Source organism: Glycine max, chromosome 14 (assembly GCF_000004515.6).
Source record: "Glycine max cultivar Williams 82 chromosome 14, Glycine_max_v4.0, whole genome shotgun sequence".
In the NCBI taxonomy this organism is placed as follows: Eukaryota; Viridiplantae; Streptophyta; class Magnoliopsida; order Fabales; family Fabaceae; genus Glycine; species Glycine max.
This window is the reverse complement of record NC_038250.2, coordinates 27,849,812-27,921,900: the sequence shown is the minus strand read 5'-3', so window position 1 is coordinate 27,921,900 and position 72,089 is coordinate 27,849,812. Positions and strand designations below refer to the sequence as shown.

General features: G+C 39.8%; 1 protein-coding gene across 1 annotated transcript; it reads right to left on the bottom strand.

The window, feature by feature from the left end:
- Positions 1–21,203: 21,203 nt before the first annotated feature.
- On the bottom strand, positions 21,204–24,767 carry LOC102667500 (uncharacterized). Its single transcript, XM_006596706.1, has 3 exons — positions 24,234–24,767; positions 23,534–23,980; positions 21,204–21,464 (listed from the first exon to the last, which is right to left on the bottom strand). Exons 1-3 carry the CDS (start codon positions 24,765–24,767, stop codon positions 21,204–21,206), a joined length of 1,242 nt encoding a protein of 413 aa, XP_006596769.1.
- Between the last annotated feature and the right edge of the window lie 47,322 nt (positions 24,768–72,089).

The following is a 72,089-nucleotide window of genomic DNA, read 5'->3' as shown; positions in this document are numbered from 1 at the left end:
CTGAAATCTGAATGTGGCTTTAGCCTTTTTAATGTGTGGACCCTATTTATTTATTTTTATTTATGTTATTTTCAGGGTCGGGGTCGGGGTGGATACAGGAATCCCATACCCGTACCCGTACCCGACTTTTGGTTATCTGGGAAAACCCGAACCCGAACCCATACCCGGTTAACTCGGGTATTACCCGTCAAAGTCGGGACGGGCTTGGGCGGGTACCCACGGGTACGGATTTTCTTGCCATGTCTAAGCCTAGGTGAGCCAGGGTCCAGAAATTTTCTTAAAATGACACTTTTGCCCCTCCCATTGGTTATTTTTTGCATCCTTGACCAAAATGTCGAACGATCTTATGCCTTGTGCAGAAATCGATGCCGAACAACACCTTTCAGTTAGCGAGAATCAAAAACATCAATGGATGGTTGTCCCCAGATGAAATTAGGGTATGATAGTCGACGATGGCTCCGAAGAAGCTTTATGCTAAATGGGCTAGGAAGGCCACCGCAGGGGAGGGATCTAGTGCAACCCCACAAGCGGAAATTGAGTTTGACGGGTACCGTTTTCGATGCAAGGAGCATCAACACCCTTTCGATATGATTAAGGATTGGTCTATCCTCAAAGAAAGATGAGTCCAGCTAGCAAAGGGTGAGTACACAAAATTCCAGGTGGAGGTTGCCAGAGGCATTGGACCCAGCTGACGGAGCCCATGGCTAAGTATGACCCTGAGATAGTCATGGAGTTCTATGCAAACACTTGGCCCACTGAAGAAGGAGTTATGGATAAGTGTTCTTGGGTGCGAGGCCAATGGATCCCATATGATGAAGATGCTTGATGCAAGCTCCATTGGAGCTTGTAGGCCTAGGATCTTCTTCACCAATGGATTCCTTTGCTTCTTGGAAGATGAATGGCAGCGGAATGGAGAAAGGAAGAGAGAGAGGAGACGCCACTTCAAGGAGAAGATGAGTCTAGAAGAAGCTCACCACCATAGGAGGCCATGGATAAGAGCTTGGAGGAAGAAGGAGATGAATGAAGGGAGAGGGAGAGAAGAGCACGAAATTTTGTGCTCTAAATGAGCTTTGAAATCTGAAGTTTAATATTCAAATGATCAAAGTTGAAAAAAATGCACACACATGACCTCTATTTATAGCCTAAGTGTCACACAAAATTAGAGGGAAATTCAAATTTCACTTGAATTTGAAATTGAATTTGTGGAGCCAAACTTTGGAGCCAAAATTTCACTAATTATGATTAGTGAATTTTAGTTATGGTTCAGCCCACTAATCCAAGATCAATTCCAAGATTCTCCACTAAGTGTGCTTAGGTGTCATGAGGCATGAAAAGCATGAAGGACATGCACAAAGTGTGACTATATGATGTGGTAATGGGGTGTAGTAAGCAAATGCTCACCCCCCCCTCTAAAATTTAATTGGATTGGGCTTCTACCAATTCAATTAAATTTATTTCCAACCACACACATCAAATATCCACTTAGTGCATGTGAAATTACAAAACTACCCCTAATACAAAAACTAGTCTAGGTGCCCAAAAATACAAGGGCTGAAAAATCCTATATTTCTAGGGTACCCTACCTACAATATGGAGCCCTAAATACAAGGACCAAATATAATGACATCCTAGTCTAATATGTACAAAGATAATTGGACCCAACCTTGGCCCATGGGCTCAGAAATCTACCCTAAGGTTCATGAGAACCCTAGGGCCTTCTTCAGCAGCTCTAGCCCAATCTTCTTGGAGCCTCTTGCTCATGGTTCTAGTGATTGGTCCCTTCCTAGGGAGGATTGCATCATCCCCTTCCCCTTGAAGAGGATTTGACCTCAAATCTGTTAGTTCCTCCTCCTCAATATCAGCTCCACCTGCAAAAGGAGTTAAATCAGAAATGTTAAAAGTGGTGCTGACTCCATACTCTTCTGGGAGGTCCAACCTATAGGCATTGTTATTGATCCTCTCCAAAACCTGAAAAGGTCCATCCCCTCTAGGGCTAAGCTTTGATTTCCTTTTAGTAGGGAATCTATCCTTCCTAAGATGGAGCCAAACCCAGTCACCCTCATTAAGAACTAGCTCTTTTCTTCCTCTATTGCCTTTAGTTGAATACACCTTTGTTTGGTTCTCTATTTGGTTCTTAACCCTCTCATGCAACTTCTTTACAAATTCTGACCTAGATTCCCCTTCTTTATGTATAAAAGAAGTGTCCAGTGGGAGGGGAATGAGGTCTAACGGTGTTAGGGGATTGAACCCATAGACAACCTCAAAAGGGGACTGCTTGGTGGTTCTATGAACCCCCCTGTTGTAGGCAAATTCTACATGAGGAAGATACTCATCCCAAGACTTATGGTTGCCTTTCAGAAGAGCCCTTAAAAGGGTGGATAAAGACCTATTCACTACCTCTGTTTGCCCATCAGTTTTTGGATGACAAGTGGTAGAGAAAAGAAGTTTAGTTCCTAGCTTAGCCCATAAGGTTTTCCAGAAGTGGCTAAGGAACTTAGCATCCCTATCTGACACAATGGTCCTAGGCAAACCATGGAGTCTCACAACTTCCTTGAAAAAAGAGTTTTGAGATGTGGGAAGCATCATCCACCTTGTGGCATGGTATAAAGTGTGCCATCTTGCTAAACCTATCCACCACCACAAAGATAGAGTCTACACCTCTTTGGGTTCTAGGAAGCCCAAGGACAAAGTCCATACTAATGTCTACCCAAGGTGCAGATGGGATGGGTAAGGGTGTGTATAGCCCATGAGGCATCACCCTAGACTTGGCTTGTAAACAAGCCACACACCTAGTGCAATGCTTATGGACATCTTTCTTCATATGGGGCCAATAAAACTTTTCTTTGAGTAAGACAAGGGTCTTGTCTATCCCAAAGTGGCCCATGAGCCCACCCTCATGGCTCTCTTTCACAAGTAATTTCCTAATGGATCCTTGGGGTATGCAAAGCTTTCCCTCTTTGAACAAATACCCCTTAGCCAAATAGAATCCATCTTGGGCCTTTTTCCCACAACTCTCATAAATGGGAGAGAAATGTTCATCTAAAGCATACAAGTCCCTAATATTATCAAATCCTAAAATTTGAGCTCCTAGGGAGCAAAACAATGTGTGTCTCCTAGAGAGGGCATCAGCTACCACATTTGTTTTTCCCTTTTTGTATTTGATAACATATGGAAATTGCTCTAGGTACTCTACCCATTTTGCATGCCTCTTGTTTAACTTGCTTTGCCCTTTAATGTACTTAAGTGATTGATGATCACTATGAATGACAAATTCCTTGGAAACAAGGTAATGTTCCCAAGTTTGGAGGGCTCTTATTAAGGCATAAAGCTCTTTATCATAGGTGGGGTAGTTGAGGGTGGCACTATGAAGTTTTTCACTAAAATAAGCAATAGGGGTGTCCACCTTGTAACAATACAACTCCAACTCCCACTCCAGAGGCATCACATTCTAGCTCAAAAGTTTTAGAAAAGTCAGGAAGAGCTAGAACAGGTGCCTTAGTAAGCTTTTCTTTGAGCAAAGCAAAGGCTTGCTCTTGTTTTTCACCCTAGGTAAATGCCACATTCTTCTTCACCAGCTCATTGAGAGGTGATGCAATTGTAGAGAAATTAGGAATGAACCTTCTATAGAAGCTTGCTAACCCATGGAAGCTCCTAATATCTCCCACACTTTTTGGGGTGGGCCATTCTTTGATGGCCTTGATTTTCTCAAGGTCCACTTGGACCCCATTTCTACCAACTACAAAACCTAAGAAAACTATATTATCTACACAAAAGGTACACTTCTCTATATTTGCATAGAGGGTGTTTTTCCTAAGGACTGAAAGAACTTGTCTGAGATGTCCTAAGTGATCATCTAGGCTCCTACTATACACTAAAATATCATCAAAATAAACAACTACAAATCTACCTATGAAATCCCTTAAGACATGATGCATAAGCCTCATAAAGGTGCTTGGTGCATTAGTGAGCCCAAAAGGCATCACTAGCCATTCATACAAACCAAACTTGGTCTTGAAAGCAGTTTTCCACTCATCACCCTTTTTCATCCTGATTTGGTGATAACCACTTTTAAGATCAATTTTTGAAAAGATATTGGCACCTTGCAACTCATCAAGCAAATCATCAAGTCTAGGAATGGGGTGCCTATACTTTACAGTGATGTTGTTGATGGCCCTGCAATATGTACACATTCTCCATGTACCATCCTTTTTGGGCACCAACAACACTGGCACAACACATGGGCTTAGGCTCTCTTGGACCCAGCCCTTCTCCAACAATTCTTTAACCTGCGACTCTATCTCCTTAGTCTCTTGAGGGTTAGTCCTATAGGCTGGCCTATTAGGAAGGCTTGCTCCTGGGACTAAATCTATTTGGTGTTCTATTCCCCTTAAAGGAGGTAGCCCAGGGGGTATCTCTTTGGGAAATATATCACCAAATTCATGTAAGAGTTCTTGGACCTTTGGGGGTAAGGTCTCAAATGTAGGAATTGTGGCAGTGCTAAGGGATGTTTCCCTTGATAGGAGAAGGTAGAAAGATTGTTTAAGAAGGAGTGCTATTTTAATATCACCTTTTGTTGCAAAATGATTTTCCTTCTTAACAATCTTCTTGGAGGAATCCTTTCCCTCTTTTTCCTTCCCCCTGGCCTTTGAAGACAAGGCCTTACTATCCTTATTTTTCTTTTGTTTTTCTAATTTTTCTTCCTCATCCCTCTTATCTTTCATAGTTAGTTGATCTTTGGCCACCTGTGAAGGTGTTTGAGGATGCAACACAAATTTAGTGCCAAGATGGGTGAGGGTAATCTCATTAGTTAGGCCATTATAAATGATCTTCCTATCAAATTTCCACGGCCTTCCTAAAAGAATATGTCCTGCCTCCATGGGAACTATATCACAATTAACTTCATCCTTATATGTCCCAATGGAGAAAGGTACCTTCACTTGTTGGTTAACTATCATTTCCCCTTGCTCATTGAGCCATTGAAGTTTATAAGGTTTTGGGTGGGGAATGATAGTGAGGTTCAACTTGGAAACTAATCTTGTGCTACAACAATTGCAACAAGATCCACTATCCACAATGAGAGAACAAGTTTTATCTAAAATTTTGCATCTTGTATGAAAAATGTTCTCTCTTTGGGATTGAGATAGATCACAAGATTGACCTCCAAGGAGCCTTCTAACCATTAAGAGGTCACCTTCTTCATGGTGGTAGACTTCTTCACTAGACTCTTCACCCCTTACTTCATCTTCACTTCCACTAGAGGAAGGGCAAAAAGTAGTCTCCTCTTGACTACTATAAATGTCTTGACCCCTCATGATCACGGTTTTCTTTGTGGGGCATTGAGAGGCAATGTGACCTCTCCCAAGACATTTGAAGCATTTAATGTTGCTAGTCCTTTCTTGGGAACTAGTCTTAGGGGTGTATTTCTCTATGGTCTTACCCTTATCTTCCTTGGGTTTTGAAGGTGCAGCCCCTAAAATTCCACGGGCTTGGTCCTTCCTTGGATAAGAGTGAGAGCCATAAGATTTTGAAGAAGGCTTTCTTTTAAGTTGTTGCTCCACTCTTATACAAAGTTGGACTAGCTCATCTAGGTCCCTATATGGAAGGAGTTCAACCTTGTCCCTCACTTCCATATTGAGCCCACTAAGGAACCTAGCTATGCTTATTCTTTCCTCCTCCCTAAGTCCAGCTCTTAAAAGGAGTAGTTCCATTTGTTATCTATATTCTTCAACACTCATACTCCCTTGTCTAAGCCTTTGGAGCTTGTCCATAAGCTCCCTTTCATAGTAGGAAGGAATGTGCCTCTTTCTAAGGGCACTCTTAAGATCATTCCAATACTCTACTGGAGGATCCCCATGAATCCTTCGTTCTTTAACAAGGGAAGTCCACCAATAGAGGGCATACCCTTGAAAGCTAAGGGTAGCCAATGGAACTTTTCTCTCTTCGCTAATATGATGGCAAGCAAAGAGTTGTTCAACCTTCATTTCCCAATCTAAGTAGGCCTCAACATTATCTTTTCCGTGGAAATATGGGAGGCTAATGTTAACCTCTTGAGGCCTTCTATCCTTTTCTCTTCTTTGGGAGTGATGTTTAGTATGTGAACTATGACGCCCTCTATAATAGTCACTAAGTTCTTCACTTAAACTCTTGCAAGAGTCATGACTACTATAGGAGGCATGTTTTTCTCTTTTCATTTCTTTCATTATTTTTCTTCTTTCTTCCTCTCTTATTTTCTCTCTTTCATCTTGACTTATTTCTTCCACTCTTTTTTTACCTTTTTCTTTTCTCTCTTGTTTTTTTTTCCACAACTTAAGGGATCTCAACTCATCTAATATCTTATACAAGGGGTCCTTAGGAGTAGAACCCTCACCATTAACACTAGATGAAGAATGAAGACTCATGTTGGTTCCTAAGTTATGGTTCTTTCTTGTTGGGGGTTTGAAAACAAAAGGTAAAAGAAACTATGGTTAAAACTAGCCAAAATAACACTAAAAGAGGGGTGAAAGATAAGGTAAAAACTAATTGGTAAAAGGCAAGCTATCTAGGCGGTTTGACAATGGAGGGTAAAGGAAATAAGCTATGAAAATAAGCAAGAAATTAAAGTGCAAGAAATGCAAACTAGGCGGATCCTAAGAGTGTTTGGATGACCTCATTTAAGGTTCCCAACAAAACATTCACTATCCTAAGGGGAAATTGCCTAAAATTATTACACACAAATGGAGGTAGGGTGACCTAGCGGAGGCTCCCAACTTACTTCCAATGAAAGGCCTTTTTGTTACAAAATTTGAAAGCAAAGCAAATTGCCAATTACAAAATTACAAAGAAAAAAGTCCTCAATTGTGATGGATATTCTCTCTTTAGTGTTTCACTCAATTTGGAGTGCTTCTTAGTCCAATAGCTCTTAAGGTGGTTGGCCCCTTGCTTCTTGACTCAAATTCTTCAAGATATGGTACCAATCCTCCTTTCCAATTCCCTATATGGCAACTCACAAGCAAGGAAACAAAGAGACAAGCAATAACCAAAGACCAAAAAAAAAAATGAAATGAAAGCTAAACCAATAGAGTTTTAACAAGACAAATTTCCAAGGATTATTCAACAATTAAAGCAATGAAAAGCACAAAAAAGCAAGCTAGGACTCAAAGAGAAACCTAGAATGGCTCTAGAGTAGAGTAGAAAAACTCTAAAAAAAAAAAAAGACTCAAGAAACCTCTAGTTTTGGCACTTGTTTTCACAATAATTTTCAATTGAAATTTCAGAACTAGGATTGGTATAAAATAGGCACCAATTATAGAACAAATTTTGAGCCAAAACAACAAGCACACTTTCCTTTCACTTTTTTTTTTCCTGGACACTGATTTTTCTGCAAACTTGTGAGATTTTTGTTATTTTTTCCTTTAATCCAAATCGCTTGTTTCTTTTTTTATAATTTTGGTCCAGATGTATAGAAAATTCAGTAAAAGTTTCAGCTCAAAAAACGTAGTGACCAGTTCCCAGTAATTTATACAAGTTCGTATGTTCAAGCTGCCAACACCAGCGATTTCAGCCTATAAATCAAGAGTAGTGTTTATGTTGCTTAAGGCTTGGATAGTTACAATTTGTGTTTGCTTATGCTCAATTATCTTGAATAACACAATTAAAGAGAGCTTAAGACTTATTTTGATTCACAAATCCAGCCACAACTCAGCACCACAACTCAACTTCATCATAGGCATCATGTAGGAAACTTAGAAAGCAAAAAAAAAAAAGTTCAAGAACAAGACTACTTCTAGGAATTGATTTAGAACATGTTATGAACTAAATAACATGCATGAATTAGACTCAAAATTCAAAAGATAGGCAAAGAATGACAAGAATACATGAACAAATGTATCTAGAATTCAATCAACAAAATAAAATTCAACACAAACTTAGAACATAATGTGACAATTACTATGACTAAACATGACTCTAAGACAACATGGATTAAGTGATTTACACTTAGATTTTTGTGTTTTTTTTTCTAATCAATATTTTGGAACAAAATTTAGATCTAAAGGTTCAGCACAAGAATATTATGAATGAAAATTGATAGAACCTAAAATCAACACAAAAACAAGATTCAAGAGTAGATCTACAAAATTTGAATCACAGAAATGCAAGAACAAGTGTAGATCTAAGATTTAATCGGTTTATTTTTTTTTGAATCTACTCTAAACAGCACCAAACCACAAGACAATGGAGGATATACATGGAGAATAAGATGAAAAACAAGGATTTAAAGAGAATTCACCGAACAAAAAGATAGAGGAAGTAAAAGAACATCACCTAGATGAAGATGCTCTGATACCACATGATGCAAGCTCCATTGGAGCTTGTAGGCCTAGGATCTTCTTCATCAATGGATTCCTTTGCTTCTTGGAATATGAATGGCAGCGGAATGGAGAAAGGAAGAGAGAGAGGAGACGCCACTTCAAGGATAAGATGAGTCTAGAAGAAGCTCACCACCATAGGAGGCCATGGATAAGAGCTTGGAGGAAGAAGGAGATGAATGAAGGGAGAGGGAGAGAAGAGCACGAAATTTTGTGCTCTAAACGAGCTTTGAAATCTGAAGTTTAATATTCAAATGATCAAAGTTGAAAAAAATGCACACACATGACCTCTATTTATAGCCTAAGTGTCACACAAAATTAGAGGGAAATTCAAATTTCACTTGAATTTGAAATTGAATTTGTGGAGCCAAACTTTGGAGCCAAAATTTCACTAATTATGATTAGTGAATTTTAGTTATGGTTCAGCCCACTAATCCAAGATCAATTCCAAGATTCTCCACTAAGTGTGCTTAGGTGTCATGAGGCATGAAAAGCATGAAGGACATGCACAAAGTGTGACTATATGATGTGGCAATGGGGTGTAGTAAGCAAATGCTCACCTCCCCCTCTAAAATTTAATTGGATTGGGCTTCTACCAATTCAATTAAATTTATTTCCAACCACACACATCAAATATCCACTTAGTGCATGTGAAATTACAAAACTACCCCTAATACAAAAACTAGTCTAGGTGCCCAAAAATACAAGGGCTGAAAAATCCTATATTTCTAGGGTACCCTACCTACAATATGGAGCCCTAAATACAAGGACCAAATATAATGACATCCTAGTCTAATATGTACAAAGATAATTGGACCCAACCTTGGCCCATGGGCTCAGAAATCTACCCTAAGGTTCATGAGAATCCTAGGGCCTTCTTCAGCAGCTCTAGCCCAATCTTCTTGGAGCCTCTTGCTCATGGTTCTAGTGATTGGTCCCTTCCTAGGGAGGATTGCATCAATGTTATCAACCAATTCCTGGGGCATTCGTTGATCTTAGAAGAGGGACAATGTTGTGAATACGCTGAAAGAAGAAGCCAAGTCTCAGGTTTTGATGAAGTGGCCATAGGCCAACTATTGTGCTCCTCGAGACATGATTTTGCACGAAGTGTAGTAGGGAGGCGGGTACGGATCATGCGCACTAGCATGACCACTTCGACTCAGATCTGGATGATGCTTTTACTAAGCAACATCCTTCCTAGTGACCATAATTCTGATCTCCTGCTGCCTAAATGCTAGTTGTCTACGCTATCCTGACCCAAATCAATGTTCATGTAGCACAACTTATCTTGGATGCCATCTACCAATTTGTAGGTATTGCACCTCCGAGACACCCAGTGGACCTAGAGAAGTCCAACAGGCCTCTGCCAGTTCTATGGGGTACTAGTCACGCCCAAAAAGCTCATCCGACCCCCCATTAATAGGTCCTTCATTGAGAAGTATTGCATACCAAGGTAGGCATAGCAGTCGAGGCAAGACCAGCAGCAGCAGCCGGCAGCAGACGCACCACCACCGCCTCCATATCAACCACCGTCCCTAAAGTCCATCTCAACTCACATGCAGAGGATGAAGCTCTAGATGCACGCATACATGTAGCATTTGGTTGACCAGCAGGCAACAAACCATAGGGGCTAGGTGCAGTTGAATGATAGCTTCTATCAGTATACACTGCACCGGCAATGCCAGGACCCCAACCCTCACCCGTGGTCTACTCCTGAGTAGTTCAGAGCCACTGTTGCATGGCTTGGGGATAGGCCTAATTTTCAGGGGAGGGCAGCTCCCACAGAGGCTTGCGAAGATGAAGACGGAGCTGAGGAGGATGGAGATATGACAAATGTGATGGATTTTTTCCTTTGAGGAGATTGAGCCTCCTGACCAGGGCCTTCTAAATTTTGAACTTGTCTTTATCTTATTTATCACTTTTAGTACTTTGTTATGTTATTGCGTTGTGATGATTGTTTGAAACAAAAAAAAAAACTTACGCATGGTTTCGTTTCTATTTTCGCACGCTCTTTGATTTTTGATAGTGTAGTCTCGGATTACAACTTTGTCTAGGTTTCAACCTTTTTCTAAAACTAATATTCTTTTTTTAAAAAGAAACAATCACCAATATTCTTCGAATATTTTGCGGATCAAAACACAACAAAAAGGGTTTTTAAAAAAGAATATGTGTATTTTGAGGATAAAAATAATGAAGGACTTTCCCGAATACCGAAGCGGACTCAGATGTTTTGCATGGACTTGATAAAAGAACAATTGTTGAAACACTGATTTGATCTGATTGTGGAAATGAACCCCAAGCTTTAGTGACTACCATAAAATTTTATATTGAGTGTCCGCATGGATATGTTCTACAATTGGTTTTGCATGAATTTCTGATTGTCGTAAATATGATTCATGGAAGTGATCTGGGCATTCTTTCATTCTAAGCCATTGGCCACACAACTATCCCAATTTACATTATTTTCTGCCATTTGCAAGCCTTTTGAGCCAGACATTTGATTTTTACCAGAACCCTGACCTAGGATGAAAGTTTCCTACCTTACCCTAGGATAGAAGAGCAGGGGTGTTTTTCAAGGGAGATTTCTATCATCTTTTGGCTAGTCATGGATTTTTAAAGGGAGTTAAATATTCATTAAACAAAAAAAGAGAGAAGAAAACAAGAAAGGAAAAGAAGATCTATCAAAGATGGAAAAGAGCAAAAATAAAAATATAAAGGAAGAACAAGTTCTTTGGAATAAACAAACCTCTGAACCATGTGTGGAGTTGTTGTAAAGAGCGAAATGGAAGAAAAATAACGACAACATGGCCAAAAGCATGAAAGGATAGGAAGTAATCGCCCTTTTAAAGCTACTAGCCAAATCTTTATGCCTGCTCTCCTATGCACAACAAACAAACAAACAAAAAGAAAACCAAAGCAACCAAATCCTCCAAAGCCAAAATTTCCTACGAGTCCAACCTTAAAAAGACCTATTGATTCATGATGATTATGCATATTATCCATGATTTGATGGGAAATGACTTCCAAAATCAATTTATAACATTTATGTGATTGGGAATTGAGATGAAACACTTATCTGTGTGAACCTTTATACACCTTTGAGTGGTTTTCCTCTACTCATTTGAATTTAGTGTTTCTTCTAATGCTCTTTTAGAAATGAAATGCAAAATGTCTTAATCTCATTATTGGTCATGAGAAATTCTATCTTTGTGCTTTCATTCCTCATCTGTCGCATTATTTTTGAAAAAATATGTGTGTTGTTCTAATCGGTTTGGGGGTTTGTTTCTTTACCAAGTGTGTTCGCATTTTAGTGGAAGTTTTCAGAGACTTCAATGTCTTCAGCCTTTTACATTTACAAGACTTCAATGTTTTTGTCTTCTACATTTACAAGACTTTAATGTCTTCAGTCTTTTACATTTACAAGACATCAATGTCTTTAGTCTTTACATTCCAAAGACTTCAATGTCTTTAGTTTTTACATTTCAAAGACTTCAATGTCTTCTGTCTTTTATATTTACAAGACTTCAATGTCTTCAGTCTTTTACATTTACAAGACTTCAATGTCTTTTGTCTTTTACATTTACAAGACTTCAATGTCTTCAGTCTTTTACATTTACAAGACTTTAATGTCTTCAGTCTTTACATTCCAAAGACATCAATGTATTCAGTTTTTACATTTCAAAGACTTCAATGTCTTCTGTCTTTTACATTTACAAGACTTCAATGTCTTCAGTATTTACATTTCAAAGACTTCAATGCCTTCAGTCTTTTGCATTTACAGGACTTCAAATGTCTTCGGCCTTTTACATTTACAAGACTTCAATGTCTTCAGTCTTTTAGATTTACAAGACTTCAATGTCTTCATTCTTTACATTCCAAAGACTTCAATGTCTGTTGTCCTTTACATTTCAAAAACTTAAATGTCTTTTGTCTTTTACATTTGTACCGACTTGCCCTCCGACGGGGGGGGGGGGGGGGGGGGGCCGCAAAAAATGCCTCTCGGTCGGGCATAGGGTGCGTCTTCCATTGAAGGAAAACGTGTGGAGTCGCCACCAACATTTATTTGAAGAAAATGTTAGAAAAACCCAAAAGACGATGGTCTGCGTATTTTTGAAATGAGGGTTCGGGAGTTGTTTATGCACGGGGAAGGTATTAGCACCCCACGCGCCCGTCACAAGGGATGGCAGCCTCTAATCGAGTGTGAAATCATGACTTCAATATTACTTATTTTCCCTTTTATCTTTATGCTTTTTTTTATGTTTTTCTTGCCTTTTTATGTTTTTTACTTTTTTGTGGTCGACAAGGGTGTTTCCCTCACTCCTACGTATTCCCCAATTGCGATGAGAAAATCAGACCTATGTAGTTCTTTAAGAATTGAACGTTGGTTAAGTTGTTTTTATCTTTTTTGAAAGATTGATCTTAGTTGTGAGCAAAAGTCGTTTAAGGCGTTGGACCTTGAAATGATCTTCTCAAATTTGATAGGCGAGAATCGTTAAGGCGTTGGACCTTGAATGTTCTCTTGATTTTTGAAAGGAGAGAATCGTTAAGGTGTTGGACCTTGAAACGATCTCTTAATTTTTTTGATGAAATGAAGAAGTTTATGAGTTGGTTTTTATTTGGTTTTGGCTCATTTTTTATCCTTGTAAGTTTAGTTTTTTTAATTTTAGTCCTTGTATGTTGACGTTTTTCCAATTTTGGTTCCTCAAAATTGGAAAATGTAAACTTATAGGGACTAAAAATGAACAAAATATCTTACAGAGACCAAAATTGAAAAAACACAAACTTATAGGACTAAAAATGAACAAACAATTTTACAGGGATCAAAATTAAAAAATACAAACTTATAAGAACCAAAAACATATTTAAGCCTTTTTATCATAGGGCATGTTTTTTTTAGCATAGAATGATGATACTATATTATAATTATATCATTATTAGTGGTGTTATATTAGTCCTACATTTTCTAAATTAAATCCTCTAAAATGTTACTAATATGACAAAGTCAACGGTGAAACCAAGAAATATTTTGTTAACGCTGAAGGAGCACAATGTCAATAGTTATACAACAATTAAACAAATATACAATGCAAGAAGTGCATACCATTCTTCCATAAGAGGCAGTGATACTGAAATGTAACAACGAATGAAGCTTCTTGAACAAGATCAGTATATTCATTAGCACAGATTAAAGGATGAAGATGTTGTACGTGATATTTTCTGGTGTCATCCTGATCCAGTGAAGTTATGCAATGCCTGTAATTCAGTATTTTTGATAGATAGTACCTACAAAACAAACAAGTACAGACTCCCGTTACTTGACTTTGTTGGTGTGACACCAACGGGGATGACATTCTCTGTTAGTTTTGCCTATTTGGAGGGAGAAAATTTAAATAATGTGGTCTGAGCTCTAGAACGGATTCGAGGTCTTTTTCTCATACGTGATGCCTTCCCTAGAGTTATTTTTACCAACAGAGATCTAGCATTGATGAATGTAGTGAAAATTGTATTCTTGAGTGTACCAACTTGTTGTGTAGGTTTCACATTGACAAGAATGTCAAGGCAAAGTGTAAATCCCTGGTTGGTAAAAAAAATGCATGGGATTATGTGATGGATGCCTAGGGGAGTTTGGTTGATTGTCCTTCTGAGGATCAGTTCGACGATTTTCTTAAGAAGTTTGAAATTACTTGTTCACCATGGGCAATGTTTGTTGACTATGACAACAAAACATGGATAATTCCCCACAAAGAAAAATTTGTTAAAGCCTGGAGGAATAAGATGATGCATTTAGGAAACGCAACAACAAACAGATATGAAAATTTTCATTTTTTTTATTAGGGTTTAGGACTTAATAGATAAAAATACTTGTATTTGTTCATTGTTTTTTGTGTATTTGATATGCAGAGTTGAATTAGCTCATTGGGATTTAAAAAAACTACTACAGAATAGCCTTGGAGACCTATATAGTATTTGAGAAGCCATGAACAACATGATCACACTACAACACACTAAAATTAAGGTATCTTTTGAGACAAGTACACATGTGGTTGGACATGTTTTTAAAGTTACCGTATACAAAAAACTACTTGGCATGATATCAAGGTATGCTTTAAACCAAATTGTTGCTGAGTGTGAGCGTGTGAGTTATGTTGGTATAGACAGTTCTCGTTGTGGTTGTGGAATGAGAACTATTCATGGTCTTCCTTGTGCATGTGAGCTAGCTAGATATGTTGTCGATAGCATACCTTTAGGTGTAATCCATATGTTTTGGCGGAGGCTAAGTTTTTCAGACCAAGGATTATCTAAGCCCGAGGTTAGCATAACAGAAGAGATGGAAACCATATCCAAGCGATTTCAAGAACTTGATGTTTATGGAAAAGTTACTTTAAAGAGTAAACTTTGAGAAATTGCCTACCATGATCTAAACTCTATGTGTCCTCCTCTAGAAAGGTCAACACCAAAGATGCTCAAAAGAAACTGATGACCAAACATCAAACATCAATAAAACATGATCCATTTTACTATAAGTATGTTGATTCATTACATTCTATGAAAAATAGTAATTCTTTCAGTCAAACGCAGTGCATCATCATCTGACCAAGCAATTCCAAGAAGGACTTTGCCAATTTTGGATCGATTTCATCCGTGCATTCATCATTCTATTGAAAACATTGTTGAAGATTCATGGTCTTTGGTGTGCAACCATTTGCTTAAAGAACTTGTCAAATGGTCTGATGAGTATATCAACCTCCTTGGTGGCATAGACAAATTTGAGGAATTAAAGCAGTCCCTACTTGTTGATGAATTATCCATGGTATGTAATTTCTATTATTTTTTTTAGTTTAAATAAAAGTAATCAGAATTGTAACATGCAGGTTGCCATGGATAAGTGGATGAATATAACCGACATGGGATATGTCATTGCATCAAGGTATAATGACATCCTTGTTTCTCTGTCTCTCCAACAAAGCATGACATTTTTTCTTCTTAGAAGTCAACCACCAACAGATTGTTTTGTGCATCACGTAATATGTATTGGTCATGTGTATGACAATCATTTTGTTCAGGTAAATGCATCATAATCCTATTTTTTAATTTATGAAATAAATTGTATTATAATAATTTGAAATTGTTTTTTTAAGAGACAGTTGTCCCTTACTGCCTCTAGCTTTGTTATGGTCTAGACATTGTCATCCTCAGGCAAAGTAGTAGCCAACTCCATATATTAGTAGAATACAGGAGTACAAAAATTTCTTGATGTTGAAAACAAACTATGTTGATTTAAGTAAAGAGTAAAGATTTAGCTACTTATGTAATTGTCATGTACTACAATAATATACAGTTGTTTCATTGGAAATTCATATAATTATCTATTATACTTTACTTTCAAACAATTTAGGGTTACTATAATACCTAGGGTTTAGTGTTAGGCGTGTTATTAGGGTTAAGTGTTACTTGCTTAGTTTCTATAATATAAGTTTTTTTGGTCCTCTTAATTTTTGTTGCTCTTGTTTTGGTCCTTATAATTTCTGGTTATTTTGATTTGATCCCTATAATTTTTTTTTTTAGATTTGATGGCCAAATCTATCAACAGGAAATAAAATGAAGCAAAAAAAATAAAATTCAAGGATGAAAATGAAGAAAAAAATATAAGAGGAGTGTTAGCAACATGTAACACCTCAAATTATTATACTCAAAATATATGTAAAGTTTTTTTTATGTAAATTGAAAACTCAATCTATTATATATACTTTTCCAAACCATAGATACATTTTCATATTTGCCTTAACACACCATCAATTAAAACCTCATAAGTTCATTCTTAGCAAAACTTTTGTTTCCTTATTAAAGAGACTTCTATTAACAAAATATCATTCATTGAGAAACAATTTCATTTACCAAATACTTTATTTCTAAAGAATCATTAAAAGATAGTAACTCTAAAAGAACCTTTTCAAATACTCCTTTAACAAAGATATTCTAAAATACATGAATTTTAAAACCTTTAGAATTAGAGTAAATCTCACTTGAACATTTTAAATTACATCATTAAACAATTTTATTTCAAAAACAAATATAGTTTTATATCTCTAAAATCAAATTACACAATATATTTGGGTCACATACAAGAGATTGACATGCCTTAAAATGAAAGCCTAGTCTACCCTTTTTCATATACAAAAAAAGACTAGGGCTCAAAACAATGACCAACGAAACATAACCCTCAAATACCCACTGCGGCTCATTAGGTATCCTCGAAAGGTTTTTCCATGTACAAGTCCTTCTACACTAGTAGTACTTGACATAGTCAATCCATTTCCTCCCTTATAATTGAACTATATCATCAAGTACATTTGAAAAATGTTAGGTGTATGAGTGAGTCTCTATTCTCCCTCATGAACTAGCAAACAAATATAACCCAAAGGTCCAAGAATTGACTCCCAAAATATCCAAACAATCTTACACAGGTTCATACATAACCTACAAAACCATCATGTGAGGTTTACCAACAAAAAAATCCCTCACGGTAGCCTTGTTTGCATGTCTATCACACATTTTATTTTTCTTGGGCTTAGCCTGCCATTAAGCTTCTCTCACTTTAATGGTCTTATATAATCTTTCATAAATGACATTTGGAGTTCACATTCTTCCTCATACAAGCAATGCTCTTTTCTCAACCATGGATTATGGCTCCGTTCTAGTCAAGAATGTCAAGTAAGGCCTATGAGTCACTCGCATTAATCGAATCCATTGTCTTTAGCCGAGTTATCACCGATCTTTATTCCCCTAGGTTCCTTTTAACTATTCAGATTATCCCCTAGCGTACCCACTATGAGTCATCTATCCTTTCTTAATATTCGCTCACACTTTCTTGTAGTGTAGAGATTCATTGTCCTTGGATTGTTGGTTACGTGGTACATGTGAATGAGCGTTGGAAGACTATGTCATAACTGAGTCTGATGCAATCCTACCCCGCAAGGGCATTGGATAGAAGACTCCAAGAAGATTAGGCCTGAGATGCAAGAGAAGGCCCTAGGGTTCTCATGAGCCTTAGGGTGGATTTCGGGTCTGGCTAAGTGTGAGCCCACTTATCTTTGTACATATTAGATTAAGGTTTCATTATTTTTGGGTTTTGTATTTAGAACTCCATAATGTAGGTAGGGTACCATTGAAATGTAGGATTTTTCAGCCCTTGTATTTTAGGGCATCTAGACTAGTTTTTGTATTAGGGGTAGTTTTATAATTTCACATGCATTGAGTGAATATTTGATGTGTGTGTTGGTAAATAAATTTAATTGAATTGGGAGAAGCCCAGTCCAATTAAATTTTAGAGGGGGAGGTGAGCATTTGCTTGCTACACCCTATTGCCACATCATATAGTCACACTTTGTGCATGTCCTTCATGCTTTACATGCCTCATGACACCTAAGCACACTTAGTGGAGAATCTTGGACTTGATCTTGGGTTAGTGGGCTGAACCATAGCTAAAATTCACTAATCATAATTAGTGAAATTTTGGCTCCAAAATTTGGCTCCACAAATTAAATTTCAAATTCAAGTAAAATTTGAATAGAAATTCAAATTTCCCTTCAATTTTGTGTAACATTTAGGCTATAAATAGAGGCCATGGGTGTGCATTTTTTCAACTTTGATCATTTGAGAATTAAACTTCAAAGTTCAGACTTCTTTAGAGGCACTAAATTTCGTGCTCTTCTCTTCCTCTCCCTTCATTCATCTTCTTCTACCTTTAAGCTCTTATCCATGGCTTCCTATGGTGGTGAGCTTCTTCTAGACTCATCTTCTACTTGAAGTGGTGTCTCCATTCATCTTTCTCCTTCTCCATTTTGCTGCAATCAGACCTCAAGAAGCAAAGGAATCCATTGATGAAGAAGATCCAAGGCCTACAAGCTCCACATGGAGCTACATCATCCTAGCTGTTGCTTCCTCCTCTGAGTGTGTGCAAAATGCTGTCTGTGTAAAAGTGTAATAAATTTCATTCTTCTTACCCTAATTCTAACAATTTAGGCTTTAAATAGGCTCTGAAATCGCGCCGTCGTGCTTAGCGCCACTATCGCGCTTAGAGCGAGTAAGTGGATTTGGGCTTGGCACCAATGCTGCGCTGAGCCTGGCAAGAGACAGATGACTCGCTTAGCGACTGATCTCGCACTTAGTGCGCTGCTTCAATTCAGGTGCTCTTCCAGATTCCTTCTTCACGCTAAGGGCACTGAAGCCGCGCTTAGCGATGGATATGAACTAAGCCTACTAAGTTCGCTTAGCGCAATAGCCACTTTGGCACTTCAAGAAATTAGCTCCTTTTTACCTGAAATTGTACAGATGTTAACATTAATTCCAATAAAAGAGACCTTAATGACAGAGATCAAAATACAACAAAGTTTATTTAAAATTCCTACAAAAGAACTATAAATTGAGGAAAACTACACATATTTTGAAAAAGTTTTCTATACAAAAGTTAGTCGTATAAGACGACTAACAAACTCTCCCAAATTTACAATTTTGCTTGTCCTCAAGCAAAGAAAGAACAACTCACTTGTCCTTAAGTGACAAAACTATAGTGGTCATTCAAAATTTGTGTTTGTCTCAAGAGAATTCAATCACATGAAATGAATGTTATAAAATGCTTCAATCAACAGCCCTTCACAAAACATGCAGCTTTTCAAAGATAGGAACGTTTTTATTAGGAATCACAACTGAAATAAGCTAGTAAGAATGGCAGATATCAAGGAAGGATCATTACCCAAAGCCTCACGGTCACTGTTTCACTCATGCACAAGTGTTTAGGCTTATTTAATCATCAAAAACTAACACGGATCTCAACCTTTGCAATTCATCTCATGCCATACAGTTATAAACACACAAATTGAATCAGAAGGACTTTTCTTAGGCTTGTAATGAGGCTTGGCTGCAAATAATTCATGGTTTTTCTAGGTTGCAAAAGCTTAGATTCTAGGAGAGCATTAATCCATAGATAAACCTTTTTCTTTTTATTCCCAACCCTATTACTTGTCCCCTTTTTACACTCAGCTTTCTTTTTAATCAATAGCAGCACACAGACACTTTTTATTTTATACTTACAGTTTTTTTTTTATACATTTGACTATGTGTGCTGCTCTGCTCTTACCATTCCATTCCTTTTTACCCAGTAGCTCCCCCAAATTAGGGGCAAACTTGCTTTGAGATGTGACTCCCCCAAATTTGGGGCAAATTTTGCCTTGAACCAAGTCTTTCTATGAATGATGCTCTCCTACAACCTAAGACAAGGTAGCAGGAGATAACTATGCAGGCTCAAGGTTCAATCAATCAAACATTCATTCAACTCAAACTGGGGGCAAGGGATAAATCATTCATGCACATGGTTAGCTTTTTGGCTAAGTGGTTATTTACAATCAAACATGGCCTTCATCATCCTCAAATTCATGCGTTCATTCCATAATTCAGAGATTCATACAAAAGTCATTACCCAATGTTAGTCGTTTCTCTCAAGGTAAAGATCACACTCTCACCGGGTTACGGTTAACGCATTCCTTCACTATCAATCTAACAAATCGATTAGCATTTTCAGTCATAATCCTAATTACATGTTCTTTCTCTTCTAATGACTGCATGCTTGTTCAAGACAAGATCTACGCATTCCACTTCATTCAATTCATACAATTGCTTCATTCAATTCAATCAAAAACACTGTAGTTCACATCAAAATCAACCACTGAATATCATTCAAGTCACTGTTCAATCATGCTTGCTAACAAAAAGCTACAAACAACTACTGAAATTTTAAATTTGACTGAAATTTAAAGAAAACTAAAACATAATCATAAACTAAACTAAATGTAATAAAATAAACTGTTCAAAGTGCAGAAAATCCTGAGAATGATCCTGTGCAAGCTCATTAAGATCCAACACCGGTGCAACTGGTGGATCCTAAACAATGGATTGATCAGGCACCGATGCTAGTGCAGATGGTTGTGGATCATCAAGAACTAGAGTTAGAGATGACTGAGGAACAGGCTCTGGTGATGCTACCTCCTCCTGAGCACTAGCTGGATTAGTCTCATAAACAAATGGCTCAGGAGGGATGGGCTCGTCCTCCTCTGGCACAGGCTCTTGGGCTGCGGAGGCCTCACCCCCTCCTGAAGGAGAAGGCTAGACTCCTGGCCATGCCATCTGGCTAATGAACTCGTCCATGCTCAAGCTCTGTAGGTGCTTCATGATGATGATCTGGCCTTTATGAAGGCTCTGCAACATGACAAGTAAAGTATCAGAGCTGACTGTGGAAGGTCCTGAAGAAACTGGGGCTGAAGCTAGTGCTGGTAAAGATGAAGCTGGAGCAGATGGAGCTACAGAAGAAGTAGAAGGAGCTGAAGTAGGGGGAATATCAGAAGATGAAGCCTGAGATCTCTTGCCCTTAGCCTTATTAGGCCCTCGAAAAGTGACCGTGGGGTCATTGAGGTTCCAATAATTTTTCTTCACATAAGCCAAATTAATGGCTGGAATGAGACTCTCAAAAGTCAATGAATCAGAAGTGACTCCCCAGGCTTTGCATAAAGCAATGATGAGGGCAGGGAAACTCAACCTCGAGGAGTCATGCTGAGCTATCATAGAAATCTGAGCTGAGATAATGTAGCCTAGATTCATATCCATCTTCTAGATAATGTCATAGATCAACCTGGCCCTGTCTAGTGTGATGTCTGATGTATGAGAGGTAGGTGCCAAGTTAGAGAATGAAAGAACGCTCCAGGTTTGAGCGAGAGTGTTCAAATTCTTCCTCAGGATCTTCATGGGCAACCTGCCTGAATTTATCTCAAATCCCCTCCCAGGGATGCATAATCGGGCTACCAGTTCCTATGGATCTGGCCTCAAACGACAGAATCTGGAGTAAGCTGGGAGGTCTTCCCTCTCCTCGATGATCACTGGTGTCTTCAGGAAGGTGTTGAGGGCGTCTTCATCAAACTTAATTAAGTGGCCTCTCACCCTCACTTGCTTAGGTGATTTTTCCTCAGGATCATAAAGGTTAGCATAGAACTCCTTAACAATGGCAACATCCATGCTCCCATCCATGAAATTGGTCAGCTCCTTGTGCCAATTACTTCTCTCGAGCTCATACTTGAATTAATCAAATTCTGTATGGTAAATCATGACATTTCTCTCAGGCAGGATCTTCCTGCCAATCACTATATCAGAGTAGTGATCCAAGGCCTCCTGAGATGTGAATCTAGAGTGGTCATTGCGGGCCTGGGATGCTGAGGTAGTGATCATAAAACAGGATTAAACAGGAGTTAGTCACAATTGAAAAATAGAAAAATAATACTGAAAACAAGACTGGGCACTTAGCGCAGAAGGCTGAACTTAGCGCGCCTTATGAAAATTTGTTCGTGGGCTAAGCGTAGTAGGCGCGCTTAGCCTAAATCCAAAAATTTTCAAACAGAGGGAGATTTGAGCATAGCACGATAAGGCGCCCTTAGCTCAACCTCTCAAAAAGATAACATGGGCTAAGCCTAATTCAACAAAATAGAAAACAAAGACGAAATTATGCTTAGCCTAACAACCAGGCTTAGCGCTTAACTAAAATAAAAAAATCCTAAGTGTTTGAAACACTACTGTCGCTTAGCGCACAGATGCGTTTAGCGAGCTCAACATTGAAATTCAACAAAAAGGATGAACGTGCTTAGCGCAACAGGGTCGGGCTTAGCGCGATCATTTGGAAATCAAAATATTCATCAGATGCGATGAACCGGCTAAGCACAGCAGGCGCACTTAGCATGTTCATCGTGATTTCCAGAAATACACAGGGGTTTTCACCCCTTTTTTCAGCAAAAGCCCCTAATGGGCCATAAAACCTAATCTAAGCAACTACATTGTCTACAGTAAAACCCTAAACCTAAGAACACTAACCCTAAACAGATTACAACCTAAAAAAAATTAAATCTTCTATCCTAAAGTTTGCAACTTTAAAGGTAAATGAGAATAAAGCAAAAAATGCTTACTTGGATTGATGTATGAAATGCACGAAGAAGCAGAAAATGCAAAGGAAATGCAAGGACTTGATGCACAGCAGAAGATGGGCACAATGCACAAAAGTGTGGGGACGAAATGCTCTTTAGTGTAAATGGTAACTGCATATGGAAATTCTATTTCATTTTAGCAGTTTCGTGTTATGCACTTAGCGCACAACCGCGCTTAGCTTGACAACATCATGTTTGGGTTTTAAGGCCTAAGCGCTTAGCCCATCTTCCTGCTAAGCCCAATGCCAAAATTTTCAAATTCCAGAGAGATATTCAAGCTTAGCACGAAGACACGCGCTTTGTGCTGTCTGCAACTCTGGTTGGTCCTGCAATTTGCGTTTAGCCACCATAGGTGGGGCTTAACACATAAACATGCTCCTCCATGTAGTGATGGCTTGCCCTTAGGGCGTTGCTGGCACTTAGTGCTATTTCAAAGAATTTTAAAACAGAGAGGGAATTGCGCTTAGCGCATCACCTCGCTAAGCCCAATGCGAGAAATTAAAATCCAGAGAGGTATTTGGGCTTAGCGCAGCAATGCGCGCTTAGCGCTATCCACAGATTTTCAAAGCCGAAAAGGATTGGCGCTTAGCGCATCACCTCGCTAAGCCCAATTCGAGAAATTCAGATTTCAGAGAGATAATAGGGCTTAGCGCTACCATCCAGCCACTAGTCAGGGGTCTAAGCACTTAGCGCGAGCAAGGGCCCGCTTAGCGCATGAAGACTAGGCGCTTAGCGCGAGAGGGGCGCTTAGCGAGTGAATAACTGAAAATTTTTATAAATTCTTTTCTGTTCACCTCTTCACCAAAGTTCATGAACCCCTTTTTTTCAATACTAACCAAGCTTAATAATCACACACAATTACAAGCAATTATCTACACTAAATGCAAGAAAAGGAAATTAAAAAAAGTTGGGTTACCTCCCAGTAAGTTCCCGTTTAACGTCATTAGCTTGACATATAATTTTGTTATCCTAGATCAATCTTGGTTCTCTCCTTCAGAACCTTCTCATCCAACTCCTTCACCTATAAGAATACATCCTGGTCCAACAATTCTTTTCCTTCATTAAATAGATCAAAGCTGATTTATTGGTTTTCGAGACTCATTTCCAACTTTTTCTTCCCTTGTCCACCACACAACTTGCAGTGGACATAAATGGACGTCCCAAACTGACAGGAATATCCGCATCTTCGTCAATGTCAATTACAACAAAATCAGCAGGAAAGATGAGATGCTTGACCCGGACCAGCACATCTTCAATCACTCCATAGGGTTTGGTGACGAAGCGATCAGCTAACTGTAAGGTCATCCGAGTAGGCATTATTTCTAGTTCTCCAAGTCTCCGGCACATGGAGAGCGGCATCAAATTAATACTGGCTCCTAAATCAATAAGAGCCTTACCTACTGAAACTTCACCTATAGAACAAGGTATAGTGACACTGCCTGGATCCTTATGCTTTGGAAGAAGGATACGTTGAATAACAACATTGCAGTTTCCCTCCATAACTATGGTGTCACTATGGATATACTTGTTCTTCTTAGTTAGCATGCCTTTCAGGAATTTAGCATAGAGTGGCATCTGTTGGAGAGCCTCTCCAAAAGGCATTGTGATCTCTAGCTTCTTGAAAATATCCAGAAATCTTGCTAGCTATCTCTCTTTATCTTTCTTGGAAGGTATCAAAGGATATGGTACTTCCTTGCCTTCAGCTGGAGTGGTTTCTCTCTTCTTCTCCCTTGAAATCTCACTCTTGCTTTTCTTTCTCTCTTCTACCTTCTCTTTTTCTTTTCCTGTTTTCTCATTTTTTTTCATTTTCTTTTTCTTCCTCTTTTTCTTTTTCTTTATTTTTCTCCTCATTTATTTCTTGTTCACTCACTTTTAATGTTGTCTCCTTCTTCTTCTCATCTTCTACCTCCAACTCTTCTTCAGATTCACTCAAAGACTCTACCACAGGGTCAAGTGCTGAGTTAGACACCAACTGTTGTTTCTCTGCACCTATTCCATTCTCACTCGCATTTATGGTCACCAATCTACTTATAGTCATGACAACTTTACATTCCTCCTTTGGATTTTTCTCAGTATTAGCTCCAAAGCTGCTAGACGGACGGTCTGCCAATTGCTTAGCCAGCTGTCCCACTTGGACTTCCAGATTTTTGATAGCAGACTCTGTGCTCTTTTGATTTGACATAGATATTTGCATGAATTGAGCAAGAGTCTCTTCCAACTTTGTTGTTCGATCATAGAGACTAGGCCCTTGTTTTTGTGGCCTGTTAGATGGACCACCTTGGTCTTTGTTGAACTGGTTTCCTGGGTGATTTCTCCACTGTCCCTGTTGTGAATTATATGGTTGGCCATGCTGAAATCCAAAATATCCACCTGCATTGAAATTTTGTCTTTGCTGGTTCCCCATGTAGTTGACTTCATGTGGTTTTCTTCTTGGGGAATACAGCAGTCGGACTCATGTGCTCCACCACATATGACACAACCTGCAACCTGCAAAACAACAGAGGGTGAAGGTTGTACAAAATTTAATTGAGTTGGCAATTTACTTAGTGTTTCTGTCAATGCTTCCAATTGCTTGGACAATAACTTGTTTTGTGCCAACAATGCATCTTGTGATGAAAACTCTAGCAGGCTTTTCTTGGTAGGAATATGGGCTCTATCACGCAGAATTACATGGTCACTAGCAGCCATGTTCTCTATTAATTCCATAGCTTCTTCTGGGGTCTTCAATTTGATCTTTCCCCCTACAGAAGCATCAAGAAGCTGCTTGGACTATGGTCTCAACCCGTCAATAAAAATGTTGAGCTATATCGATTCTGAAAATCCATGAGTGGGTGTCTTTCTCAGTAAGCCTCCAAATCTTTCTAATGCCTTACTCAAAGATTCGTCTGGAAATTGATGGAAGGATGAAATGGCAGCTTTCCCTTCAGCTATCTTAGACTCTGGGAAGTACTTCTTCAAGAATTTCTCAACTACTTCATCCCAAGTCTTAAGACTATTTCCTTTGAACAAATGAAGCAACTTTTAGCCTCTCTAGACAAAGAGAACGAGAACAAACTTAATCTAACTATGTCCTCAGGCACATCAGCCAATCTAACAGTGTTGCAAATTTCAATATAAGTGGCTAGATGTGTGTATGAGTCCTCGTTGGGCAGACCATGAAACAAATTATTCTGTATCAACTAGATTAATAAGTGTGGATAGGTGATATTTTGTGCTTGAACTTCTGGCCGCGCAATACTAATAAAGAATTACGACACACTTGAGCTTGAGTAGTCTTCCAAAGTAACTCTTCTTGGCTCCTCAACCATGATATTTGCTTCAGCTAAAATTGTATGAGATTGCCCTTGAGTTGGAAAACTAGAAGATGCCTTAGAAGATAGAGGTTCTTGTGGAATTGCTGTTGCCTCAATGTCCTGCAAAAAAAATTGTTTCTTTCTGCTTTTCTTTTCCTGCAAGTTGCATTAATTTCCAAGTCTATGGGAATTAAAGCACTTGCAACAGATCTTCTTTGCATACAAAACAAGCAGAACAAAAATTATCCAATTCCAAAGAACAAAAAATCCACAGTATCTACTATTAACAGAAATAATCAAAGAATCAAAGAAAGAAAAAAAAAATGAATCAATGCCTTAAAATTGAACTAAGCTCTTCTAATGAACTAAGTTCCCCAGCAACAGTGCCAAAAATACTTTGTTGACCCTTTTCCACAGTTTCTTTTTCCAAAATTTGTAATTACTCTTTTTACGTGGAAGTGGTTTACTGGAAAGTGCACTGGGTCGTCAAGTATTTAATTAAAATGGAATGATCCGAGTATCAAACCCGGGGAACTTGTTTATTTGGCAAAGCTTTGTTCAATAATCAGGCATTTTGTTGACATAAAATAATAATTGTGAATTGAAGTAAAAGCATGATATATCCTAATTAGAAAAATAGTAAACACAAGCAATTAAAAGTGAAAACAGTGGTTTAAAAGTGTTGGGTCTTTATAATAAACGAGTTGATGCATATAAAGATATTTCTCTAATTAAAAATGTTCTTGTGTTCTATGCTAAAGACTAAAGTACTAAACCTCGATCCCTCGTAAGTTTAGACTAATTTAAACCAAGCTTTGTCCTTAGATCCCTCTTGTTGGACTAGGCTTAATTTAAATAGCATTATAATCACAACATAATTAAAAACTAAAATACCTCTATCCCTAGCAATGCAGTTATCTAGCCCTGCTCTATCAAGTTCTAAGTAAACAGTACCCTTCCCAGTGCTAAAGTTCCTAACAGTACACACCAATGGGTGATCAGACCAAAAGCATGCAACAATGAAGCATCGATAGAAGCAACGAACACATAAAACACACTTAATTAGATATGAAAAGTGTTTACATCAACTATTCATTAGAAATCCCTAACTAGGGTTTTATCAAGCCATAACAAGGAGACCTAAATTACAAATTATACAGAAAATGAAGAGCAATTGTTGCTTACATAGGAAGGGGGGTCCCTCCTCCTCTTCTTAGCACCTCACAATCACTCAAACACTCTCAAATCACTCTCAAATGGCTCCTTGCTGTTGCTTCCTCCTCTGAGTGTGTGCAAAATGCTGCCTATGTAAAAGCGTAATAAATTTCATTCTTCTTACCCTAATTCTGACAGTTTAGGCTTTAAATAGGCTCTGAAATCATGTCATCGCTCTTGGCGCGAGTAAGTGGATTTGGGCTTGGCGCCAATGCTACGCTGAGCCTGGCAAGAGAGGGACGACTCGCTTAGCAAGCTGATCTCGCACTGCTTCGATTCAGGTGCTCTTCCAAATTCCTTCTTCACGCTTAGCGCGTTGAAGCCGCGATTAGCAATGGAAACGCACTAAGCCCATTGAGTTTGCTTAGCGCGACAGCCACTTTGGCACTTCAAGAAATTAAGGAAAACTATGAATGTGTGAAATTGTATAGATTTTAACATTAATTCTAATAAAAGAGACCCTAATGACAGAGATCAAAACACATCAAAGTTTATTTACAATTCCTACAAAAGAACTATAAATTGAGGAAAACTATACATATTTTGCAAAATTGTTCTATACAAAAGTTAGTCGTATAAGACGACTAACAAATAGGATTACAATTTTATCACCACATATCATGACAATGAAACAATCTAAAACACAAACTATGAGCATAATTTCATATCCACAACATATTCACAACACCTTGCACTTCAAGTTACCACACTTAGTGTTACATTACACACACATTCATATCAATTTCTCCTATACATTTTCCATTCATCAAGGTATTTTTCAAAAGCACATCCTCCAAAACATCAAATAAATGATGATTAAACAATAATGATCATATCTGTAGGATAGAATCTCAACATTCATTAACAAAAGTAAAATTCTATTACAAGAGTAATCATACAAATAAGAGAACTAACATGTTGATTATCGGATTTTCTAACATGAGAATTCTAAAAATATCAAATTAGCTCCGAAAGTAATGAAACTTAGTAGGACCATTTCACACATGCTAAAATCCAACATAAAAATTCCTCATTGCATTTACCATACAAATAATATTTATTTATATTTAATTCTCAAATTTGTGCATATGCAAAAAATCACAATTATTCATTTTTCTAAAATATTGTTTCTTATCCATTTCTTACAAATCCTAAAATTCATTATCATCAACATGTTATTCATAACATGTATATTCCAAGGGGTCCAAATAACATCAAAAATATTCTTATCATAATTATTTTCTTTGGCTGTCAGGACATGCAAAAATTAACTTTTATATAGGGAAAAATAGTAAACCAATTTCATAAAATTCTAGAAAAATCACACAAGCTTCTAAAGGCACATAGATGCACATAAAAATACAAAACCACAATGTTTTCACCAGGTTGGGAGTAATTTTTTAAAATCAGGATTGACCCGACCGGTTTGACCGTGACTTGGTGGGTTGGATTTGCTGTCAAGTCAGTCATGCAATTGGTCTGGGATGACCAAGTGCAATCCAACCAATTTTGCAATTAAATCGACAACCCATTGATTCAAGTTGGATCATGTCCCAAGAGAGAAAATGACAAATTGGCTAATGTGGCGGGCTTGTTGGACAAGTGGCCTCAATACCTTAAGAGGGGGTGAATTAAGTTTTAAAAATTTCCTACTAAATTTTTTTTGTTCCCTTTTAAATGATATATGATAGACTTAGAATGCAGGAAAAGAAGAAGTAATCAATTTAATAATGTTCTTTTAAATGCACAAGACAAAGTAAACTGCAATAAAATAACCTAGATAAGGGAATAGAGAAATGCAAACTCGATTTATACTGGTTTGGCCACTTCCCTGCCTGCGTCTAGTCCTCAAGTAACCCACTTGAGATTTTCACTATCTTCGTAAAACTCTTTTACAACTTCTGAACCACCTAGGGATCCCTCTCCCTTGTGTTCAGGATTCTTACAATTCAAGAGACAAACAGTCTCTTGATCACAACAAATCTTTTCAGAAAGCACAAATGTTTTTCTCTCTTATAGAGAAGATGATACAAGTTGAAGATCTAAGAAGAATACTCAATTAATTTGCAAGTGTTTGGCCAATGATTTGTTTCTGAGAGAATAAGACAATAAGGTTTTGAAAAACTCAGAAGATTTTCGTATACAAGTAACATATTTGTAGACCCTTGGTGGCTTTTCAAAAACTTTTGAAGAGATGTGACTTTTAAGAATATTTTTAAAAAATTCTCTCACTGGTAATCAATTGTAGCCTCTTGGTAATTGTCAGACCCTAATTTCGTCCGGGGACTATCATTCACCAATGTTTTGATTCTCGCTAGCCGAATTGCACTGTTCGACACTGGTTACCGTACAAAATGAGAGATCGTTCAACGTTTTGATCAGGAATGCGAAAGATACGAAAAAGGAGGGGCAAAAAGGTCTTTTTACTAAGTTTTCTGGACCTTGGCTCGCTTGGGCCTTTAGAAGACTTCAGTCTGAAGGAACCAACTCGCCTGGGCGAGCCAATTACTTCATGTGTAAGTCTTGGCTCGCCTGGGCGAGCTGCCATGGTCCCAAATTCCATTTTTTGCTATAAATAGGCATGAAGGGGAGCTGAGGAAGGGGTTGAAGCATTCAGTAGTGAAGGAAATTGAGAGAATTAGGAGAGAAGAAGAAGGAAGAAGAAACAAAGCCGAGGCGCTACAATCTTAACCGATCACTAAGTGTTGTAAAGTTATCTTTAAAAAAGATTGGAGGTTAATAAACAAAACCAAGATAAATCCAACTCATAACTAATTTCTTTTTATCAAATATCACTTGAGATCATTTCAAGGTCCAACGCCTTAACGACTCTCTCCTCTTTTCAAAAATCAAAAAATCATTCCAAGGTCCAATGTCTTAACGATTATCTCCGCCTTTCAAAAATTTAAAACGTCGTTCCAAGGTCTAACGCCCTAAACGACTTTTTGTTCGCAATTAAAATGAATCTTTCAAAAACATAAAAAACCAATTTAACACATAAACGTTCAGACTAAAAGAACTACGTAGGTCTGAATTTTTCATCGCACTTGAGGATATGTAGGAGCATGGGAAACATCCTTGTCGACCCCCAAAAAAATAAAAATATAAAAAGGGAAAAGAAAATAATATTGAAGTCACATTTTTGCACACTCGATTAAAGGCTGTCATCCCTTGTGACGGGCGTGTGAGGTTCTAATATCTTCGCCATGCATAAACAACTCCCAAACCCTTATTTTCAAAATTCGCAGACCTCTTTTTGGTTTTTCTAATGTTTTCCTCGAATAAACGTTGGTGGCGACTCCGCTCGTTTTCTCCCTTGGAGACAGACACTTTCGCTTATCGATTTTGCCTTCACACTCCCGTCGTAGGGTAGGTTGCAACAGATGGCGACTCCATTGGGGACGTTAGAGAGTTAAGCCATTCTATCAGTGTGTAATGTTTTATCGTGACTTCTTCTTTATTTATGTTTCCTTTTCCCTTTTATCTTTTGTTTTGTCCGTGTTTGTATATAACCTTTGCTATGTTGTTGTGTTTGGTGTGTGTCTGTCTATCTATTACATTCATAGTTAGAATTTTTTTTCTATGCATACATGGAACCTACACCTTGCACACACGTTAAGATATTAGGCCCTATACCCGGGTCTATGTGAGCCATAAGGAGTGGAGACCGATCTGTGGTCATGCTAGGTCTCCGACTCGCTTGATAACAGTGAAGCCTCATCTAGAGTTTTCCTCTTTTGGTGATGCATTGTCGTTGATAGTCCCTATCGCTACAATGTATTATCTAAGAGGATGATATCTCTAGAGACCGATAAGGTTAAATGAAAGTACCCTTGGGAGTTATATCACTAGAAGTGGACTTTTGGATCCTTTCCATTAGGTTCCTAAATTAGGGGGCACATAGCAAACTCACTCTGGCTATTCCTTGATCGCATCATGCATCTCTTCATGGCATAGTAATGGACATATCATTCCTGCATTTTTCATTTATCATATTCATGCATTGCAATTGCATAAGTCATTGCATTATCATACATCTTCATTTAGCATGCTTTTGTTCTGCCAAATACATTCATTCTATTTTCATCGTTCGCATGTTATGTTCACTCATGCATGATCCTTATGTTTTCCTCTGCAAAAAGAAAAAAAGAAGAACAAAAAGAAAGTCATAATGAAGAATGAAAGTTTACACCACATTCTTAGTTACATGTGTTGGGTACCATGATGATAGTTATAAACAAACCATGTTGGGATTATACACTCATTTCTCTTAAAAAAATGATTGAAAATCATGTGAACATGGTACCTAATGCATGGTTAACTAGGAAAGGATGGTTCTTCATGCGTCTCATGTCGATCTCATAATTTACAAAATTGAACTAAATAATTTACAAAATTAGCAACTGTTGATGCCCTTGTTTTATTTTCAGTTGCACCTTGACTCTGACAAGATGTAATGAACAATGTTGTTTTAATGAAAATTTGAATTGATTCGACCCTATGTTCTGATGAATGTCCTGTGTAAAATTTGTAGTACTTTGATAATGTATCATTCACATACATCCAGGCTTTTTTTTTTCTTTTCACATTGGTTGCATTGCTCATTGCATTCTTTCCTTGAAAGCCAAACTGTAATCATTGTGATCAAAAGGAAAGAATGCACTTTACGGCGCCCTTACCAAATGCTTGCCAGAGCTAGAGTAATGAGTGAAATAGAGGAGGTGCAAGAGCAGATGAAGGTCGACATGAAGGCCATGAAAGAGAAAATGACTACAATGATGGAAGCCATGATAAGTATGAGAAAAATGATGGAGGTCAACACAACTACAGTTGTTGCCACAAGTACCGCCACAGAAGTGGACCTGACTCACCCACCTGGCTTCAATCAAGTAAATCATCCAGCCTCGAATATGGTAGGTTAGGGAGGCAAAGCATTGGGAAGTGCGAGCGGCCCCCATTTTGTGCAGGTTCAGAATAAGCATTCCTTCCCACCATATGGCTTGCCTCCCAACTATACACCACCCAATGTTGCACACACTCCCGATGAGAATGTCAACAACTCCCCACCCATACCCATTGAGAGCCAATAATCCCAATCTAATCGTACACATGTCTCTCAACCGGTGGGGGAGACACATGAAGCACCCCAAGACCACACTCTAGCCGACTTTGAGCCTCACCTCGGATGTGCTACAGAGGGGCAAGCATTTGGTGGCATACCCCTGCCAAACACTTTGGGGGGACCTTAGTATCGCCCACGACCACAACCCTTGCATTTTGCGTTGGAAAGGCTGAGGGTTATTGAATGAGGCAGAGGTTATGCCTTTGCTCACATGGCAGAACTGTGCCTAGTGCCTGATGTCGTTATCCCTCCAAAGTTTAGGGTCTGGTAATCAATTACCAGACCCTAAAGTAAGAGTTTCAAGTCTAATAATCATGAAAATCAATTCATTATCAGCAACCAATATACACAATTATTATAAACAATCATCATAAACAAGAATGATAAATAACTATCAAACATAATCCTTTCACTCAATCAAAGTAAACAATCATCATAATCAAGCATGATAAATAACTATAAAAAAAATCAGTACAAACAATCAAAGTGGCTAGGAATCTAAGTTATTTAGGTCTATGAGTTCTAATTCTCTTCTAATAGCAAAGAAATTTTCTTTAGGGAGAGGTTTGGTAAAAATATCCGCCAGTTGATTCTTTGTGTCAACAAATTCTAATATACAATCCCTTTTTTGAACATGGTCTCAAAGGAAGTGATGCCTTATTTCACTATGCTTTGTTCTAGAGTGCAAAATAGGATTTTTGAACAGATTGATTGCACTTGTATTGTCACAGCGGATAGGTATATGATCAAGTTTTAAGCCTTAATCAAAAAGTTGTTGTCTCATCCAAAGGATTTGTGCACAACAACTTCCAGTAGAAATATATTCAGCTTCTGCAATTGAGAAGGCAACACTATTTTGCTTTTTACTATGCCATGATAAGTATCTCATTATTCTTTTAACGGAACTAAGATGGGATTCTTTGGGATTTGATTGATATCTTGCACACATACAAATGCTAAACATTGTATCAGGTCTACTTGCTGATAAATAAAGAAAAGATCCGATCATACCTCTATATTTCTTTGTTTATTGATTAACCAGCTTCATCTTTATCTAGATAGCAAGCAGTGCTCATAGGAGTAGCCATTTGTATAGCATTTTTCATCCCAAACCTGTTAAGCAGTTCCTTGCAATATTTTGACTGACTAATAAATATTCCATTCTTTGTTTGTTTTATTTGTAGTCCAAGGAAGAAATTCAACTCCCCCATCATGGACATTTCAAACTCACTTTGCATATCTTGAGAGAATTCTTTGCACAGAGAATTATTAGTAGACCCAAAGATTATATCATTAACATAAATCTGTACTAAAAGAATTTCATTCATTTTTATTTTGATAAAAAAGTGTGGTATCAACCTTTCCTCTAGTGAAACCCTTTTTCTAAGAGAAATTTGCTCAAACTTTCATACCAAGCCCTAGGGGCTTGTTTTAAACCATATAGAGCATTTTCAATTTAAAGACATGATTGGGCATATATGAATTTTCAAAACCAGGAGGTTGATTAACATATACTTCTTCTTGAATAAAACCATTTAAAAAGGAACTTTTAACATCCATTTGATAAATTTTAAAATCCATTATGGATGCAAATGCTAATAACATTCTAATGGCTTCTAATCTGGCTACTGGAGCATATGTTTCTTCATAATCTTTTCCTTTTTCTTGATTATATCCTTTGGCCACTAATCTAGCCTTATTTCTAATAACTATTCCATGTTCATCCAATTTGTTTCTAAATACCCATTTAGTTCCTATAACTAGATGATCATTAGGTTTATCAACTAATTCCCAGACTTGATTTCTTTCAAAATGATTCAACTCTTCTTGCATAGCAATGATCCAATGTTCATCAATTATGGCTTCATTTAAGTTTTAGGTTCAATTAAAGAAACAAAATCCATATTATTGCATGCATCTTTGAGAGAGTGTCGAGTTGTTACCCCTTTTGATATGTCACAAATGATATTATCAATAGGATGGTATCTTGAAGTTCTCCACTCTCTTGGAAGATTTGTATATGTTTTAGTTTCATCAATTTGAGAGTCTTCATTCCCATCTCCTTTGCCTTTGTGCCCTTCCTCATGAATGTTCATATCTTCTAAAGAGTCTATAATATCATCAAGTGTTTCCTTTCTTGGCCTTAGAGTTAGTCTCATAAAAGGTAACATGAATGGATTCTTCTATATTCATAGTTCTCTTATTATATATTCTATATGCTTTGCTTTGTAAAGAATATCCAAGAAAAATGCCTTCATCTGATTTTGCGTCAAACTTACCTAAGTTGTCTGTCCCATTGTTTAACACAAAACACTTACATCCAAAAACATGAAGATGATAAATGTTTGGTTTTCTTCCTTTGTACAATTCATATGGTGTTTTCTTTAAGATAGGTCTAATTAAAGCTCTATTCATTATATAACATGTAGTATTAACAAATTCAGCCGAGAAATACTTAGGAAGATTTGTATCATTTAGCAAAGTTCTGGCCATTTCTTCTAAAGATCTATTTTTCCTCTCAACTACTCCATTTTGTTGAGGGGTTCTAGGAGTATAAAAATTGTGTTCAATACCATTTTCATCACAAAATAATTCAAAATCTTTATTTTCAAATTCTCCTCCATGATCACTCCTAATGGATGCAATGTTAAGATTTTTCTTGTTTTGAATGAGTTTAGCAAGTTTCTTAAGAGCATGAAAAACATTTCTTTTGTTATTAAGAAATAATGTCCATGTGAATATTGAATAATCATCAACTATAACAAGGGCATAATAATTTCCACCAAAACTCATGGTTCTAGAATGACCAAAGAGATCCATATGCAAAAGTTGTAAGGGTTGAGCGGTAGAAATAATATTTTTTTATTTGAAAGAGACCCTTACTTGTTTTCCTTTTTGACATGCATCACATAATCTATCTTTTTCAAATATGAGTTTTGGTAACCCAATTACTAAATCTTTAGAAATTAATTTATTTAAATGTTGCATATTTATATGAGCAATTCTCCTATGCCATAACAATGAATCATTATCTTTGCTTAAAAAACATTGGACATGATTTGATGTTTTATCTAAATTTATCATGTATAAATTATTAGTTCTATATCCTATATGTTTTATATTCTTGTCATGTTTATTTTCAATAAAACAATTGTGAGAATCAAATGATACTAGAAAGCCTTTTATCACATAATTGGCTAACACTTAGTAAACTATGCTTGAGACCATCAACAAGTAAAACATTTTCAATAGAGGTAGATGAATTTGTACCTATTTTTCTGACTCCAAGAATTTTACCTTTGTTGTTGTCACCATAAGTCACATGTCCACTATTCTTGGGAGAAATATGAGTAAACTTTGATGCATCTCTCGTCATGTGTTTAGAGCATCCTCTATTAATGTACCAACTTTTCTTCAAAGAATCCTCTTCTACGCTTTCATAGTTTTTGGCCATGAGACTTAGATTCACAACCTCATTTTCTGAGTCTCTGGATGAATCCATATTGTTATCTTCCCAAGTGATGTTAGCTTTCTTTGCTTTCTTATCTTTGAAGATTTTCTTGTCATATTTTTCCATTCTTCTCTTGAAACTAGGGCAATCAACTCTTAGATGTCCAAGTTGATTACATTCATAGCACTTTGGAACAGAAGATGAATCTTCTCCTTTTTTCTTTGAATTGAAGTTTGTTCTTCTTCGATTTCCTTTGTTCCTTAGAAACTTATTGAATCTCTTTACGAAGAAACTAAAATCATCATCTTCTTCAATTTCATTCAAGTCCTCTTTGTCACTTCTTCTTGAATTGAAGAAGATGAGGCTTTAAGTTCAATTCCTTTCTTTTTCTTGTCGTTTTCTTCATGTTGGTTTAGTCTCATAAGTTCCATTTCATGTTCCTGAAGCTTCCCAAAAAGAGTTGCAAGAGACATGTTAGCGAGATCTCTTGATTTTGCAATTGCAGTTACCTTTGGTTGCCATTCCCTGCTTAAACATCTTAGTACTTTGTTAATGAGATCCTCGATAGGAAGTATCTTTCCTAATGATGCAAGATTATTAACTATATGTGTAAATCTCTTTTGCATATCTTGTATGGTCTCATTTTGATTCATCCTGAAAAGTTCATATTCATGTGTTAGGGTGTTTATTCTAAATCTCTTTACATCAGTTGTTCCTTCATGGGTTACTTGTAATGTATCCCACATTTCTTTTGCATTCTTACAATTCGATACTCTAAAGTATTCATCCATACCTAATGCAGAAGTAATTATATTTCTGGCCTTTAAGTTATATTGTACCCTTCTTCTTTCCTCTTCATCCCATTGTTCCTTGGGTTTTTCTATAGTTGCATTTCCTACTACCATTATAGGGATGTAAGGATCAATTTCAATGGCTTCCCAAATGTTTAAATCTATAGCCTCTATGCAGATTTGCATACGGGTTTTCCAGTAATGATAACCCACACCATTAAATATAGGAGGCCTATTAACAGAGTTTCCTTCGGGAAATAAAAAGTTTGATGAGGCCATAATTATTCTTAAAGTTTCTAAACTTACAAGAATCAAACTCTCATACCACTTGTTGGAAAAATGGCCTCAATAACTTAAGAGGGGGGTGAATTACGTTTTAAAAATTTCCTACTAACAAAATTTTTGTTCCCTTTTAAATGATATGTGATAGGCTTAGAATGCAGGAAAAGAATAAGCAATCAATTTAGTAATGTTCTTTTAAATGCACAAGAAAAGTAAACTGTAATAAAATAACCGAGATAAGGGAAGAGAGAAATGCAAACTCGATTTATACTGGTTCGGTCACTTCTCGTGCCTATGTCCAGTCCTCAAGCAACCCACTCGATTTGCACACCCCTGTTTACTAAATACACCCCCTCTACCCTTTTTTTTGCTGATTCTTATTCCGTAACGTTACGAAACTTTACGAATTACATAATGATACTTGTTTTCTTTCCGTAATGTCACAAAAACTTACGGATTATGCAATCGTCCCCTCTTTGGCTTCCGAAATGTTATGGAACTTTACGGATTGCGCATTAACACTTCCTTTCAACTCCCGACATGTCACAGAACTTCATGGATTGCCTAACGATGGGTGTCAAGTACCTCGAAGTGATCAAGCGAGGGTCGTATCCCAACAAACAAATGGTCCTCGGATGAAATTAGGGTATGACAGTTGCCCCTCTTTACTTGTCTTTTATTGGAGATAAAAGGAAAGTAAAGATAAGATCTAATTTTGTTCGAGCGGAACACCATTCGGTCGGTCAATCTCCCCGCCAGCGGAACCTACAAAATTTTTGAAAATGATAAGCATCGAACGACCAACATCATCCTGATACTGTCGAATTCATTCCTCTCAGTTGATGAAAGGCACGGATGACGATAAGGTATCTCCGCATGTCATCGGGCTTGCCGCCTCTGGATGACAAAAGGTGCAGAATGACCGTAATTTGTCTCTGTGTGCCATCGGACACGATCGTCTCCGGATGGCAAAAAGGTGTGGAATGACCATAATTTGATTCCGCATGTCATCGGGCTCGCCGCCTCTGGATGACAAAAGGCGCATAATGACCATAATTTGTCTCTGTGTGCCATCGGACACGATCGTCTCTGGATGGCGAAAAGGTGTGCGGAATGACCATAATTTGTCTCCACATGTCATCGAGCTCATCGCCTCTGGATGACAAAAGGCACAGAATGACTATAATTTGTCTTTGCGTGCCATCGGACACGATCGTCTCCGGATGGCGAAAAGGTGTGCGGAATGACCATAATTTGTCTCCACATGTCATCGGGCTCGCCGCCTCTGGATGACAAAAGGCGCAGAATGACCATAATTTGTCTCTGCGTGCCATCGGACACGATCGTCTCCGGATGGCGAAAAGGTGTGCGGAATGACCATAATTTGTCTCCGCATGTCATCGGGCTCGCCGCCTTTGGATGACAAAAGGCGCAGAATGACCATAATTTGTCTCTGCGTGCCATCGGACACGATCGTCTCTGGATGGCGAAAAGGTGTGCGGAATGACCATAATTTATCTCCGCATGTCATCGGGCTTGCCGCCTCTGGATGACAAAGGGCACAGAATGACCATAATTTATCTCTGCGTGCCATCGAACACGATCGTCTCCAGATGGAGAAAAATTATGCGGAATGACCATAATTTGTCTCCACATGTCATCGGGCTCGCCGCCTCTGGATGACAAAAGGTGCAGAATGGCCATAATTTGTCTCTGTGTGTCATCGGACACGATCATCTCTGGATGGCGAAAAGGTGTGCGTAATGACCATAATTTGTCTCCGCATGTCATCAGGCTCGCCGCCTCTGGATGACAAAAGACGCAAAATGACCATAATTTGTCTCTGCGTGCCATCGGGCACGATCGTCTCCGGATGGCAAAAAGGTGTGCGGAATGACCATAATTTGTCTCTGCATGTCATCGGGCTCGCCGCCTCTGGATGACAAAAGGCGCATAATGACCATAATTTGTCTCCACATGTCACATGACCTCAGGGTCAGTATGACAGAGCTTGTGGGGCAGCCGACAAAAGCGAAGCTCTTGCTCCTACGTATCCTCAATGAGGAACTCAAACCTATGTAATTCTGGATAACTGTTAGACTAAAATAGTCTCGTTGTTCTCTTCACTAAAATGCGAACATGCTTTAGTAAAGAGACAAAACTTCCAACTGATTAGAGCATATATGCTTTTTGGATGAAAAACAATGTGTCTACCGAGGAAGGAGACTATGCTGATGAAATTTTCTCATAACCATAAATGAGATCTTGGATGTTACCATTTCATTTCTAAACGACCATTTAGAGGAAACACTGGGTCCGACAAAAAATAGAAGGAAATCACACAAAGTGTATCAATCTCACACGAGTAAGTGTTTCATCCTAATTCCAAACCATAGATATGTCATGACTTGATTTTGCAAATCATTTCCTATCAAATCAAAGATTACATGCGTGATCATGGATCAATAGGACTTTTTCTTGGGAATGATTTTTTTTCTTGTGGGGAATGTGGCTTTGAGTGTTCTTGCCTTTTCCTTTTCTATTTTTGTTTAGTGCGGGGCGAGAAAGTCGCTAGCGCACAGGATTTTGGTTGGCAATCAAAAGGAGAGGACCACTTTAGGTCGTGGTTCCCTTTCTTTTTCTTGTTTACTTGGTGACAATTCTGTATTGTTCAGATATTGTCTGGTCCAAAGACCTTTCTGTATATTTCGTCTGTTTTCTTCTGATCCTTGATCGGGAATTTTCTTTCTTGTGTTTTTGCTTTCTCCCACTCTTTGATTGGGAATTTTCTCTTTTTTCTTTCTTCCGATTCTTTGATCGAGAACCTTCTTTTCTTTGTTTTCTTCCGAGGGCAAGGTTTATGGTAAGTTGGGATTTTAGCTCAAGGCTTCAGGGAAAAGGGGATGTCCCACATTATTTCCATGATACACATGCAACAATGATGATTTGGAAATTTTATGCAAACTAGTCATGCATGCACCCATGTGGACACTCAAGTGTCAAGTTTTTATGGTCATGTGATGCTAGGGCTCATGATTCATTTTCTCTATTTAAGTCAACCCAACGTTTCCAAAACATGTTTTTTTTTTATCAATTTGTGCATTCATCCGAGTCCATTTTGGGTGTTCGGGAAAATTTTATAGCATTCACCCTTCAGGTGTATACACATTTTTCAAAAACTGATTATGATCATTGAAAATTTGCAAAGAAAAGCTGGAAATTATCTCCTTTCAAAAGCATGTAGGTCTTTTTAGCTAGACAACTTATTATTCATTTTTCCTTTTTTCTTTCTTTTTCTTTTTCTTCTTTCCCCCTTTTTTTCTTCTTCTTTTTAAGTTATTATCATTTGTTCATTTCCTCTCTCTTTTTTCTCTTTTTCTCTCTGAAAAGATCGTGCGGACGAGGGCGCACACTACCTACTTACGTCTAACCACAAGGTAAACGAAAAAAACCGCGCGAAATGATAAGTCGCAAAAAAAACGGTGACGAAATAATTAGGAGCCATAACGCAAAATTTCTAACAGAAACAACAAACAATAATAATAGCAACGTTAGTAACCATATAGACAATAACAGAAATCAGTAATGTCAATAGCAATATAGACAATAACAGAAAACAGTAATGTCAATAACAAAAGTGCGGTGACCTTGGTCACGTGGCTCCGCTTCCTCCCAAGAAACCGAGCAAGTCAGTCATTTCTTCATCCATACGGGCCTCCTCTGCCTCACCGGGGGATCCTGTGGGCTCCTCCCCTGCCTGGGCCTCGGGCCAGTCATCGGGCCATGCGACCTCAGCCCCAAACTGCTCTGGAGTAGGGCATGCAAAAGGAGCGAAACCCTGCCCCTGCTGACTGAGGCTGAACTGGTAGAGACACTCATGTATCTGCACCTGCCCTCAGTGGTTGGCCACCTGCAGACGAACCAAGTGTTGTAGATAACGCTCCATGCCTACTAATCCAACGGGATTAGCCTGTCGCAGTGGTGGCGGTGTGTCTGCGGCCTGATGTGCATCACCATGCGCCTGCCTAGGCATGTAGTACTTCTCGATGAAGGCCCGAGTGATCGGCAGTCGGATCACTTTACTAAGGGTGACGGGAACCCCGAATGACTGGCAGAGGCCCGTGATTAACGCCAGAAACCCTAGGGCCCTGTTAGACTTATCCGGGTCCAGAGGGTGCCTGGTGGGTGACATACCTGCAAACAAATAGATGGCGTCAGCAATCACCTGGGCCACGTGGACGCTCATCCGTGTCAGGATGGCATACACCAACTGGCACTTAGGCAGAGGGAGATCGGAGTTATGATCGCTAGGCAAGACATTGCTGAGCAGCAGTGTCATCCACGTCTGGGTCAAGGTGGTCATGCTGGTTTGCATGATCCGCACCCGTCTCCCTGCAACGGTCCGAGCGAAATCCTGCCCCGGTGTGCATAACAGTTGGGCAATGGCCTCCTCGTCAAACCCATCAGCCCTGTTCCTCCTCTGGCTGAACTCACATTGCTAGCCTTCCTCCAAAACTAGTGGGTCACCTACGAACTGGCTGAGGGCATATGCGTCAAAGGGAATCCACTGACCCCTCACCCACGAACGCATGCCTCGCACTCCCTCCTCTGTGGGCCAAGCATTAGCATAGAACTCCAGGACTATCTCAGGGTCAAACTTAGCCATGGGAGTCACCAGCGACGTCCAACGTCTGCGAGCTATCTCCTCTTGAAAGTCCATATACTCATCCTCCCTGAGCTAGACGCGCCTCTCTCTGTGGAACGACCATCCTTTGATGGCCTCGAAGCGCTGCTGGTGCTCGGCGCTCCGGAAATGGTGACTATCAAACTCGGGGGTGGCACTGGACCCTTCCGCTGCGGTGTCTCTTCTAGACCTCTTCGTGGAAAGCTTTTTCGGATCCATTTCATATGAAGACAAACGTTGGGAAAGTCAATTTACAAGGAAGTGTCATTTTAAAGGCTGACCAAGTAAAAATGGCATACAACTGCTTCCAACACAAACATCAATTTAAATTTAGGGCAAACTCCCATACATACTTTTATGATCATACATGCACGCAAGATGCTCCGCTACCTAAAAACTATACTCATGCACATTCAAAGCATTTTGCTACCCAAATTACATACATGCATTTCTTTGCTAAACTTATACACATGCATACTTGAAGTATTTTTGCTACCCAAAGATCATATACACGCACGTCTTTGCTAAACCTTTACACATGCATACTTGAAGTATTTTTTCTACCCAAAGATCATATACATGCATGTCTTTGCTAAACTTGTACACATGCATATTCAAAGAATCTTTGCTACCAAAAAAATTACATTTCATGCGTATTCAAGTATCTTGCTACTCAAATTACATTTCAATTCAACAAGGTTTTTGGTGAGGTATCTTTTTGCTATCTATATGAAACATACATATATCTTGTGAGGTATTTTGCCACCTATTCTACATCTATATGTGCATGATGAACAACATTCTCAAACATCTAGGTGTAAGGCAAACATCATGGTGCAGCCCAAAAATCGACTGCTGGCCTAAAGGGAAATCCCTATCACAATGCTTTCATTTTCATGCTTTCTTGCACTCAAAACCAAAGGCTTGGATTCCTAGGTCTAAGTCCTTAATTTTGGCACTTATTCAAACCTCTACAAGCCGTCCATATACACACAAGTCAGCCCCACAATCCAAAGTTCACAAAACCATGCCCAAATTCCATTGAGGCATTTCACCGAGCACTTGGTGGGCACACTTTTGGGTACCAATAACAAGGGAATAGGGGCAATGTGGCTTGCCCCATCATTTCAGAACACAACCTAGGCCTAAGGCCATCCCCTACAACCCCTCAATTCAAAGAAACAAAGCATAAATTTTCCCCAAATTGTCTCACGAAATTGGTCAAATTATGTACCATTCAAAGCATAAAAGGCATCAATGGAAAGCTAGAAACTAAAGGGTAGTGCACTTACTTGTATGGAGTGATAAAAAACACTAAGGCTGGAAGCAAAAGCACAAAAATGGTGGCCTAGGGGCGAAAATATGCAAATCTCGTGGGTGTTTGCGTTTTTTGAATGAGGGAGGGGAGTTTTGGGTGGAGAGAAACTCCCCCTCCCTCGTTTTTATGTTTCCAAGTGCAAGGGTGCTTGCCCAGGCGAGCTCACCCTGTATTTTTTTTTGGGAAGACACAAGTATGCGCTCTCTACGGGTCGGCGTTCGCTTACTCGAACCCCCTTAGGGTAGATTAGGCATCCGACATTTACTTTAAAGACACAACAGTAATAATTACTGGGAATTTAAGGGATACTAGGCTACCTCCCAACTGCGCTTTCCGCTTGTCCAGAGATGGGCACAGGACGATGATCTATCGATCGTGATCCTAGCCTCTACTTGCGTCCATCCCTAAGTACTTGAAAGTAGGAAACGACATTGTGCGACAAACAGTGGCCGCGTTACCGTTTACCTTGATTGGTCTCTGCCTTTGGATCTGGCCCGACATTTGACCATTGCTTAAGATGATTCTGCTCCTGTCATAAGATAACAAAATATGCATGTGTATGCGTATGCATGAGCGTTTTCAAATGCAACAATCATTTTAGTGAAAGTTGGTCAGGTTCAATTTTAATTAAGCGCTTGGGGCATCCCATGGACTGAGCAAAAAGGCTTAGGTTATCAAATTCTGGACATAGTTTGAAACACAAAGTGAGGATCTGAACCTCAATCCCATGTTCTTTTCTTTTAAAAGACTGCGATGAGAAATTATAGAGGACAAGAATCCCTGGGGGAAACCAAGAAGGACACACAAAAAAAATAAAAGAACATGCAGCGACTTCCTCAATTGCCCCAGATCCTAAGCGTAGTACCGCTTGACAACATCGGAGTTCACGGGTGAAGGTAGCTCCTCGCCATCCATGTTGGTGAGCACCAGGGCCCCTCCGGAGAAGGCCTTTTTTACAACGAAAGGCCCTTCGTAGTTTGGGGCCCACTTCCCTCTGTTGTCTTTCAGAGCTTGGGAGACTTTCTTCAACACCAAGTCCCCTTTGCTGAACCGGCGCGTACGTAGCTTCTTGTCAAAAGCGTTCTTCACTCGTTTCTGATATAAACGCCCATGACTCATGGTGGCCAAACGGTTGCCTTCTATGAGATTAAGCTGATCGGAACATGCTTGGGCCCATTCCGATTCCTTTAATCCGGATTCCGCCAAGATTCTTTATGACGGGACTTCCACCTCAAACGGTAGCACAACCTCCATTCCATATACCAATGAGAACGGCATTGCCCCGGTTGACGTGCGCACTAAGGTTCGGTAACCGTGTAACACGAATGGGAGCATCTCATGCCAATCTTTGTATGACACAGTCATCTTCTGGATAATCTTCTTGATATTCTTATTGGCTGCCTCCCCGGATCCGTTCATCTTTGGTCGGTAGGGCGTGGAATTGTGATGTTGGATCTTAAACTCCTCGCACATTTCCCCCATCATCTTGTTATTCAAGTTGGTGTCGTTGTTCGTGATAATCTTCCTCGGTAAACCGTATCGGCAGATGATTTCCTTCTAAATGAACCTGACCACCGCACTCCTGGTGACGCTAGCGTACGACGCGGCTTCGACCCACTTAGTGAAGTAATCGATCGCCACTAGGATGAAATGATGCCCATTTGCAGCTTTGGGCTCTATGGCCCCAATCACATCTATCCCCCACATGGAAAACGACCATGGTGCGGCCAATACATTCAGGGGCAAAGGCGGAGCGTTGACATTGTCTGCGAATGCCTGGCATTTGTGACATTTCCTCACATGGTGTTAGTGCTTAGCTTTACTTAGTTTTAAAAGATTGGCTAAAATTTTGTTAAAACATAAGCACTTAGACAATGAAGGAAAGCTGGAGTTGCTGCACATGATGTCTAACATTATGGGCTGCACAATGCACAAGGCAAGATAAAATGTCAAATGAAGAATTGAAGCTGCAGGATCCACGATGTCGGATACAATGTCCAGGACATCCTGCCCGAAAATACTGGACACATAAATCTGTTATATCTTTAACAGATTAATGTGCAGTCAGCAACAGATTAGGAGCTCTATCTTTAGGAACGAATTAAAAGATAATTAAAGATTGAATTACAAACTTGAATAGTTTCGTTCAGGGATTAGAGATTGAAGATAAAAAACTAAAAGATAAAACTTTATCTTTTAGATCTTTAAGTGCAGATTTTTCAGGAGAATGATAGAGCTTATCCAGCGCAAGTTGTTGCAGCCCAGATACGTACACTGCTATATAAACATGAAGGCTGCACGGGTTTTTAATCAAGTTAGAGATTGAAGAGTTATTTTGTGAGTTTTGTGACTTGAGTGTTCTGTGAGCCACCTTGATGCTACCCTAACATCAAGTGTTGGACCTGAGTGTGTAGAGTTGATCTCTATTGTTCAGAGAGCAATCTCTGGTGTGTCTTTGATTTGTTTGTAAACACGGGTGAGTGATTGAGAGGGAGTGAGAGGGGTTCTCATATCTAAGAGTGGCTCTTAGGTAGAAGTTGCATGGGTAGTGGTTAGGTGAGAAGGTTGTATACAGTGGCTGTTAGATCTTCGAACTAATACTATTTTAGTGGATTTCCTCCCTGGCTTGGTAGCCCCCAGATGTAGGTGACGTTACACCGAACTGGGTTAACAATTCTCTTGTGTTATTTACTTGTTTAATCTGTTCATACTGTCATATACAATCTGCATGTTCTGAAGCGCGATGTCGTGACATCCTGTACGACATCTGTCCTCAGTATCAGAATTTCAATTGGTATCAGAGCAGGCACTCTAAATCACTGAGTGAGATCTAGGAAGATAAATTCTGATGAACATGGAGAAAGAAGGAGGACCAGTGAACAGACCACCAATTCTGGATGGAACCAACTATGAATACTGGAAAGCAAGGATGGTGGCCTTCCTCAAATCACTGGATAGCAGAACCTGGAAAGCTGTCATCAAAGGCTGGGAACATCCCAAGATGCTGGACACAGAAGGAAAGCCCACTGATGAATTGAAGCCAGAAGAAGACTGGACAAAAGAAGAAGACGAATTGGCACTTGGAAACTCCAAAGCCTTGAATGCCCTATTCAATGGAGTTGACAAGAATATCTTCAGATTGATCAACACATGCACAGTTGCCAAGGATGCATGGGAGATTCTGAAAACCACTCATGAAGGAACCTCCAAAGTGAAGATGTCCAGATTGCAACTATTGGCTACAAAATTCGAAAATCTGAAGATGAAGGAGGAAGAATGCATTCATGACTTCCACATGAACATTCTTGAAATTGCCAATGCTTGCACTGCCTTGGGAGAAAGGATGACAGATGAAAAGCTGGTGAGAAAGATCCTCAGATCTTTGCCTAAGAGATTTGACATGAAAGTCATTGCAATAGAGGAGGCCCAAGACATTTGCAACATGAGAGTAGATGAACTCATTGGTTCCCTTCAAACCTTTGAGCTAGGACTCTCGGATAGGACTGAAAAGAAGAGCAAGAACCTGGCGTTCGTGTCCAATGATGAAGAAGAAGAAGATGAGTATGACCTGGATACTGATGAAGGTCTGACTAACGCAGTTGTGCTCCTTGGAAAACAGTTCAACAAAGTGCTGAAAAGAATGGACAGGAGGCAGAAACCACATGTCCGGAACATCCCTTTCGACATCAGGAAAGGTAGTGAATACCAGAAGAAGTCAGATGAAAAGCCCAGTCACAGCAAAGGAATTCAATGCCATGGGTGTGAAGGCTATGGACACATCAAAGCTGAATGTCCCACCCATCTCAAGAAGCAGAGGAAAGGACTTTCTGTATGTTGGTCTGATGATACAGAGAGTGAACAAGAAAGTGATTCTGACAGAGATGTGAATGCACTCACTGGGAGATTTGAATCTGATGAAGATTCAAGTGATATTGATATTGAAATCACTTTTGATGAGCTTGCTATATCCTATAGAGAACTATGCATCAAAAGTGAGAAGATTCTTCAGCAAGAAGCTCAACTGAAGAAGATCATTGCAAATCTGGAGGCTGAGAAGGAGGCACATGAAAAGGAGATCTCTGAGCTTAAAGGAGAAATTGGTTTTCTGAACTCTAAACTGGAAAACATGACAAAATCAATAAAGATGCTGAATAAAGGCTCAGATATGCTTGATGAGGTGTTATAGCTTGGGAAGAATGTTGGAAACCAGAGAGGACTTGGATTTAATCATAAATCTGTTGGCAGAACAACCATGACAGAATTTGTTCCTGCCAAAAACAGCACTGGAGCCACGATGTCACAACATCGGTCTCGACATCATGGAACGCAGCAGAAAAAGAGCAAAAGAAAGAAGTGGAGGTGTCACTACTGTGGCAAGTATGGTCACATAAAGCCCTTTTGCTATCATCTACATGGCCATCCACATCGTGGAACTCAAAGTAGCAGCAGCGGAAGGAAGATGATGTGGGTTCCAAAACACAAGATTGTTAGTCTTGTTGTTCATACTTCACTTAGAGCATCAGCTAAGGAAGATTGGTACCTAGATAGCGGCTGTTCCAGACACATGACAGGAGTTAAAGAATTCCTGGTGAACATTGAACCTTGCTCCACTAGCTATGTGACATTTGGAGATGGCTCTAAAGGAAAGATCACTGGAATGGGAAAGCTAGTCCATGATGGACTTCCTAGTCTGAACAAAGTACTGCTGGTGAAGGGACTGACTGCAAACTTGATCAGCATCAGTCAGTTGTGTGATGAAGGATTCAATGTAAACTTCACAAAGTCAGAATGCTTGGTGACAAATGAGAAGAGTGAAGTTCTAATGAAGGGCAGCAGATCAAAGGACAACTGTTACCTATGGACACCTCAAGAAACCAGTTACTCCTCCACATGTCTATCCTCCAAAGAAGATGAAGTCAAAATATGGCATCAAAGATTTGGACATCTGCACTTAAGAGGCATGAAGAAAATCATTGACAAAGGTGCTGTTAGAGGCATTCCCAATCTGAAAATAGAAGAAGGCAGAATCTGTGGTGAATGTCAGATTGGAAAGCAAGTCAAGATGTCCCACCAGAAGCTTCAACATCAGACCACTTCCAGGGTGCTGGAACTACTTCACATGGACTTGATGGGGCCTATGCAAGTTGAAAGCCTTGGAGGAAAGAGGTATGCCTATGTTGTTGTGGATGATTTCTCCAGATTTACCTGGGTCAACTTTATCAGAGAGAAATCAGACACCTTTGAAGTATTCAAAGAGTTGAGTCTAAGACTTCAAAGAGAAAAAGACTGTGTCATCAAGAGAATTAGGAGTGACCATGGCAGAGAGTTTGAAAATAGCAAGTTTACTGAATTCTGCACATCTGAAGGCATCACTCATGAGTTCTCTGCAGCCATCACACCACAACAAAATGGCATAGTTGAAAGGAAAAACAGGACTTTGCAAGAAGTTGCTAGGGTCATGCTTCATGCCAAAGAACTTCCCTATAATCTCTGGGCTGAAGCCATGAACACAGCATGCTATATCCACAACAGAGTCACACTTAGAAGAGGGACTCCAACCACACTATATGAAATCTGGAAAGGGAGGAAGCCAACTGTCAAGCACTTCCACATCTTTGGAAGTCCATGTTACATTTTGGCAGATAGAGAGCAAAGGAGAAAGATGGATCCCAAGAGTGATGCAGGAATATTCTTGGGATACTCTACAAACAGCAGAGCATATAGAGTATTCAATTCCAGAACCAGAACTGTGATGGAATCCATCAATGTGGTTGTTGATGATCTAACTCCAGCAAGAAAGAAGGATGTCGAAGACGATGTCAGAACATCGGGAGACAATGTAGCAGATACAGCTAAAAGTGCAGAAAATGCAGAAAATGCAGAAAACTCTGATTCTGCTACAGATGAACCAAACATCAATCAACCTGACAAGAGTCCCTCCATTAGAATCCAGAAGATGCACCCCAAGGAGCTGATTATAGGAGATCCAAACAGAGGAGTCACTACAAGATCAAGGGAGATTGAGATTGTCTCCAATTCATGCTTTGTCTCCAAAACTGAGCCAAAGAATGTGAAAGAGGCACTGACTGATGAGTTCTGGATCAATGCTATGCAAGAAGAATTGGAGCAATTCAAAAGGAATGAAGTTTGGGAGCTAGTTCCTAGACCCGAGGGAACTAATGTGATTGGCACCAAGTGGATCTTTAAGAACAAAACCAATGAAGAAGGTGTTATAACCAGAAACAAGGCCAGACTTGTTGCTCAAGGCTACACTCAGATTGAAGGTGTAGACTTTGATGAAACTTTCGCCCCTGTTGCTAGACTTGAGTCCATCAGATTGTTACTTGGTGTAGCTTGCATCCTCAAATTCAAGCTGTACCAGATGGATGTGAAGAGCGCGTTTCTGAATGGATACCTGAATGAAGAAGTCTATGTGGAGCAGCCAAAGGGATTTGTAGATCCAACTCATCCAGATCATGTATACAGGCTCAAGAAGGCTCTCTATGGATTGAAGCAAGCTCCAAGAGCTTGGTATGAAAGGCTAACAGAGTTCCTTACTCAGCAAGGGTATAGGAAGGGAGGAATTGACAAGACTCTCTTTGTCAAACAAGATGCTGAAAACTTGATGATAGCACAGATATATGTTGATGACATTGTGTTTGGAGGGATGTCGAATGAGATGCTTCGACATTTTGTCCAACAGATGCAATCTGAATTTGAGATGAGTCTTGTTGGAGAGCTGACTTATTTTCTGGGACTCCAAGTGAAGCAGATGGAAGACTCCATATTCCTCTCACAAAGCAAGTATGCAAAGAACATTGTCAAGAAGTTTGGGATGGAAAATGCCAGCCATAAAAGAACACCTGCACCTACTCACTTGAAGCTGTCAAAGGATGAAGCTGGCACCAGTGTTGATCAAAGTCTGTACAGAAGCATGATTGGGAGCTTACTATATTTAACAGCAAGCAGACCTGACATCACCTTTGCAGTAGGTGTTTGTGCAAGATATCAAGCCAATCCTAAGATAAGTCACTTGAATCAAGTAAAGAGAATTCTGAAATATGTAAATGGCACCAGTGACTATGGGATTATGTACTGTCATTGTTCAGATTCAATGCTGGTTGGATATTGTGATGCTGATTGGGCTGGAAGTGCAGATGACAGAAAAAGCACTTCTGGTGGATGTTTCTATTTGGGAAACAATCTTATTTCATGGTTCAGCAAGAAGCAGAACTGTGTGTCCCTATCTACTGCAGAAGCAGAGTATATTGCAGCAGGAAGCAGTTGTTCACAACTAGTTTGGATGAAGCAGATGCTGAAGGAGTACAATGTCGAACAAGATGTCATGACATTGTACTGTGACAACATGAGTGCTATTAATATTTCTAAAAATCCTGTTCAACACAGCAGAACCAAGCACATTGACATTAGACATCACTATATTAGAGATCTTGTTGATGATAAAGTTATCACACTGGAGCATGTTGCCACTGAGGAACAAGTAGCAGATATTTTCACAAAGGCATTGGATGCAAATCAGTTTGAAAAACTGAGGGGCAAGCTGGGCATTTGTCTGCTAGAGGAGTTATAGCAGTTACTTCTATCTGAACGTGCTCAAACTTCTCACTCAACATTAATAGCACGTTCACTACTGGGCCAAAACAAATTCAACCTCCATTTCACACGTTCTCCTACATTCCTCATTCAAACTTACATTTTCGTGGCAATCTCGTTTTCATCAGCATTCCCCAACACTTCTCAGATATTCACGAAACCACTCCCAAAGCTCTGCTTCTCCATGGCTACCTCACCAAAAGAAACCTCATCCCCTGTTTCACCCTCTGTACCATCATCTCCATCATCCTCCAAAACTCCATCAAACCAGGAACAACCTGCACTCAATATCCAATCCATACAAATGATTCCTGGTCCAGGCCCTGTTCCTGAGAAACTGGTCCCTAAAAGACAACAGGGAGTGAAGATTTCTGAAAACCCTAGCTTTGCAACAAGCCCTAGGGAAGAAGACACTGAGATGGATAAGAAGATCCGCAGTTTTGTGAATAGCATTTTGAAAAATGCTTCTGTCCCTGATGCTGATAAAGATGTCCCAACATCTTCCACCCCAAATGCTGAAGTCCTCTTTTCATCCAGTGAAGAGAAATCAACAGAGGAAGAGGATCAAGCCACAGAGGAGACCCCTGCACCAAGGGCACCAGAACCTGCTCCAGGTGACTTCATTGACCTAGAAGAAGTAGAATCTGATGAGGAACCCATTGTCAAAAAGTTGGCACCTGGCATTGCAGAAAGATTACAAAGCAGAAAGGGAAAAACCCCCATTACTAGGTCTGGACGAATCAAAACTACTGCACAGAAGAAGAGCACACCAATCACTCCTACCACATCCAGATGGAGCAAAGTTGCAATCCCTTCCAAGAAGAGGAAAGAAATTTCCTCATCTGATTCTGATGATGATGTCGAACTAGATGTTCCCGACATCAAGAGAGCCAAGAAATCAGGGAAAAAGGTGCCTGGAAATGTCCCTGATGCCCCATTGGACAACATTTCATTCCACTCCATTGGCAATGTTGAAAGGTGGAAATTTGTATATCAACGCAGACTTGCTTTAGAAAGAGAACTGGGAAGAGATGCCTTGGATTGCAAGGAGATCATGGACCTCATCAAGGCTGCTGGACTGCTGAAAACTGTCACCAAGTTGGGAGATTGTTATGAAAGTCTAGTCAGGGAATTCATTGTCAACATTCCCTCTGACATAACAAACAGAAAGAGTGATGAGTATCAGAAAGTGTTTGTCAGAGGAAAATGTATTAGATTCTCCCCTGCTGTAATCAACAAGTACCTGGGCAGACCAACTGAAGGAGTGGTGGATATTGCTGTTTCTGAGCATCAAATTGCCAAGGAAATCACTGCCAAGCAAGTCCAGCATTGGCCAAAGAAAGGGAAGCTTTCTGCAGGGAAGCTAAGTGTGAAGTATGCAATCCTGCATAGGATTGGCACTGCCAACTGGGTACCCACCAATCATACTTCCACTGTTGCCACAGGGTTGGGTAAATTTCTGTATGCTGTTGGAACCAAGTCCAAATTTAATTTTGGAAACTATATTTTTGATCAAACTATTAAGCATTCAGAATCTTTTGCTGTCAAATTACCCATTGCCTTCCCAACTGTATTGTGTGGCATTATGTTGAGTCAACATCCCAATATTTTAAACAACATTGACTCTGTGAAGAAGAGAGAATCTCCTCTATCCCTGCATTACAAACTGTTTGAGGGGACACATGTCCCAGACATTGTCTCGACATCAGGGAAAGCTGCTGCTTCAGGTGCTGTGTCCAAGGATGATTTGATTGCTGAACTCAAGGACACATGCAAGGTGCTGGAGGCAACCATCAAAGCCAACACAGAGAAGAAAATAGAGCTGGAACGCCTGATCAAAAGACTCTCAGACAATGGCGTTGATGATGGAGAAGCAGCTGAGGAAGAAGAAGATGCAGCAGAGGATACAGAATCAGATGATGATGATTCTGATGCCACCCCATGACTAGCTATTGGGGCATGTCCCTTTGAACAATTGATTGTTATTGGTCTGTAATATTTGCACATTAATTTCATGCATTCTACTTTTGCCAAATTCTGTCTAAAAAGGGGGAGTAGGAGGATATTATGCATGATTTATGATTTTGAGGGGGAGTAGTATTTATATGATTTTGAGGGGGAGTAGTATTTATATGATTTTGAGGGGGAGTAGTATTTATACTGCTGCTGCTGATTATGATTGATGTAAGCTACTGAAACTAGTAGCTAATAGAAGATGCTGCAGTGAACTGCTGCCTAGCAGAATATTCACTTCACAGCAGCAAGAGCATGGAGACAGGGGGAGCAGAAAGCTGATGTCACGTGAGATGTCTTGACATCCTGGAAAAGACTTGTAGATTTGCAACTTGCATAATTTTGCTGTCACCACTACAGATACTGCTGTGCTTGATTACTCTGATAATGAAAGTTGCTGATCCCACTTGCATGACTGCTCGTACATGCTCAGGAAGTGTCTAAGTATGTTTTAGACAAAATTTGCCAAAGGGGGAGATTGTTAGTGCTTAGCTTTACTTAGTTTTAAAAGATTGGCTAAAATTTTGTTAAAACATAAGCACTTAGACAATGAAGGAAAGCTGGAGTTGCTGCACATGATGTCTAACATTATGTCAAGGAATCAGATTGGGCTGCACAATGCACAAGGCAAGATAAAATGTCAAATGAAGAATTGAAGCTGCAGGATCCACGATGTCGGATACAATGTCCAGGACATCCTGCCCGAAAATACTGGACACATAAATCTGTTATATCTTTAACAGATTAATGTGCAGTCAGCAACAGATTAGGAGCTCTATCTTTAGGAACGAATTAAAAGATAATTAAAGATTGAATTACAAACTTGAATAGTTTCGTTCAGGGATTAGAGATTGAAGATAAAAAACTAAAAGATAAAACTTTATCTTTTAGATCTTTAAGTGCAGATTTTTCAGGAGAATGATAGAGCTTATCCAGCGCAAGTTGTTGCAGCCCAGATACGTACACTGCTATATAAACATGAAGGCTGCACGGGTTTTTAATCAAGTCAGAGATTGAAGAGTTATTTTGTGAGCCACCTTGATGCTACCCTAACATCAAGTGTTGGACCTGAGTGTGTAGAGTTGATCTCTATTGTTCAGAGTTGATCTCTATTGTTCAGAGAGCAATCTCTGGTGTGTCTTTGATTTGTTTGTAAACACGGGTGAGTGATTGAGAGGGAGTGAGAGGGGTTCTCATATCTAAGAGTGGCTCTTAGGTAGAAGTTGCATGGGTAGTGGTTAGGTGAGAAGGTTGTATACAGTGGCTGTTAGATCTTCGAACTAATACTATTTTAGTGGATTTCCTCCCTGGCTTGGTAGCCCCCAGATGTAGGTGACGTTACACCGAACTGGGTTAACAATTCTCTTGTGTTATTTACTTGTTTAATCTGTTCATACTGTCATATACAATCTGCATGTTCTGAAGCGCGATGTCGTGACATCCTGTACGACATCTATCCTCAGTATCAGAATTTCACATGGAGACAACAATCGCTTTCCATAGGGAGCCAATAGTAACCTGCCCTTAAGATCTTTCTAGCCATGGCGTGCCCATTAGCGTGCATACTAAAAGAGCCCTCATGGACCTCCCCCAGCATGTTTTCTGCTTCCTTAGTGTTCACGCAGTGTAGCAGAACCATGCCATGGTTCCTCTTGTATAGTATGCTTCCGCTCATGAAGAATACGGCTGCCAATCTCCTCAATGTCCTTTTGTCGTTGTCGGAGGCCTTCGGTGGGTACTCTTTGCTTTCAACGTATCGCTTGATATCGAAATACCAAGGTTTACCGTCCCGTTCCTCTTCCACCTAACAACAATGTGCGGGTCTGCCACGACACTAGAATTCAATGTACGGTAGGTCCCCGTGTGCTGTTAGCTGGAACATGGACGCTAAAGTGGCAAGCACATCAGCCATTTGATTTTCCTCTCGAGGAACGTGATGGAAGGAGATCTCATCAAAGAAACCATCCAATTCCTTGATATAGGCTTGGTAGGGTATCAGCTTGGGGTCTCTAGTTTCCCATTCCCCTCTCAGCTGGTGAATCACCAGTGCTGAGTCCCCGTACACCTTGAGTATCTTGACATTGGAGTCAATTGCTGCCTGGACGGCCAGGGCGCACGCTTCATACTTAGCCATGTTGTTGGTGCAGTCGAACCCCAGCCTGGCTGTGAAAGGTATACATTGATTGTCCGGAGAGACCAATACTGCCCCAACACCAAGGCCTAGAACATTTGACGCTCCATCGAACCACACGATCCACTTGTCCCGGTCCTCGTCTAGCTTTTCCTCAAACAAGGCCATGATGTCCTTATCCGGGAACTCGGGATGCATGGGTTGATAGTCGTTGAGAGGCTGTTGAGCCAAATAATCTGCCAAGGCACTTCCTTTTATCGCCTTTTGGGTGACGTAGACTATATTGAACTCGGATAGCAAAACCTGCCACCGGGTGATCCGCCCTGTGAGAGCAGGCTTCTCAAAGATGTACTTAACCGGGTCCATCTTGGATATCAACCAGGTGGTATGGCTCATCATGTATTGTCTTAGATGGTGGGACGCCCAGACTAAAGCACAACACGTTCTTTTGAGCAGGGAGTAGTTCATTTCACAGGCCGTGAACTTCTTACTCAAATAGTAGACAGCGCGCTCTCTCTTCCCGGACTTGTCATGTTACCCCAGTATACATCCCATCGACTCGTCCAAAATCATCATATACAAGATGAGAGGCCTTCTGGGTACCGGCGGCATAAGCACGAGAGGGTTCATGAGACACTGTTTGATCCTTCCAAATGCCTCTTGACAATCCTCGTTCCAGCGGACGGATTGGTTTTTGCGTAAGAGTTTGAACAACAGCTCACAAATAGCGGTGAGCTGTGATATGAATCTGGCAATGTAGTTCAAACGCCCCAGGAAACCTTAGACCTGCCTCTCGGTACGCGGTTCTGGCATCTCAAGGATGGCTTTCACCTTTTCGGGGTCCACCTCTATCCCTTTCTGGCTTACGATGAAACCTAGCAATTTCCCTGACTTGACCCCGAAGGTGCACTTAGCGGGGTTTAACCTCAATTGATATTTCCTAAGCCTTTCGAACAACTTCCGCAAGTTGACAAGGTGTTCCTCCTCGGTCTTAGACTTGGCAATTATGTCGTCCACATAGACCTCAATTTCTCGGTGCATCATATTGTGGAACAAAGCTACCATAGCCCGTTGATAAGTTGCCCCGCCGTTCTTGAGTCCAAAGGACATCACCTTATAACAGAACGTCCCCCACAGGGTGACGAAGGTAGTCTTTTCCATATCCTCCGACTCCATTTTTATCTGATTGTAACCGGAGAACCCATCCATGAAGGAAAACAAAGCGAAATTGGTCGTATTATCCACGAGGATATCGATATGCGGCAGAGGAAAATTTTCCTTGGGACTGGCTCGATTTAGGTCCCGATAATCTACACACATTCGCACCTTCCCATCCTTCTTAGGGACTGGTACAATGTTGGCAACCCATTCTGGGTACCGAGCGACAGCCAAAAAACCACCGTCAAATTGTTTCTTTACATCTTCTTTTATTTTCAAGGATGTCTTGGGCTTCATCCTCCTCAGCTTTTGTTTTACCGGGGAACACTCAGGATTTAGAGGTAATCTGTGTTGTACGATGTCAGAACTCAAACCGGGCATATCTTGGTATGACCAGGCAAAGATGTCTTGGTAGTTTTTTAGCAGGGCCATCAATTCTTCACGAATGGGTGCAGTCATACCCGTGCCTATATTCACTTCCTTTTTCCCACTGCCGGTTCCTAAGTCTACTAGTTTCGTCTCTTCTTGATGAGGCCCCATCTCCTGGTCCTCATGGGCAACTATCTTCTCCAACTCTGGGGGAAGTCCCACATCCTCGTCCTCTTCACTCTCCGTCTGATCCATTTCTTGCTTGAAATCGCTAGTCGGGTCCCAGGTATTAGTACCTTCGAGGGACTCGTCGTCGGATCTAGCGTTTTAAGAGTAAAGAAATAAACATGCAAATGAATGAGAAATGGGTAGAGACGCAGGAACAGATGAAGAAAAATCTTTATATTATAAATTCAGGAACAAAAGACATAAAGCCTTAACAAAAGGAAACTCTAAAGCCTAGGCCCAACCGTAGAGTTTTAAAAGCCACAAAGGGTTACATTATGCTTGTCCCATAAATGTCCGGGCGCTCCTCCAATCGCCAATTTCCTAGTCGGAAACCAGGAGGGCATGGTCGTACCAAATCTGACCCACTCGTAGAATCATCCTTGCATATTGCAACGACTTGGCATTCGTGTCCTAGACCTGCACTTATAAAGCTCCTACTAATGTGGCAGGGCGGGCCCTCTTCGACTTTTCGTCCCAATTGCAAACCTTGGCTTCCGCTCTTCCTTTCCGCGACACTTTTCCTTATGTTCGCTTGCGTGGGTTTATAGCCTAATCCAAACTTCCCACGATTTCCTCTGGTGCTTACCAGGCTGCTTCTGCCGCCGTTGTTCTTGCCTAAACCCATTCCGGGCTCGTAGCCATTCCCCAACATCACCCGGGCCACCATCATTGCCGTATCGGACAAGCAAGGTTGCCCAGAGAAGGAATCTATGGAGGCAATGCTTACTACCTCAAAAGATTGGAAGGCTGTTTCCAATGACTCCTCCGCGGCTTCCACATACGGCATAGAGGACGGGCAAATTACAAAGATGTCTTCCTCCCCCGACACAATGACCAAATGCCCCTCTATTACAAACTTCAGTTTTTGGTGGAGTGTAGAGGGAACGACTCCCACCGAGTGGATCCACGGGCGTCCCAAAAGACAGCTGTAAGCCGGGTTAATATCCATTACTTGGAAGGTAACCTGACAGGTATGGGGGCCTATCTGTACAGGGAGGTTGATCTCTCCCCTCACTTCTTGGCAGCAGCCATCGAAGGCACGGACCACCATAGAACTTGGCCTTAGATGGGAAGCGTTAAATGGCAATTTCTCTAACGTGCTTTTGGGCATTATGTTTAAACTAGAACCGTTATTGATGAGTACCTTGGCCACGACGTGGTCCATGCATTTGACTGACACATGCAAAGCCCTGTTATGCCCTCTCCCCTCAGCAGGGATTTCTTCTTCAGCGAAGGCGAGATAGTTGTTGGAGGTGATGTTATTGACGAGTCCTCCAAAGCCTTCTACGGAAATATCTTGGGCTACATGAGCTTCGTTCAAGACCTTTACTTGCAAGGCCCGATGAGGCTCAGAGCTCATGAGCAGTTCCAAAAGAGAGACTCTGGCCAGGGTTTTGTTGAGCTGCTCAATGACCTTGAACTCGATTTGCTGAATAATGCAGAGGAACTCGCCTGCCTCCTCTAGCAATACTTTTTTCTTGCCACAACCATCATTTTTCTTCGGAAGACCTTTCACTAGAATATTCTCGTTCGAAGTAGGGATTATTTTGTCATCTTGTCCTTGTGTTATCTTTGCATTCCCTTTAACGTTTGCGGGTTGTGTCGGCAGGTAAGGGGGTGCGAACACGCGACCGCTGCAGGTCACACCGCTCAGCCCCGTGATATTGGTTACCTTGGCCGACAATGAGCTGATGTCGGAGGCTTCTTCCTCCCTTTCGCTTGGAGGCGCATACCTCCGTGGAACTGCGTGGTTGTTTTTGTACGGAAACGAAACAAGTTTAACTACCGAGGGGTATCGGGGCGTTTGGGGAGCTGCGTCTCTGGTGAAATATACCACCAAAGGCTTAGGCCTTCCAAAACTTCCCTCATCTGCAGACTGCATACATATATGCTGCTCTTCACTCCCCTCATCGCCGACTTCTAGTTAGCCTCGATCTATCATCTGTTGCAACAAGTCCTCCACTACTAAACATGTTTCCATGTTATGTAGCTCGCCGGGATGCATCAAACAGGAATCTTCTTCGTGCCCACCGTGGAGAATTACGCCCCCCTTTTGTAGGGCCTCGTAGATAAACCTCCTGGGGGGTCGTCACGTTCTTCAAAGGCTTGGACCTGCGCGGCCTACCCGACTCGACGGCATTAACTGCTCCCCCTCCATGATTGGCGAGCGGGTTCGTTTTCACGTTGGACCTTGTATTTAAGGGCTAGGCATTTTTCGGTGGAGTGGCCCGGGGTTTTCCCATGGTATGCGCAGGTTGCATCAGGGTTATACCACTTTGGGAAAGGAGGCTGGTAGATCTTCCCGGGAGATATCACAACCATCTGGTTGGCGATAAGGGACGGCAAGAGGTCTTCGTACGTCATTGGGATCGGGGTGAATTCAAGAGTTGGCCACGGGGGAAAGTTCCTTATCGCGTTGGAACCGACGCCAAAGTGGGCGTCGCTGGCCGGTCGATTCGGGGTTGGAGTCGGAGCTTGGGGGGCCTCCCTCTAGATGGGCGCGGGCGCTCTAGGTTGTACGGGTGCTGAATTGGAAAAGTCCCCGGTGCGAGTTGAGAAGCTCGGGTGATGTTGCGCGTACTGATGGGTTCTGTTAGAGGTCTGCGGTGGCTTGATCCATGCGGGCACTGAAGTGACAACATGGGTATCTCCTTCCTTCCTTTTTGCCCTAGTTTCTCCGATCCTCCTAGCGTTGGTACTTGTGGAGGAGACGTAATCGAACTTCCCTCTCTTCAAACCTACTTCAATTCTTTCCCCGGCGAATACCAAGTCCGCGAAGCTGGAGGGCATGTAGCCCACTAACTTCTCATAGTAAAACATCGGCAAGGTGTCTACCATCATGGTAATCATTTCCCTTTCGACCATGGGAGGGGCCACTTGCACTGCCAGGTCCCTTCACCGCTGAGCGTACTCTTTAAAGGTCTCACTTTCCTTTTTAACCATGTTCTGCAGCTGAGTCCGATCGGGAGCCATATCGGAATTGTACTGATATTGCCTAAGGAAGGCAGTAATCAGATCCTTCCAAGTTCGGATGCGGGAAGCTTCCAGATTAGTGTACCGAATGACCGCGGCTCCAACCAAGCTATCTTGGAAAAAGTGCATTAACAACTTTTCATCCCTAGAATGCACCCCCATCTTGCGACAATACATCTTGAGATGGTTCTTAGGGCAAGTCGTCCATTTGTACTTGTCGAAATCAGGTACCTTGAATTTTGGGGGGATGACGACGTCTGGTACCAAGCAAAGATTTGCCATGTCCGCGAACAGATAGTCGCCAAAGCCTTCAACAACTCTCAATCTCTCTTCGATGAGATCGAGTTTCCTTCTTTCTTTTGCTGCCGAGGGTGGTCCTTCTATGGACAAGAATATTGGTTGTGCTGGGAGGTTGGGCTGAGGCAGTATGTTAGGTGTCGACCCCTCGACAGTGACCAGGGGGTAGAAATCGATGTCTCCTTGGGCATACTCTCTACGATCCTCTTGAACCTCGTCCGACTGTCGAGGAGGCTCCCCTTTAAGGATGGGGGAGGGGACATGACCCGCGTCATCATGCATGACTGGTGGCGTGTAATTAGGTGGTAATCCATAAGGGTAAGCCACCCGATTGTATCCCAAATGGGGGTTGCTGATGTGCCCCAGTGTGCTTTTTTCTCGTCCTACCACGTTTGGGAGAGGATGGTGCACGGTAGTTGGGAGAGTTGGGTCTGCTTCGGCAGCCGAACTAATAGCAGCAGCAGTGACCACGTTATTCTCCATGAGTTGTCTCATTCCTAACATGGCATCCATCATGGAAGCCATTTGCTCTTTCAAAGCCGACATGTCAGCTTTCATCTGTTCCTGTATCTCCTCTTGGTCACCCATCGTCCTAGATTTTGATCTGGTGCGATAGGGATGCCTTGGGGGCGCATTTAGTTATGGCGTTTTTCCTAAAAAACCAAACGTGAGGAGTAGGTAAAGAAAAATGAATGCATGCTAGAGATAAAATGCGGGAGTGATTTGATTCACACTGATCTTTGGAGTAAAAATGGGATAAACTCATTTTATTCAGAAAGTTATAACTAGTCAAGACCTAAGTGACAATACAAACTTCTTAGCGGTCTCTAATTATATGGGCCATTAAATCTATCATATGCTGATAATAGTTGAGAAGTCCGTGGATCTCCTCGGGGGCGGAGTAGGTATCCACCATTGCTTTGGCCTTGGCTAGCAATCGGGGAAGTTCTTGACTCCCATTCAAAGTAAGGGCAAACCGGTCCATCCACATTTTTGCCTCTTGATGTAACAAGTCGATCACCCTTTCTCTAGCCTCCTTTTCCGCGTACACTCGGGCATACTCGTCCGCCACTTTGTGCTCGTGGGTCGTGGCTAGATTTAATTCTTCTTGGTACTTGCTGATGATGGCTAACATGTTGGTCTCTGTCTCGCATAAACACTGAGAGAAGTTTCTTTTGGACCTTGAGCAAGCAGCTAACTCCTCTTTCAAGACCATGCTATGTTCTCGTGATTGGTCTCTCTCTTCCCTTCGAAGCTTGAGCTCACTGTTGCTGCCCCACAAAGCTCCACAGAATTTGTCTCAGCCATGCTCTTCCTTGCGAGCCCTCTTTGTTTCTTGTTCAAGGGCTCTTGTGGTAGCCGCATTTTCTTCTCGTAACTCGGCACACTCTTTTCGGACATCTGTAACGACTAACTTGAATTTTTCTTTGGCAAGTCTTGCTTTTCCTAGATCTGTTTTTAGAGCTCGGACTTCTTCATCCTCTTCCGGAGCTTCGAAGTTCTCCTCGTTGATAATTTTCAAGTTGGAGAGCCAATCTAATCCTCGTGTACGAACCTTCAGCCATTCATGATAACCACCGATGATGCCATTACGGATGCCCCTAAGTTCTTTATCTTTCCTTAACGGGCTTTCCCACACCTTCTGGGCCTTTTGTATAATCTTGAAACTTTGTACGCCGAAATCTCTCATAAGGAAAGGAGAGAGGCTCTCTTCCGCCGGTGCTCCCCTCATGGGGTTCCCTAACTGTCTTATAGCAAGTGCGGGATTGTAGTTAATACAACCCCTCGTCCCTATCAATGGGATGTTTGGGTAGTCCCCACATGAGAAGAGAACTCCCTCCTTTCCTTCCTTCCATCGGGGAAACCAGTTGATTGTTCTGCCTCCTATCCTAGCCAAGTGTTGGTCCCAATCTACTCTTCTCTTTTCGACACACAAGCGATGGCTTCGGAGCGGACATGGGTTTCTTATGTCTTGTTGGAATAGGTGCGAAACCAACCATACACATAGAGCGGGTAAGCAGCAGATGATCCGTGCGCTACTCTTCTCGCACCTTCGGTCAAATGTATCAAATAAGTTCGCCAAGATAGCTACCACCAGGTTCTCTTTGCTATGGTGATATGCAAGGAAAGCATCAATTGCGGCTAGGTCCACCAAACCGTCCACGTTTGGAAAGAGGACAACCCCAAAGATTAGCAATGTTAATATGTCAACAAACGGGACCCACTCCTCTTGATTCGCCATATCCCTTGCCTTGCTTTCCAAGTACTTTCATGGTAGGCCCACTACGCTGTTTCGAGTTTACTTTACATGATCCAACTCTCTTGCCAAATCCCTAACCACAACTGCAATCTTGCTCAAGGAGGGAAGAAACCCGGAGAAAAAATACGGTTTTCTTCCCCCAAGAGGGCATCCTAGAATCTCCTCAAATTCTTCAATAGTCGGTACTAATTGGAAGTCTCCAAACGTGAAGCATCTCAAAGGTTGGTCATAGTATTGGGTGAGGGATACAACGGCTTCCGTGAATATCTCCGCTATGGTTAAATCTAAAATCTTTCCGTACACCTTGTGGAAGGCTTGCATTTGGAGAGGTCCCATCAACCGCCCCAACTCCTTAAGGCTGGTGACATCTAGGGCCTTAATCTTGACTTGATAGAATCTTTTTCCGGTTTGATTTGTTCCCATGTTTTACTAAAGTGAAACAAAACCCAGTGCAAATCAAAAATCCGACATCTATCATGGGTGGAATGGATGAATGCATGAAGAAATGCATATGACACAGATGCAATTTATGAATACAGGAGCCTGGGAAATTGTCCCCTTCTTAGATACAACGTTTGGGGCAGCATGGCGCCCGACGTATGTATTTAAGAAGGTGACACGGACCCTCCATTGGTTTGCCAAAGTGAGGGGATCAAAACGAAAACCCGTGCATGATGCATATGCAAAAGGCACAACACGGGGATGTACATAGTATGGCAATATCCACAAACAAATATAAGCAAAAGGGTACATGACACTTAGGACTACATGCATGGCAGTGTAAAAAGTGGCACGCAGCGTGTTTGCTCCGTGCCCCTATTTTAGTGACCTACATGGGAGGGAGCTAAAAGGGCTTTTAGTGATAATTCCCAAGGTGGTCATATCTCTCTTGATGGTCTCTAGAGGTATCATCCCCTTCGAAGAACATATTTCGGCAGTAGGGACTACTAGCAACAATATGTTATCAAAGAGAAAAACTCTAGATGAGGGTTCTCTATAATCAAGCAAGTCAGAGACCTAGCATGACCACAGATTCACCTCCACTCCTTATGTTCCCACAAACCCGGGTATAGGGCCCTTTTTCAACTCACCGTGTGTGCAAATAGTGTTGGTGTTTGTGTGCATCAAATGAATAAATATTTACCTCATGCATACCTTTTAAAACACACTAAAAGCATCAAAAGAGTTTATATACACAAGAACATAAGAAGAGAAAAAAGACAAAGAAAAAGAACAAAAGGGAAGTCATAGTAAGGAAAGCACACTGATTGATTGGCCTAACTCTCTAACAATAGTCCCCAGTGGAGTCGCCAACTGTTGCAACCTACCTTTCAGCGGGAGGGCGACACAAGACTCACGGGTGCATCTTCCAAGAAAGGAAAATGCACGGAGTCGCCACCAACGTTTATTCGAGGAAAACGTCGAAAAAACCGGAAAAGGCGTGGTCTACAAACTTTAAGTGTGAAAGGTTCGAGAGTTGTATTTATGCAAGGGGAAGATATTAGCACCCCACGCGTTCGTCACAAGGGACGGCAACCTTTAATCAAGTGTGCAAATATGACTTCAATTTGTTTTATCTTCCCCTTTTTTACGCTTTTTATGTCTTTTTATGCCTTTTATATCTTTAATCTTTTTGTGGTCGACAAGGGTGTTTCCCTTGCTCCTACATATTCCTCAATTGTGATAAGGAAATCAGACCTACGTAGTTCTTTGAGAACTAAACGTTGGTTAAATTATTTTTATCCTTTTTTTGCAAGATGTATTTTGATTGAATGAAAGGTCATTTAAGGCATTGGACCATTCAACGATCTTTCGATTCTTTTGAAAGGAGAGAAAACATTAAGGCATTGGACCATTAATGATCTCTTGGTTTTGGGAAAAAGGTGACAAAGCTATGAGTTGATTTTAGGCTTTTAAAAATCCACGTCTAACCAATAAAAGCGAAAAAGACCATTTCAAGGTGTCTAGACCTTAAAAATGGTTTTTTAGGTGATGACAAAAGCTTGATTTATGAATTGATTTTAGCCTTAGTTTCACTTTGGTTATTAGTCAATTCGATTAAGAAAGAAAATCCCAAAGAAAAATGTCCGATTGATTTTTTTTATTATTTTATTAAAAGATATTTTTTATTATTGTATTATTATTTTGCCTCTTTTTGGTTTTAAACATGGTTACGGCATGAAAGATCGGTCGGATTTTATTCTAATAGAAATTAAAAGATGTTACAACTCAAATGATCGGTGGAAATTTATTTTATTTTTGATTAGGCGAGAAAATGACTTAAATAAATTACTAAAGCATATCAAAAGGGGGTACGAAAAGTAAATGAAATAAAAATAAAAGCATACGAAACAAGTGGGGACCACTAAGGGCGCATAGAATGAATTGAAAGGTTCGATTTCGGGAACTTACCGGTTGAAGACCGAAGAACGACGAAGAACGAACGAAGAACGATGAAGAAAAGTGGAAAACCTTCGCGAAATCGCCCACGGAAACGTCTCGGAAGCGTTACGGAAGCGCCTTGGCTTGGATTTTCTTCACGAAAACAATTTTTCTCACTAATTTTAAGTGATTCTCATATACCAGGAGGGTTGCACGAATTTGTTCTACCCTCCTTCCCCTGTTTATAGGGGAAAAGAGGGAGGTGGCTGCCGCCCAGCTCGCCCAAGCGAGCTGGTTGCTTCCACCAGAAGGCACTGCCTTCTATTGGAACATCCTGGAAGGCCCAAGTGGGCCTAATTGCTATTTGAACACCCCTGTTTACTAAATACACCCCCTCTGCCTTTTTTTGCTGATTCTTTTTCCGTAACGTTACGGAACTTTACGAATTACGTAACGATACTTGTTTGCTTTCCGTAATGTCACGAAACCTTACGGATTACGCAATCATCCCCTCTTTGGCTTCCGGAATGTTACAGAACTTTACGGATTGCGCATTAACACTTCCTTTCAACTCCCGACATGTCGCGGAACTTCACGGATTGCTTAACGATGAGTGTCAAGTACCTTGAAGTAGTCAAGCGAGGGTCGCATCCCAACAAATAGATGGTCCCCGGATGAAATTAGGGTATGACAATAAGCAAACACAAATTGTAACTATCCAAGCCTTAAGCAACATAAAAACTACTCTTGATTTCTAGGTTGAAATCGCTGGTGCTGACAGCTTGAACATACGAACTTGTATAAATTACTGGGAATTGCTCACTACGTGTTTTGAGATGAAATTTTTACTGAATTTTCTAGACATCTGGGCCCAAATTATAAAAAAGAACCAAGTGATTTGGATAAAAGGAAAAAATAAGAAAAATCACACAAGTTGGCTGAAAAGTCAGTATCCAGAAAAAAAAAAGGTGAAAGGGAAGTGTGCATGTTGTTTTGGCTCAAAATTTATTTTATAATTGGTGCCTATTTTATACCAATCTTACTTTCGAAATTTCAATTGAAAATTAGTGTGAAAACAAGTTCCAAAGCTAGAGGTTTGTTGAGTCTTTTTTTAGTTTTTTTACTCTACTCTAGAGCCATTCTAAGTTTCTCTTTGAGTCCTAGCTTGCTTCTATGTCCTTTTCATTGCTTTAATTGTTGAATAATCCTTGAAAAATTGTCTTCTTAAAACTTCATTGGTTTTGCTTTCATTTCATTGTTTTTTTCTTTGGTTATTGCTTGACTCTTTGTTTCCTTGTTTCTGAGTTGCCATATAGGGAATTGGAAAGGAGGATTGGTGCCATCCCTTGAAGAATTTGAGTCAAGAAGCAAGGGGCAAACCACCTTAAGAGCTATTGGACTAAGAAGCACTCCAAATTGAGTGAATTACCAAAGAGAGAACAACCACCAAAACTTGAGGACCTTTTTGTAATTTTATAATTGACAATTTACTTACTTTCATTGCTTTCAAATTTTGTAACAAAAAGGCATTTCATTGGAAGTAAGTTGGGAGCCTCCAATAGGTCACCCTACTTCCATTTGTGTGTAATAATTTTAGGCAATTTTCCCTTAGGATTGTGAGTGTTTTGTTAGGAACCTTAAATGTGGTCATCCAAACACTCTTAGGATTCGCCTAGTTTATATTTCTTGCTTACTTTCATAACTTATTTCCTTTACCTTCCATTGTCAAACCGCCTAGATAGCTTGCCTTTTACCTATTAGTTTTTACCTTATCTTTCACACCTCTTTTAGTGTTTATTTTGGCTAGTTTCTTTTACCTTTTGTTTCCAAACCCCCAACTAAAAAGAACCATAACTTAGAAACCAACATGAGTCTTTATTCTTCATCTAGTGTTACTGGTAAGGGTTCTACTCCTAAGGACCCCTTGTATAAGATATTAATGAGTTAAGATCCATTAAGTTGTGGAAAAGAAAAAAAAAAGGAAAAAAAAAAGAGTGGAAGAAATAAGTCGAGATGAAAAATAGAAAATAAGGGAAGAAGAAAGAAGGAAAATACTAAAAGAGTTAAGAAAATAAAAACATGCCTCCTATAGTAGTCGTAACTCTTGCAAGAGCCTAAGTGAAGAACTTCGTGACTATTATGAAGGAAGGCATAGGGCACATCTTAGACCTCACTCCCATTGGAGAGAAAAGGAAAGAAAGCCTCAAGAGGCTAACATTAACCTCCAATACTTCCATGGGAATGACAATGTAGAGGCTAACTTAGATTGGGAAATAAGGGTAGAGCAACAACTTAAAAGGAAGTCTACTTCAAAATCTTATGGCTCTCACTCTTATCCAAAGAAAGACCAAGGTCAAGGCATCTTAGGGGTGACACCTTCTAAGCCCAAAGATGATAAGGGAAAGACAATAGAAAAGCAACCCCTTAATAACATCAATCCAATTCACCAAACCAATGCAAATCGCATTATCATAGTTATTACGAATGATGTTCAGAGTGTGAAAGTTCAGTCAAATGCATTAGAGATAGTTCAATCGAATCAATTCTTAAATTTTTTGGGATCGCAAATTAGGTTGGAAAATCATGCAAACAATCTGTGATTAAATTTCAAAATTAGGAAATGAATCCATAACCTAATCCATTTTCAATCCCAAGCATAATCATAATCATGAAAATTGAAAATAGGATTGAAGAAAAAGATGAACATTCACAAAGATTATAAATACTAAACCAGAACTCAAATTTAGTTTACTTGGAGTGGATCCTTGGATTGATTAAGTTTTTAGCCTTCCATGATCATCACCAATGGAAAAGCCATGAAATTTGTGCAAGAGAAAGGAAGAACAAAAGTGAAAAGAGGAAAAAGAATGAAGAACAATAGAGAGAAAAAGAGAAACGAGTTTGGTCCTAAAGTTTCAACAACAAGTAACTAAATCCATTTTTTGCAAAATAAAGTAACTAACTAACTTCCACTAATATATAGAGTGACTCTCAGAAGTAAGGGATGGGCCTTGATTAGACCCATCTAATCCACCTAATTGAACTAATTACACAAGCAAAGCCCAAACTTAATTTGACCCTCGAAATGGCAAAAATGGCCAAAGCTTATTTGTGACAAAATTGAATATATTTTTCTTAGCTTTCCAGGGACTACTCACATGCTTCACTTTTATTTCTGTAGTTTCCTCTCGGCCCTGCGCAAGACAAATAGGTCAAGTAAGCACAAAATCCAAAAATTAGCTACAATTCTCAATTAAGCTCAATCATTTGCCCAAGACCAAAACTGAGTTAAGGTAAGAAAATAAGGGTTAAAAAGATGTCAATTGAGCTAAGAAGAATAGAAAAATATTAAACTACAAATGCTCAATCATCTCACACTGAAGGATAAGGCTGAGTGTCATGCTCTGATTGGAGAGGAATGATCCATAGTGTAGACAACGCCATGTGCTTTTTGCCCGTAGCGAAAGCAACCTTTAAGAGAATATTCCATGAAAAGCTTATATACTTTTCTATACCATCCTTTTCTTAAATTCAAATGTTAGCAATTCAAAATAAAGAGAGGCAAATATAATTTGTATAAAACAACACGAGAACTTCCCTTTTTTGTCATTCATAAAACATAACACATTTACTAAAAGAAGTGTCATATATATTTTCACAAGGGTGGACGCTCTTTGGATTTATCATGTTGGATGCTAGATAAAATGGAGCGTACTCTCTTTGATTATGAACAATACTTGAAATAGTAAATCCCTTTGACATATTTATCCTATCCACTTGTCAAGAATTCATTAGAACATCAATAATTTATACTTATTATTATACATCAAAGTCCAAGGTGGATGAGACGAGTGGTCATCCAGACCTAACATCCTAAACCAAAATTTCTGCTCAAGCACACTTTTAATGGCCATGATCATTTCAAAGTGAATCGCTAAGACCAAAAGCTTGAGCAAAGCCAAGCACCCATCACCCTACTTAATCCCATAACAGTTACCTTGTTTTAAATTTAAATAAATGAAATTATAGAAATGCTATAATTAAAAGTTTTACCATCACAACAACACTCCAACTTGTTTTAATTATCGTTAACTTATGCTTTGTCTTGTTATAAAAACCCATAAACCCTCTAAAACTTAGGAGTTGTGTGGTTCTATTGAATTCATTGTTGAAAGTACATCAAACTAGTGATGCTTTATTGTGCTTAGTTGTTCATCCCAACTTAATCAATTTCAATAGCTTTTGTTTATTTCGTCTATGGTTGTGGTGAATTGTTGAGGTAATATAATTTTTGGTGTAGATTAATTCAACATAACTTGAATATTTTGGTTAGAAACAAGAGAGATGAGAGTGAGAAAAACAGAAATGGTGAGACATGAGTTACTACATGAGAAAGATGAGAAAGCTGAGAGAAATAATTAAAAAGTTTAAAATTATTGTAATTCCCTTAAAGTAAATAAACTAAATTAAAAGGGAAGGTGGTTTTTTTGTCCAAAAATGTTGGTGTAGGATGTTAACATATTCTAATGAAAAAAATAGGTGTTAGCAAATCTCTCTCTCTTACACGATCTATATCTATAATCTATTATTATATATATATATAAAAGTTATTACTTCTCCAACAAAAATTTTCCTCCAAAACCTTCACCTCCTTCTCCTATACTTTTTTGCCTTTTCGTATTCTTTTACCAACATTTAATTATTTATGGCTCCTTATTTTCATCATAATTTTCTATTCTTATTCAACTATTTTTGAAAAATTGTTTTGGACTCTTTAACTTCTTTTTCTAGCCTACAAAAAAGTCTCTGTTATTCATGCTCATTAATGCCAACACATTTATCTAAATGAATACTCACATCTATTCAACTTCTTTAATGTTATTGTCTTTTCCCCGTCTCACCTTATTTCATCCATTCAATTTTCACTCTGTATTCAATGACTTCCACCTTATCCCTTCCTTTTTCCATTTGATGCTTCATTTTCTCCCCAACACTCTTAATTATCAACTCAGTTCATTTCTTCCTATCTTTGTGTTATACTCCGGTAAGTTTTCTCCACCCACACCCCATAGAAGTAGTAGCCATTTTTTCTTCATTCCCCGCCTCTCTTCAATTAAATTCTCTGTAGGATTTTTTTTCTATTTCAAATAAACTAGTCACACTTACTTCCACAAGATTGTCACATCACCAAATGCATCTCAATCCAACCTTGTATGGCATGCTTCGACATTAGGGTCAATAAGAGGAAGTAGAAACCATTGCCAATAAGAAGGAGCATGTTTGAATATGAGAAACAAAAGACACTTCTATATTTTTCAATTCTTTTCTAAAGTTATTTTTATCAGTTAAATGTTCTATATTTCTTTAAGTCATTGTTTTGGTGACAATTTTGTATTTGAAATGGATTCGCAAATTCAAGTCACTTGCATTTCGTTCTGATGTTCCCTTTGATTCCAACATTAGAATTCTTGATTATGCTTTTTCCTGATGTTCCCTTTAATTAAGTTCAAAGCTAATTTTTTATTTTTCTTTATATTACTAAGTTTTACAGGATGCAATGAGTAGCAATGCAGTTGTCATGAGCCAGTTTTAGTAACATACAACAAATGTAGTTCACAAAAATGAGTTACATTATGTATTGGAGAGCTTTGGACGCAATGAATTTATAATTTTGAAATATCGCACAAGTTGGGGGTAAAGTGAGCAAAATATGTATTTGACATTTTATGTATTTTGGGGGTCTTTTTTTAATGGACTTGGTAATAATAGTGGTTAGAAAATAGAAATTTTGATTTGCTTTTGGGGGAAAATATGTATATTCATAATTTGTTTTTTTTGTACTCTTTTGTAGAATATAATATTGTTGTTAGGTCTGGACGACCATTCACAGCTACCTTAGATTTTGATGATTAACAAAGAGTATAAATTGTTGATATAATAATGAGTTTATGACAAGTGGACTAGACCAACTATACCAAGGGACTTAAACAATATCTACAAATCTCATCCATACTCAAAGAGGAAAGTGTTTTCTTAATTATTAATCAGTGTCCAATGCATTATAAAACCAAGAGTGTCCACTCCTTATATTAATCAGCATTATACACTGAGTTGATCAACACTCGCCTCCAATTGGTATAAGTCTCGTACATATTTTGTATTATGTCCAATGTAGCTCAAAAAGGTTATGCTAACTGAAAAGGGAAGTACACATATTCTTTCTCAAAAAAATTCATTTTGCCTCCCTTTATTTGAATTTTTAACATTTGAATTTAAAGAAATGACATAATAGAGTAGAATAGAAGGTCTACACAGAATATTCCTCAAGGGTCGCTTTTGTCGAGGACAAGGAGCATATGTAGCTATTTGTACCTTTGTGATTTTACTCTCGAATCAGAGTATGTCACGTAGACTCATCTCCTAGTATGAGACAATGGTCATTTCAAGGACTAAGCACTAATCCCGTAACATATCCTTCACTAAAGTCTATAAAAGTCATACTCTACCAAAAAGCAAGACAACAAAAGTATTAAGAGAAAATGAGAATATCTCTGAAGCAAAACTTTGCAGAAATCATTGGACGATTTATTTAAACTTTCACTGTTTATCCTTTGCCAAGCAAAGTTACCTTGTAATTGAGCTTTATCATTTATCCACTCATTAAGTGTCATTTAATACTTGTATTCATTCAAACTACTATTTGTGATAGTCAGGAGTAGCTTAGTGTTAAATAATACTTGGGTTTTCTTAGATTTAGGGGGAGTCCAAGATAATGCCAGAAGTGGCTAGAAGAATACTTGGATAGCCAGGAGTGGTAGGACAAAATACTTGTTTTGCAATCAAGTTTTTTATTAGTGGAACCTTTTACTGTTGAGTAAAGGAGAACTGGGCGTAGCTCTATTTGAGTAAACCAATATAAACCAAGTGTTCCTATGTCTCTCCTTAACGGTTTTATTAAGCATTCTCTTAGCATTTTTTGTCATTCTTTTCATAACAAGTGTTTTTCTAAAAACTTTTTTACAACTCTATTTTACATATTTACTGGACAATCAAACTCAGCTTTATCAAAACTTGATCATTTTCAGTGGATGACTCAACTCACACACACACACACATATCTTTTTAAACCTCTAATAAACATTTTAAACAATCATCATAATCGATTAACACACTATTCAACCCCCCTTCTAGTGTGATTAGTGTTAGAGCTTGGCCTTAAGGGTTGTGATGCAATCCTACCCCCCAAGGGTATTGGATAGAAGAATCCAAGAGGATTGGGCTAGTGCTACTAAAGAAGACCCTAGGATTCTCATGAACCTTAGGGTAGATTTTTGAGCCCAAGGGTCAAGGTTGGATCCACTCTTCTTTGTAAATATTAGAATAGGTTTTTCCTTCTTTTGGGCCTTGTATTTTGGCCATTCTAGTAGTATAGGGTTTTAGCCTTGTATTTCAGGGCATTTTGAGTAGTCTTTGTAGTAGGGACTTTTTTTTTGTATTTTCATGTATTTTTGGAATGGGGGTGAGCTTAGCTATTATAGGGGGGGTGTAGCTAAACTCTAGCTTCTCATCTCAAGGAGGTGAACTTAGCTATTAGAGAGGTGTGTGTAGCTAAGCTCTAGCTTCTTTAGCTAAGCTCAAAGTTCCACTTCTCTCCCTCTTTTATTCCTTCAATTTCGTGCTCCCCCCTTCTCTCGTTCTTTTCCTCCATTAAAGCATCCTCTTCAAGCTTTTTATCCAAGGCACATTCTTTGTGGTGAAGCTCCTTCTTCCATGGCTTATTCCCTAGTGGATGGTGCCTCCCCTCTCCACTTATCCTTTGCCTTCTGCTGCATCTCCATGGTGGAAAATCACCATTGAAGGACATCATTGAAGCTCAAAGATCCATCCTCCATAGAAGCTCCACAAGCAAGCTTCCATCAAGTGGTAATCAGAGCACAAGAGCTTCAAGTAAGTGCTCCTTAAACCTCCATTAATTTTTTGCTTTACCTTCTCTTCCATTGTTGTTTCTTCATTTTTCTCCATGTATTGTGCTAAATGTTTTTAACATGATTCTTTAGAGTTTCCACCAATTAAACTTGCTATAGAAGCTAGATTTGATTTTCTATGGTTCAAATTTCTTGTTCTTGCTCTTGAACCATGAATTGT

Bases quoted from the DNA above. Each gene is read 5' to 3' on its own strand.
- LOC102667500 (XM_006596706.1), bottom strand. From the start codon at position 24,767: ATGGGGAACCAGCAAAGACAAAATTTCAATGCAGGTGGATATTTTGGA. The intron at 23,981-24,233 runs GTGAGTGAACAA...GATATTTTCAAG, and splicing joins AGAAGGAGACAACATTAAAA to AAGCTAGAGATCACAATGCC. The intron at 21,465-23,533 runs GTCAGTTTGGGA...GATTAATTCAAG, and splicing joins ACGAAGATGCGGATATTCCT to TATGAGCTCGAGAGAAGTAA.